Below are 68,657 nucleotides of genomic sequence, written 5' to 3'. Positions count from 1 at the left end.
ACTATATGCTAAATGTGGGTTGCCCACAGTAAATCCTCATGCGGGCCCAAATGGGCAAAACGACTATGGGCCCCGCATGGACTAACCCACTGGGGGCCTGTGTGGGTTTTCTGTAGGCAAGCCCACTGTGGGTTGCCCACAGTAAATCCTCATGTGGGCCCAAATGGGCAAAACGACTATGGGCCCCGCATGGACTAACCCACTGGGGGCCTGTGTGGGTTTTCTGTAGGCAAGCCCACAGTGGGCTTGCCCACAGAATGCCCACATGGGGCCCCAAAGGGTTTGCCCTTGCCCACACTGTCCCACAGAAAACCCACACTTACCCACAGTGGGCCCGCACTGGCATGTTTGCTGGGGAGCAGCAGCTATTATTGCAGCAATTATCGGTAAATATTGACGCATAATGTACATTGCTTATTATGTTGACACTAAAATGACTTGCATATAATAGCATTGTTTTTCTGGAGAGTAGCAGAAACACTGCATTAATACGTTTTTGTGTTTAATTTTGGAGGGAAATTGGCTGCTCCCATAACATAGAATATATATATATATATATATATATATATATATATATATATATATATATATATATATATATATATATTCTATGTATGTGTGTGTGTGTATATATATATATATATATATATATATTTAATGGCATTGTGCAGGTTTATGTGAATGTATCATAACATTAGGATGTTAATAATTATGACCATAGACGCTCGAGAAAAATATATACAGTAAATACTGTAAATGTATTATACCTTATGGGAACAGTCCCTTCCCTCCAAAATTAAACACACAAAAAATGTATTCAATTCAAATATATATATATATATATATATATATATATATATATATATATATATATATATATATATATATATATACATATATACTGTATATATATATATATATATATATACACACATCTGACTAATTAATGTCATATTATTAATAGATTGGTGTGCCAAGACTGACATTAGTCTTCATGTAGACTGAGTTAAGCAAGAGTCTTGTGACAAATTATAATAGGACATTATGGCCATAAAAAATCATAGTACTTGGATACTTAAGTACATTTGAAGGCAAATACTTTTGCACTTTTACTCAAGTGAATTTTTAAAGGCAGCACTTCTACTTTTACTTAAGTAATATTTTACCTTGAGTATCTTTACTTTAACTCAAGTACATGGTATGTGTACTTCGTCCACCACTGTCTATGTTATACTGATTTACTAGATCTCAATATTTCCAAGCAATGCATGGCTTACACTATATTTCTGCAAAATGCAATACAATGTAATAAAGAAAACACCAGATTTTACTTTCACAACGTTTGTACATATTTATTTTGTAGTCTGTATGCTACTAAACATTTTCACATAGCCTACAATGTGTTGTGTTTAGGCTAAATGCATGTAGGCTAAGTTGTATACAATAACTTGGCATTATCATGGATGAAGCTTATCATATTACACCTTGATTAAGAATGCAAACTTTTGTTGAATTTTATGAGAAATCTACAGACGTAAACAGACGAAGTGTAGTAAAATAAAGACCTAAATGTGTATTTCGGACTTTTTTCACCACAAGTCTGAAAGAAGACATGTTATTGAAGACAAATATCCAAAAATCTCAAAATTGACCAGTAAAAAAAAACTATGTTTTTGCCTGCCGTGTCTCGCCTTAATATAAACACACACTGTTATCAGTAGCCTATTATTTTGGACAAAGTTTTGCACATTTCACTTCAATGTACACTGAAGCATGCGTCGTGAATTAGCAATGTGGAAACGGTGGTTTGTTACTGCAGTAATATCACGTTCAGTGCTATAAATCTCTCCGTTCCAGAATATTTGGTTCATAACATCAATCTTTGATTCAGGTGTTTGTGCAATCATGCCCTGAAGATTTAGCAAAAGTCTGGGTAGGCCTAAGTTTAAAAAAAAGTAAGTAGGAATTAGGAAAGTATGTGAGAAGTGAGATCAAAATTACCTTGCTTGCTTCTTTCCGCCATTTCACCTCAGTGCGAGAAAAAAAATGCATCGCTTCTTCTGTACGGAAAACGAGTAATTTTAATTGGTCGTCAATTCACTGTGAGTCTGTGTATCGTAGCAACGGGCACAAGACTGCGCTGTTATGAATCCAGTGGGAAAATAGATCTCGTGTATTGTTTATATATTTCGTGTGTGTATGTCTCTATGTGATAGAATTATTATTTGATGCAAATAATTCTAGCCGGCTCAGCCAAACTTTATCAGATGGCGGCTCAATTTGGCTTACGAAATTATTGGCTGGCGGCTGCTGAAATTCTAAATGGCGCAAATGGCGGCGCCTGGCGGCGGCTTCGGGGTCTATCCTAGCGACCACAGAATGGTCCCCAGATGTTGCATGTGCCACTGCCAATCATTACTGTAAATAATGATATCATCTAAATAAGCAGCGGCATACGCAGCGTGCGGTCTGAGGACTCTGTCCATAAGACACTGAAACGTAGCCATGTCCCCAAACAAACAAAAATGGAAGGGTCACAAATTGGTGTAACACAAACGATGTGGAGAAGGCCATCTTCTCACAGGACATTGCCATTAAGGGGATCTGCCAATAACCCATTGTTAAATCCAGTGTCGAATAAAAGCGAACCGTGTCCAACTGATCGAGCAGTTTGTCAATATGAGGCATTGGATATGCGTAAAATTTCTACACCGTGTTGACTTTCCGATAATCCTCACAGAACCGGACCAAGCCATTGCTCTTAGGCAACAGAACCACCAGGCTGGTCTAGTACCCCATATCGAGCATGGCCTTTTAAATTCACCTCTGGTCCGAGCTCCTCCCTCTCCAGAACTACCTTCGCCAAGGATATGGGGACCACCTCTCTCCATGGTTTTAGTAGGTTGAGGTGCTCAATTTTATGAGCCCCACCCCTATCCATAAGCACTACCTCATAGTCGACTTCTCCAACACACCATGTCACCGCAAAGGGCCCTTTCCACTTCGCAAGTAATTTTGAGCTTTAAGTGGGCAGTGGACAATTACTTTATCTCCCTGTACAAACTCCCTTAGCTGGGACTGAGGTTCTTGAGCCTGTAGCAAATTCGCACCAATAGTCGCACCAATGTGTGCAGTTTTGCTCTCAGGTCAAGAACTTATTGATTAAAACTTTTGCTTTATGAAGGTCCCTCCTCCCAATTTTCCATCATGACGTCTAACATGGCACAGGGCTTACGCCCATATAACAATTCAAACTGCGAAAACCCCGTGGAGGCTTGTGGGCCCTCTTGCACTGAAAATAATAGGGGTTCAAGCCACTTATCCCAATTCAGAGAATCTTCGTGCACGAACATATGAATCATATTTTTTTAGGTCTTATTAAATAGTTCGACCAAGGCATCTGTTTGTGGATGGTACATGCTTGTCCGAATCGATTTCATACCCAATAATCCGTACAGCTCGCGTAGTGTACGTGACATGGATTTTTTTCTTTCTTTCAGAATGCCCACACGTGAGATTATTCTGAAGAGTGCCTCCGCAACACTAGGATAAAGGATAAAGTTCATCTCTGTGAAAAAGAAAGCATGTAATACTCAAAAAGTTTGTGCATGTACATGTGTGTGTTGTGTGTGTGTGTGTGTGTGTGTGTGTGTGTGTGTGTGCGTGTGTGAGTAGGTGTGTATGTGTTACAAAATAAAAGCATTTCAAAACAAACTATGTGGTTAAACATTAAAGCACACTAGTGTGATAAATAGTACAGAATGTTTTCATATTTTATTTAATATTGCCAAAATTATCCACAAATAATGCTTTTTTCACTCAAAAAGTTTGGTAGATAAGCTCAGGTCAATGAGGCCTATGATCAATAAGTTCCAAAAAGAAATATAAATCCTGTGCTAATTGAAAGAATCAAGTTGGCAATGATATATTCCAATATTTGGTGATAATATAGCATACACTCACCAAAAGGATTATTAGGAACACCATACTAATACTGTGTTTGACCCCCTTTCGCCTTCAGAACTGCCTTAATTCTACGTGGCATTGATTCAACAAGGTGCTGAAAGCATTCTTTAGAAATGTTGGCCCATATTGATAGGATAGCATCTTGCAGTTGATGGAGATTTGTGGGATGCACATCCAGGGCACGAAGCTCCCGTTCCACCACATCCCAAAGATGCTCTATTGGGTTGAGATCTGTGACTGTGGGGGATATTTTAGTACAGTGAACTCATTGTCATGTTCAAGAAACCAATTTGAAATGATTCGAGCTTTGTGACATGGTGCATTATCCTGCTGGAAGTAGCCATCAGAGGATGGGTACATGGTGGCCATAAAGGGATGGACATGGTCAGAAACAATGCTCAGGTAGGCCGTGGCATTTAAACGATGCCCAATTGGCACTAAGGGGCCTAAAGTGTGCCAAGAAAACATCCCCCACACCATTACACCACCACCACCAGCCTGCACAGTGGTAACAAGGCATGATGGATCCATGTTCTCATTCTGTTTACGCCAAATTCTGACTCTACCATCTGAATGTCTCAACAGAAATCGAGACTCATCAGACCAGGCAACATTTTTCCAGTCTTCAACTGTCCAATTTTGGTGAGCTCTTGCAAATTGTAGCCTCTTTTTCCTATTTGTAGTGGAGATGAGTGGTAGCCGGTGGGGTCTTCTGCTGTTGTAGCCCATCCACCTCAAGGTTGTGCGTGTTGTGGCTTCACAAATGCTTTGCTGCATACCTCGGTTGTAACGAGTGGTTATTTCAGGCAAAGTTGCTCTTCTATCAGCTTGAATCAGTCGGCCCATTCTCCTCTGACCTCTAGCATCAACAAGGCACTTTCGCCCACAGGACTGCCGCATACTGGATGTTTTTCCCTTTTCACACCATTCTTTGTAAACCCTAGAAATGGTTGTGCGTGAAAATCCCAGTAACTGAGCAGACTGTGAAATACTCAGACCGGCCCGTCTGGCACCAAAAAACATGCCACGCTCAAAATTGCTTAAATCACCTTTCTTTCCCATTCTGACATTCAGGAGATTGTCTTGACCAGGACCACACCCCTAAATGCATTGAAGCAACTGCCATGTGATTGGTTGATTAGATAATTGCATTAATGAGAAATTGAACAGGTGTTCCTAATAATCCTTTAGGTGAGTGTAATGAGAGATTCCTAAGCAATTTTTATAGGTCTGTTTTTGACCGGGAACAACAAAAGCGTAACAAGGTGAAACCTTAGGGAAGCTGTTATACCCTGTGTGAGCAAAGTCAGTAAGTTTTAGTCCAATAGCCTAAGAATAACCAGCATTTTCAGGCAAAAGAAAATCCTCTTTGGGTCAAAATGACCGGAACACAAAATGAGGGTTCCATGCTTCCACAAGCACATGAAAATGAGCAGTATATCCCTCTGCCTGATGGGCACTAAACAGTGCTGATTGAGACTTATTGCTTTCACTGTGAGCGTATGAAACTCATGACGCTAGTCTCTCGGCTTTTGTTTTTGTTCTGAAAGCCAGAGCCAATCCCCTCTCCTCCCGCTTGCTTCTCTGCGGCTACCGAGGGACTGTATTGGTGAGATGTAAGAGGATTGGATATAGAGCCTTTTCTCTATATCAAGCGGCTTCGGCTGGATGTGATGATCTGCCCCCCACAATTGGCGTGCATTATACGGTCACCTTCGGTGAAGATAAGAAAGATTGCTCTATTTCTGGTCTTTCATTAGTGAAACATATATGCACTTAGGTGAGGCGCTTACTTTATTTTCTGTTGAGGAAGGAAAATGGGACAAAGTGGGACAGAGTTGATTGAAGTTCTTGCTTGAGCCTTAAAAAAAAGGTGAGAGGAAAGGTCTTCAGAGTGTCAGTGAGCCTTTTGTTTTCTGTTTGAGCCTTCTGCCACCTTTGTGGTACTTGTTAAAAGTGCCAAGCCAACAAATTGGCACTCCGGCCACAAAGATCTTTGTCCAGGAAATTGTCAGGTCTATAGGTGGCCTGGTGTCAGTGGAATTGACACCCCTGGCTAAAAATGGTTAGGAATTAAATTCTCACTTTCCCCACCATTGAGAGCCGGGAACAAGAGTATGATATTTCCCCTGTATAACAAAATGGTTTCACACTGTTTTTGCTGTTATTGAATCCATGCCATGCATGTCATGACAACGGAGATTTAAGGCGCTTCCATGTCACACAGCAGCCGTCTCGGTTTTCCCCATTGTCATGAGCAGGGAACGAGTTGGTGGCATGCCACAGGTAACTTCGATTTCACTTTGTCACTGTTGCTGGTGAAAGGCTTGAAGACCTCGTTGCAAATGCACAAGGCATGCATGTTGGATAAACCCTGTGGAGCAGTTTCTTCTGCATTTCCAAAACAATGCTCATGCTTTCACTGCCATTGTAAACTGGGAATGAGAACACTATTTCAGTCTTAAATGTTGATAGTGTGCCAGAAGTCTGCAATGCCCCAAAAAGACTGACAGACCTTGTAGCACTGCACAAGACACAAACATGTTCACAAAAGTGAGCAAATATCCAGCTTAACAGATTCGGTTGCGAAGAGTCCTGATGCTTGCACATTTGGGCCTAAGGTTCAACTGGACAAACAGCACGGCAAGCTTCACCAGCCAATCAATTTGGCTTAATGGTCTAAGTCGTCATGGTAACCACCCCAAGAAGCTTCCACAGTGTTAGCTACTGACGCACAGTCTCATTCCCTCCTTTCAGCGAACTAATGTTACATCAGTAACCAAAATGTTTTACTCATGATAGTAAAGAGCCATTTTCAGCAGTCATTGCTCCAGTCTAAGAATATATGGTGTCACACAAACTTTATGAAATCATTCCAATGTGCTAATTTGGTACTCAAGAAACCAGAGACCACAGGCATTTTGAGGTGCAGTGGGACAAGCCAAGAAAAAGGGCACAACAGCATTTATATAAAAAGATAAAGTAATTTGTAACTTTATAAATTACTGTAAATGTTGTTCAAATTAATGCATCCATGCTGAATAGAAGCTTACATTTTTTGCTGCTTTCCAAAAGGCTTTCCACTAGACCATGGAATAAGACGGCCAGCATTTGCTCCCATTCAGGCACCAGAGCATCAGCGAGCTCAAGCACTGATGTTAAGCGATGGGGCTGTTGGGACAACTGCAATTTATCATAATCACTCTCATTAACAGAAGACATTTTACCACCATCATTGATGTGACAACTTGGATGAGTACATTAATGAAATATGTGTTTTATTAATAAAACAACATTTTAATTATGATTTGAATTCAGCATAAACAACTTTTTGCTTAATCAAGAAAGTGTTTTCTTGGGGTGAAGGGATGAGGAGCTACTCAAGAAACACAGAGACAAAAAAAATACATTTGTGATTAACTGTCTCATAACTGAAACCATTGCTCTTAATATACTCTAACTATATAAAATGGGGATCAGTGGTTTTAGTGGAACCACAGAGGACCCACCTTGGATAGCAATATTAATGTTGAACTGGATTTTATTGCTCTATACCTAAACGTATCAACCCTATAAAAAGGAGAAGAAACATTTCAGTTTACCTGAATGTAGACTTCACTTTAATGTCAACAATACCATTTGCCAAAATTGAACACACTTGCGGACATTTAGTTAAATAGGAAGTCTCAATGTGTTGGAAAGTTAATTTAATAATGCTATAGTTTTGTTTTAAATGAAGGATTAATGCAAGACTAGACCATGGCTCATTGGTCAGTTTTGTTTTACAAAAAGCATAAGCAAGTCATTTGATAGTTGCCACAGCATCACTGCTTTGCCAAATACAATATTTTAATTGTGTTTACAAGTGACAATTAGGGGTGCATTCAGAAAGAAGAGGAAGAAAAAAAATCCTTCCAGAATAATCCCAGATCGGTGTACTAGTGTGAACACTTGAACTGCATTTTAAAATATAGGCTACATTTATGTTTATATATTTGGCCAAAGATGCGAAAATTTCAACAGAGTTAAACAATCATACATATACATTGCATTTGAAATAATAACCGTACCAAAACATAGACCTATGACACAATCTGTCGAAACACAAATCATTCGTACAAATACGAGAATGCGTAGCATAATATATGTCAATGAGAAGGCCACAAATTAAAATCAGCCAAAAGTCAACAATATTTTCGGCGTTATCCTTATTCATATTGATAAACTTGACACTAAGTAAGGTAACGCTGACGTCAATAACCTCTTCATGTAGGGAAAAAGTAAGGAAAACAGCTAATCGAGTGACAGCCTCAAGGACCAATGGCATCGTCCGCAGTTTCCGTTCTTTAAAGAGCTCACCAATAATCGTCGACGAAAGGAGGGGGTGAGGCATCAGGGCGTCGATGCGAAGTTAGGTTGACGAATGGAAACCAACATAGGACTACGATTTAAAAAATTGGATTATTTGATCATCTGACTGGGTTTAACATTACAAGAACGGACACGGAGCACGTTCAGGGGATACCGCGGATTATATTGTTGATTTTTGAGCCCGCCGTTTCACGTTTGGATGGGTTTCGCACATAGGTCGCGCGACAGATTAGCCGCGGCGTGTTGAGACCGAGTTCAAGAAATCACAAGTTGCACGCGAGAGAGGAAGACCCGTCCGCTCGATTGTTACTGTTGCCCGCGTAGAGATTTGGATACTTTCAATGGATCTCCTGTTATGACGTAGTTGGCGTTTCGGTGTTTATTGATAAATTGTTGCCTCAAGTGTATACATCTGAAGAAAGAGGCCCCCGAATTATCTGTCTAAATAATAATTTAATATTAATGACTGGCATCCACTGCATATTTGACAGAGTGAGCGGATTGAAGACATTTGTCTGACCACGATTGTTTATGTGATTGTGTATAGTTCAGTTTCACAGGACAACCAGGCAGTTTTATGAAACAACTTTAGAATACCATCCATGTCCCACATTTTTATCTCATTATTTATTTAAATTATTCTCAACTGTCGGGATAGACTGATGGCTTTTGATTGTGGAGGTGGTTGTTCTGTTTAAAATCAATATTTCACATGTATTATTTGTAATCTTTCATGTTTTGAATGTGTTGAAAATGTCTGGCACATCACAAGCACCAAAGATGATGGACTTAATTGAAAAATACTTGAGCTGCTCCTCCAATGATTTTTAATAGCATCCTGGACTTCTGATACCACTTGAAACTGTTTTAATTATTGTTGGTTGTTATTATCATTATCATAATATTGTTGAATAGGCTTTACTCCTTAAATATCCGAATTGGAGATTTGTAGTGTGTCCTGCATGGCTTTTGAATCTTTGTGAATTTTGTAGATAATAAAAACTTAATAGATACTTTAAGAGCGTCCCTGATTTCAGAAGCGTTTTAATGTCGGTGGTTGAACACAAGGTGAAAGGTTCTGCTTTTTACATAGGGGAGGGACACTATCATAAACAATCTGCACTGGAAGTAAAGTTGTCTTGAGAAAGAAATCCGGTGAAAATGGCCAGTGAATGCACCAATAACACTCCGTATGGTACTGATGACACCTTACGCACTACTAAACTCCCAGCGCGCGAGCAGCGGGAACGCGAAGAGATGTGTGTGAACAGCGGATGCGCGTCCGTCACATCTTCTGCCTTCGAAGTAATCGGCGAATCTCTTTACCGCAAGAAATTAGAGAAGGGGTTTGTCCAGTACCGGGAGGTGCTGGCAGAACACAAGCGGCCCCAGTCCATAGCAGCCTTCCACGAGAAGAGACCGGGCAAGTCGCACCATACCCTGGATGACACGTACAGACTGGTGGCCGAGCACTATTGGTGGGAAGGTTTGTAATTTTCTTTATATCTGTTTTATTACACAGCTTGTATAAAGTCTCGCCGTGAAACCGGTAGGGGACTCTTGTCGCTTGTTTATTAAAATTGTAGTAAACATGGAACTTGATAGTCGTCTTTTTAAAACTTCTGTTCTGTTGGGTAATGATTAGGCTACTTACCATTGAGTGTCTAGTGGTTGCAAGTTTACCTAAGTGGTCCTAATTATTATTTAGTCACTAATCACGAGGCTAATTAAAGGGATAGTTCACCCAAAAATGAAAATCTCTTATCATTTACTCACCCTCATGCATTCCAGATGTAGATGACTTTCTTTCTTCTGCTGAACACAAATTACGTTTTTTGGGAGAATATCTCCGCTCTGTTGGTACTTTCAATGCAAGTGAATGGTGGCCAAAAATCAGAAAGTCCAAAAGCCAGCATAAAAGTAATACATAAGACTCCAGTGGTTTAATCCATACCTTCAGAAGTGGTATGATGTGTGTGAGTGTGAAAATTATCAATATTTAAATCCTTTTTTACTAGAAATCTCCAATTTCACTTTCAAATCTGAAAGTGGAGATTTATATTAATTAAATATTGACCTGTTTCTTACCCACACCTATCATATCACTTATGAAGATATAGCTTTAACCACTGGAGTCTTATGGATTACTTTTTGGCTGCCTTTATGTGGTTTTTGGACCTTCAGATTTCTGGCCACCTTTCACTTGAATTGAAAGTACCAACAGAGCTGAAATATTCTTCTTAAAATCTTTATTTGTGTTCTGCAGAAAAAGAGTCATACACATCTGGGTGAGTAAATGATGAGAGAATTAAAATTTTTGGCAAAACTATCACTTTAGTTACTAATAGTGCATTTTGTACAGAGACAGTCCACCTAAAATAATATGATGTTAAGTGCCTTGATTTAGGCCACAAATTAATTAATTATGTCACCTGACCCAATCATCTGAAGTTTATGGATCACTTCTTTGGTTTAAACCTACAACCTTTCAGTTGTCAGCTTAGTTCTTTAACCAAATCTACACCGATCCAGTCCTTAGAACTGATTAAACAATGACAATCTTTACTCTATCATTGGTATCTATCAAGTAAGGAGTTGTGTTGAGAGTTTTACACTTAACTGTCAGTGGGCTGCATCCTGTGGTGTTTTTTTTTTCTTTTTTTTTTGTCTGCATGCTACAAAAAAATCCTTGTTTGCCAAATGAATCTGATCCTAGATGAACAAATCATTTAAATGAGGATAATATGCACATATTTACTTAAATATTGATTGTAATTATAGATTCAGATTAAAAAAATTGGTGAAGATGACTCGATCTTGTTCGATGAGTAGCACTGTTAATTTATAAAGCTAAGATATGCATTTATGTAAGTACAAAGAATATAGAACTGTTCAGCAGTGACGAAAATTTGTAGGCGAACCTGGAAGTCTAATTCACAATGAGTTTTTATAATGTTTTTTTTTTTCAACATATGAGTAAGATAAGGTCTGTGGTAAACATAACTTGGCGATAAGTGGACGTTTTGTTCTGAAGAATAACATGCTGCATGAATCATTTTGTAGTTCTTTAGCTGATTTACATTTACACCTGCATTCATCGTAAGCTAAAGTTTGGTAAATCAAATACAATTTTTTTTTTTTACTCTCTTAACCACTTTTTCCATTGACAAGTGTCTCATTCAGCTGGATTCTTGGCTGCAGTGCCATACTTATAAGAGATGATGATTAATGGGCTTTTTGTTCTGTTTACATTATGCTAGTGGAGAAGTATTCACTTCTTCTGCTAAATCTGACAACAAAACTAGTACCCAAGCTGGAGGCAGCACATTTTGTACTCTAAATTTAATTTGGTCAAAAGAATGTGAAAATGAAAGAGAAGAGAAGAGAAGTTACACACACAACTGAGATCCATGTTGAGTAAAGGAGTAATGTCACATAGACAAAAACATTTTTATTAATCTTTTTGTGTGTTGTATTTTTTTAGGAATGTACTTTCAGGTCAGAGACTTTGTCCTTGGTTGTGAGGAATGCCAACGTAGACCGTCTGAAATATCGGAGGTAAAAGGCTATTAGAACATGTTGTGCATATCAGTCATGATTATGACAACGCTTGTTTGTTTTATAAAACTTTATCTCACTCCTCTCTCACTTTCACTTTGTCTCTCTCTCTCTCCAGTGTTCAGATGTGGAGCTTATCTCCAGGATGGTGAAATCACATAGTCATGAAGTCTTAAGAAAGCTGAATGGTCAGCGGGAGGCAGGGCTCTTCTGTGACATTACACTGAAAACTGCAGGTGGCCAGTCTTTTGTTGCCCACAAGGCGGTCCTTGCGGCGGTGAGCGAGTACTTTCAGGAGTTATTTACTGAAACGGACTCCAGCACTAACCCTCAGTCGCATGTTGACCTCACAGGTATGAGTGCAGTACATTTTAAAATCCAAACCAATTTTAAAATCGGTGTTAATTTACACTTCTTTTAATCTACAAAGCATTTTATTGAAAGTTTTGAGTATAATTTTTATTTAGGTAGGCCTCATCTTCTGTAATTGATTTTATTTGTTGTTTACATTGTCAAATATTGCTTGTTACGAGGGGATGCGCCTATACTACTATTTCTCTCCCAATCTGATTCTGATGTTTGTATTTTAATGAGTTTAGAATATTAATACTTCACACTGCAAAAAAAAAGTCACATACTCTAATATTTCGTTGGACCGCCTTTAGCTTTGATTACAGCATGCATTCATCGTGGATTTCCGTCCAGATTGCATACATTATTGGCCGATCTTGTATTGATGACGGGAGAGTCGAACCAGAACATCCCAAAGACTTTTAATGGGGTTAAGGTCAGGACTCTGTGGTGGCCAATTTGTAATTAAATGATTTCTCATGATCCCTGAACCTCTCTTTCACAATTTGAGCCTGTTGAGTCTTTGCATCGTCATCCTGGAATATGCCCATGACATCAGGGATGAAAAAAAATCCATTGATGTTATAACTTGGTGATTCAGTACTTTCAGGTAGTCAGCTGACTTAATTTTATTGCTGCATAATTTTGCTGAGCCTAGACCTGACCAATTGAAGCAACTCCAGATCATAACACTGCCTCCAGAGGCTTGTACATTGGACACTATGCATGACAGGAAATCGCTTCATGCGCTTCCCTTCTTACCTTGACATGCCCATCGCTTTGAATGGTAAATCTGGGCATGTCAGACAACATAACCTTTCTCCATTGCTCCACAGTCCAATCTTTATGTTCCCTAGCAAATTGATGTGTTTTTTTCCAATTAGCCTCACTAACAAGTGGCTTTATTGTGGCCACACAGCTATTTAGTCTCAATCCTTTAAGTGAGTTCTATTGTCGTTTTTGACTTCAAGCGTTTATAGATCTCCGATCACGATTGTAAAGAAGGCCAAACAGTTGGAGTGATAAAAGGAAATGACGTGCTGTACAAAATGTTTATGCATAATCCAAAAATGGTGTTTAATTGGAAGGTGCAAAAATATTTACAGTGCAGGAGGAAACAAAAATAAATAAACTGTACAAAAACAAAACAAAACCGCAACAATGTGCTAATTTGGCTAAACCGAATGGCCCAAGTTTGCAACACTGCTCAGTCCAAAATCAGAGCTGAATGCATTCAGCCAGCAAGCCTATTTATAGGCTAAAGCCCCACCTACAGGGCATACCAATTTAACAGAAACAAACTAAAAAGTTTGCAACAATCAAATGAAATAATTTAAACACTCAACACAACAAAACTTAAACTTCCCAAACAGGTAATACCACAACCATTAACAGAAGAACGTTTATCAACAAAATAAATGGTCAAAAACCACGGTTCATTAATTCTACCCTGTGACATCACACCAAAATGGTAGCTTCCACAGGAAGTGATGTGGCTGTTGCTTTATAAAGCAGTTTGACCCAGATTATGGGTTTGATTGTACAAAGTGTGAACTGGGAAGTTTAACTGCTACCAGGTTTGTGGAAAATTTGTGGAAAAATAAAGGCAATTGTCACCTGAATTATTGTATGTTCTGGCATTTTGTTCTTTTAGAAATATAGTGACAAACTTTTAAGAGTTGAAAACTCCACAGTAACAAACTTTAGACTGTACAAAATAAAAACTCCATGGATGTTAATTTTGCTGGCAATGTACAGTACAAGTGATATGGGTGTATGTTTGTAAGTCCAAGTTTATACAGTCAACAGGTTAACCTGTGACATTTCTCCCACTTTGTGACCCAGTTTTGTATAAAACTTCAAAGTCAAATGGTTGGATGGCTAAAAACCATCTGGTGATACAGGCATTTGTATCCCTCATACGACCCAACCAGGCCAATGCCCTTGATCAGTCTCAAGTTTGAATTGCTTCCCATCAGGTAGTATCTTAAAAGAGTCCAATGCCCATTTAATTGCCAGACACTCCTCAACCGTAGAATACCTGGATTCACGGGGAAGCTTTTCTGCTGATGTAGGCAATCGGTTGGAGCTGTCCTTGATTTTCCTGAAGTAGTACAGCCCCAATGCCATGCTCAGAAGCATCTGTCTGTACTGTGAAAGTCTTTTCAAAGTCTGGACACTAAAATGGGCTCTGTGCATAAGGAAGCCTTTATGTCCTGGAAAGCCCTCTCACAGTCCTGAGTCCAGTTCACTTTATTTGGCTTGTCTTTTTTTAGTTAAATCAGTTAGGGAAAAGGCTCGTTCAGAGAAGTTGGGGATAAAACGCCTGTACCACCCCACAAGTCCTAGGAAAGAACGGACGTGTTTCTTGGTCACCGGCCATTCTGCATACTTGATGGCTTCCACTTTCCCCACCTGTGGGACGTATTACTCCATGACCCAGCACATACCCTAGGTATTGTGTCTCAGTCCTAGCTAGGGTGCATTTGTCTGGGCGGATATTTAGACCAGCATTCTTAATTCTTAATAGCACATGCTTCAGATGATCCAGATACTCCTGCCAAGTTTGACTGTAGATGATAATGTCATCCAAGTAAGCAGCAGCAAATTCTCAGTCCCATGGAGTATCTGGTCCATCATCCTTTGGAAAGTAGCTGGAGCTCCATGAAGCCCAAAGGGTAGGACACAGAACTGAAAATGTCCAAATGGTGTTTTAAATGCAGTCATCTCCTTACTCTCTATACTTAATGGGACCTGCCAATATCCCTTGCAGAGGTTTAGTGTGGTGAGATACTTTGCTCTTCCAAGACTCTCCACTAACTCATCTACCCTTGGCATGGGATACGGGTCAAATTTGCTCACTATTGAGCTTGCGGAAATCCAGACAGAATAGAAGACTGCCATCCTTCTTAGGCACTAGAACAATAGGATTGCTCCATTCACTGGTTGAAGGTTCAATCACACAAAGACTCTGCATGGTCTCCAACTCTTCCTTCATAACTGGCAGAAGTCTCTCTGGGACCCAGTATACTGGCTGACCAATGGGTTTGGGATCTTTCAGAGTGATGTGATGATGGATCACGCCTGTTCTGCCAGGTGTCTCCATAAAGAGTTGGGCCGGGAGGCACTGTAGAAGTTCCTGCCTTTTTTCATCTTCCAGGTGCTCAAGGCTCAGCTGACTGTTGCTCTGACGACCAGGCAGGTACTGTTCCAGGTACTTCCACAGATGTAGGGTCTGGTTGTGTGGAACGAGCATACCACTGCTTTAACATGTTGACATGGAAGATTTGCAAGGGTTTGGTCCTGGATGGGATCTCTATCTCATGTCACAGGGCCAACCTTCCACTTTATTTGATAGGGGCACTGCCACTTAGCCAAAAGTTTATGCTCACTCGTTGGTAACAACAACAAGACCTTCTCACCTGGCTCAAACGTACGGGGTCAGGCTGTTCAGGCATACCACTCTTTTTGGCATGCTTGAGGCTGCAGGAGGTTTTCTCGTGCAAGGGCTGTTGTCTTCTGCAGATGCTCTCCCATCTTTAGCACATAGGAGATAATTTTTTTCTTGCCTGGTTTATCATGGCCTCCCAACTCGCCCTCAGTACATCCAGAGGCCCTCTGACTGGGTGAGCATACAGCAGTTCAAATGGCGAGAACCCTGTAGATGCCTGAGGTACCTCCCTATATGCAAACAGGAGGAATGGAAGCCATTTGTCCCAGTCCTTGCCCGTGTCAGAAACATACTTCCTCAGCATGGTTTTCAAGGTCTGGTTGAAACGTTCAACCAGACCGTCAGTCTGAGGTTGGTAAGGGGTGGTCCGCACTCTCTTTATGCCCAGCAATTTATATACTTTCTGTAGGGTGTGGCTCATGAAGTTTGGGCCCTGATCTGTGAGCGCTTCCCGAGGTATGCCAACCTGCGAGAAAAATCGTATGAGTACAGTGGCTATTTGCTTAGTGACCTCTCGTAGTGGATATGCCTCAGGGTAACTGGTAGCATAATCGCAAATAACCAAGATAAATAAATTATTCTAGTTGCTTGCCGCTGCAAACTGTTGCATGTGGGAACGGCCCCTTAACAGAACACATTATTGCACCGTTTTTAATTTGACATGGTATTTTAAAAACTTTTTGCTCATGTTCAAGAAACTGGAAAAGCAGCGAGACATGTTGCAATGGTTGAAGACATCCATGTTGCAATGGTTGAAGACATCCAACCATTTGACTTTGAAGTTTTATACAAAACTGGGTCACAAAATTGTACAGCAGATTACCTCTCTAGGACACCTCAGGTGTCTGAGGAAAGGGGGAGAAATGTCACAGGTTAACCTGTTGACCGTATAAACTTGGACTTACAAACATACACCCATATCACTTGTACTGTACATTGCCAATGTACAGTACAAGTGATATGGGTGTATGTTTGTTAGTCCAAGTTTATACAGTTAACATGTTAACCTGCAACAACGATCATTAAAGACTTTTTTCTGACCACATTTCTTCCACGAATGTGACGGTTCACCACTATCCATCCAGGTTTTAATAAAGCGTTGGACAGTTATTAACACAATTCCAGTAATTTCAGCAATATTATTAGTTGTTTTTGCTTAATTCAGGCCAATAATTTGCCCCATCTAAAACATTAACATCTTTTCTACGACCACAGGATACGTCTTCCGACATGGCTATTTAAGGAATGAGAAGCTACACACTGCGTCAGTTAGGGTTAAAATAATTGTTGCCAGCTGAAATGTATTAATCACTGCAATAATGATCCAGTCATAAGCTCATAAGTATCTGCTTATTCAAATCCAAACAGCAACTTTTTTATTTTTGGCCAGGCAGTGCATTTTAAATGTAGAGAAACACATTTTCATTATAAAATAGAGAAAACAATTTCATAAAAACACGTGTAGCCTATTAAGAAACACTATTGTTAACTACCGGTAGTCTACTGTATAATGTAGCAGCCAATTCAGTAATTCAGTAATAACAGTAATTCCAGAAAAATTCTTCAGATGAAAATAAGCCAGTTCTCTTTGCACATTTGTGTCTGGACTTTAATTTAGATCTCTTTTTCTTTACATTATTTGTAAACCCAGTTAACTGAAATAGTCAAGTAATTTTTAATTGTATAGTGCTTTTCACAACACGCAAGGTTTCAAAGCAGCTTTACAAAACAAAAATGAAACTGTAATATCTATAATGTCTTATAGCGACTATTGTTTAGTTTGATTAAATATGATTGTAAAATATGTATAGAAATTTAATAATTGTATTTAATTGTATGTGTGAGCAAGCTGAAGGTGACTGTGGCCAGGAAAACAAAACTCCATAAGATGTTGGTTAATGGAGAAAAATAACCTTGGGAGAAACCAGGCTCAATGTGGGGGCCAGTTCCCCTCTGTTAAACAGCATGAATATAATGTCAATATTAGTCATTTGTGTGCAGTGCAAGTCATGGTTTTAAATTTATAAATTAAGGAAGCATTAAGGTCCAGTTTTTTTAAAAATTAAATGTTTTTTTGGAAATATAATTGTAATTTGTAATGCAGTACTGTGCAAAAGTTTGAGGCACTTGTGAAAAATTTTGCATGGTGAGGATGTCTTCAAAAATAATGTATCACTTAATGTCATACAAAGTCTAGTAAACATAAAAAAGCTAAATAAATATTCGGTGTGACCACCTTTGCCTTTAAAACAGCACCAATTCTCCTAGGTACACCCAGACACTGTTTTTCTTGCTTGTTGGCAGACAGGATGTTCCAAGCCTCTTGGAGAATTTGCCACAGTTCTTCTATTTAGGCTGTCTATTAGGGTTGTGCCGATGGACGATATCATCGTCCATCGTGATGTCTGACCAACATCACGATGTAGAGCCACCATCGTGATGCCGCGCCCCCTTTTGCGAGTCTTGCTAGTGTTGACTCACTAATCCTAGTCTCTTCTATAGTTAACCTAAAAACTTTGCAGGGATTGCTCTGTAAATTAAATTGAGAATATAACTAATGCATATATGTATGCTATTTTAAATACTGTAGTATATGCCAGAGATGTGACGTGTTAGTCTGTGAAAATACCGTGTCAGGCAGGCTACACAAATATTTATCTTCACATTGTTAGCTTCTTGTCTTTTTTTTACATGTCTTACACTGTACATTTAGATTAAAATATTTTATGTTGTAGGCTACAAGAAAATAGCCTTTATTAATTAATTATTAGTAGTTGTAGTGTCTCAGAAAATCTTGCTCATTGTTACATAGCTCTTGTATACACTGAAGCGGCAGTTTAAGATAAACCCAGACCAGCGAACGTCGAATAACTTTTGTCTGGTTAATACTTTTAAAGAAAAATTTCCTTGGCCATAAATCCATAATGTCAAATCAAATGAAAGAAACAAGGTGAATATGAATAACACACATTTATTAAAACATAGAAGAACAACAAATAAAGAACATGGAACAACACTCAGACTGAAACTCGGCATTAACATTTCACTTATAATTAGCAGCACAATTAACTTCAGCACAGGCTACAAAATAAATTATGTTATTGAAATATTATAAAGTGGTCATATGAACTACACAATTGAACTTTAAAAAAATAATATGCAAAATCGAATAGCTCCGCAACGGATGGCGAAAAATGCGTAAAGAAGTCTAATATCTTTCACCATAGACCATGTTTAAGTTTCGATGTTTCTGGACAGAAATACCAACATATTCACTTTATCTGGTTTTAATAAGCTGCGGATTGGAGTAACTACACTACCCGCTGTGCTGAAGACCCGCTCTGATGGAGTACTGGTAGCACATATGCACAGATATGTCCGTGCTAATCTTGCCATGAACGGAAACCTTTTGTTGTTCGTTTTCCACCAAGTCAGTGGGTCCTCTTCCCCATCAATGGCCATTTCCTGCTGGTACATGGTCATTTCTGCCTCGACCTTTTGCTCATCAGTGAGTAAAATAACGAAGTTATAGTATTTATGTAAAGAGATATATTAAAATAAAAAGTGCACAACTCTTCTTAAGTGAAAGCTAAAAAAAAAAAATGCTTCACGTGTCGTGCAACCTACTGATAAAGCGCCGACGAGTCATTAGTTGGGTTAGTAAAATAACGAAATTATAATTTTTTTTAAATTATATGAAATTATATAATCCCCGCCCCACCCCACCGACGATATCATCGTCCATCACGATGTTTTACTGTCAACATTGTCAACTGCCAATTCAGGGGACATCGCCCAACCCTACTGTCTATATTGCTTCTGTCCCTTTATGTAATCTCAGTCTAGGGCTGCACGATTTGGACAAAAAGTCATATTGCGATTATTCCGAAAAACATTGCGATTGCGATTTGCACTGCGATTATGATGGTAATGTTTTCCACATGTTCAACTGCAGAAAGGCTACTGGGGATTTCACATTTGAGCCTTCTTAAAAAGAACCAAACTGAGACCTTTTTTTCAGTTCAACCACAAACAAATACATACATAAACATTGAAACTAATTCTTCTTCATATCCAAATGTTACCATCCGCCGTGTACCTGTTTTAATCCATTTTGTGAAAGGATCTCAGCCCACTAATCATCAACATTAGTTTTTGAAACAGTCAACTTGAATATTAGGGATGCGCCAATCAGGATTTTAACATCCGATAACATCTTTTCATCTCATCAATCGATGCTGATCATTTAACTTTTTCCCAGCAGCTCTGTCAAAACTGGTTATATGTAAGCTTTCTGCTCAATGTCACTGTTAACTAAATTTCCCTGTTGGTAAAAACATAGTTGTTGCTGTCAAAAATAATGTTTGTTGATTGAATAATTCAGTATACACAAAATATAAATGTTACTCTTTATTCTATACCTTAAAAACTAGTAGGCTTATATAAACTATTCTTTACTGTATATAAGATAGTCCTTAAGAATGAGGCTTAATGTCGAACTGAAGTTGAACTGATAACCCATTGGTGTAATTCAATTTATAGTGAAAATTTGGTTAGTTTGTCAGCAATTAATTAAATTATTTGTATTCATTATTTTATTATATTTAATTTAGCAATGCATTATATTAACTAAATATTTGATATAGACTTATAGACGCTTTCACTTGTTTCCACGGGAGTGTAATAAGGGTGACACGCCTCTCGTAAAGTAAACAAATGACGGGAGACTGAAGAGATTTTTCTGGACTAATGCGGTTTGCTCAACAATCATTTAATAAAGATGTTTGAATTATACCCCATCTTGTATTCTGCGTTCTTATTATGATACCTGTGCCTTGCGGAGATTGTGATGCTGCTACCGCGAGATAATAATAAAAACGCTTCACGCAGGACTCGCCAGTTTAGTGTAAATAAAGCGTTTAGCGTACGTAAGCAAACAGAACTGAACTCCGAACACTTCTGTTACTCTAAGCATGAGAGGGAGTTGTGGAGCACAGAACCGCTCTGAAAACACTGTAACAAAGCGCTAATTTAATGTAGACTGGACAGAGCAGCGCAAATAAACTTTGAAGGGAGCAGACTATTTATTTATTTAATTAAATCGCAGCCTTTGCAATTTAATAATCGCAAAAGGTCATATCGCGGTTTCGATTTCATTTCGATTAATTGTGCACCCTAATCTCAGACTGACATTGGGGGGGCCCATGACATCTATTCCAGGGCTCCCTGTTCTTTTGTTCTAATCTTTTCTATTTACAAAAGTAATGTTTGGGAGTCTAATATTTATATTTCCTATTGACACATTAAAGTTAATGATATATGCCAACCAATAACCATCTTAAGACAAAAGCTTTTGTGAAACAACTTATGTGCCTAAGACTTTTGCACAGTACTCTATATTAATAATAATAATTATATCTCAAAGTAGTTTATTTAGCTTCTCATTCATTCTGGTTATATGTTCCTCCATTGCCATTTTCAATGCATGTCATAGCTAACCGAACCGTTGAGCATCTACATTTATTAAATTGAGCCTTTTGCAATTCACAAAGCTATTGTATGTCCTCATTTCACACTTAAATACAAATACATGAGTAATATGGACTACTTTAATGGTGCTTTTATGGTTCTTTTATGTAATATTTGGAACTTAATGGTAACGACCATGACTAACACACAGTATAGAATTTGTATTGGGTTCGCCAAACTTGCCACATTTGTATTCCAACAGTCTAAATTCATAACCATTAGACAGACATCGTCCTATGACAGCACCCTTAATTTTTGTTTTTTCATCATTTAGGGCATTAATCCACTATGATTTGTGCTCCCATAGGTTTTAGTGAGCAGAGCTTGCTTGCTTTACTTGAGTTCTCTTACACTTCGACCCTAAATCTGAATCTGGACAGCTTGACAGAGGTTTGTGCCATGGCCCATCATCTACGCATGTGGCCCGCCCTTGAGGCCTGCTCGGCTATCAAAAAAGAGCGAGAGACATATCAGCCATGTTCCAAAATGCACAGTACTGCTGGTGAACCAAATTATTCAATGTCTGGGCCTTTCAGGAGAGACGATATTTCAACTACAGGAGGGAAATTGGGATTCAAGAGGAGGAGAGTGATTGAGGAAGGAGAAAGCTCTGGGTCTTCATGGAAAACCCAAGCGCAGTACAGAGAGCACATTGGTGATAAGGTGTCAAATGAATCTGAAACCGAAACCACAAACCCTCAGCTCCAATGCCAAGACCCATCCAGTTTTCATGTTGAGAAAAATGGCTTTCCATGCAGCCCAAACCGTAGAATGAAACTTATGGACTTCAAGTCTCCATCCGGCAAGAGAATGCCATCATCTCGGCCCACAACTTCAGTCATCTCATCATCTTCTTGCACCTCTACTCGTTCTTCCTCTCCATCACGTCGCCTGCTTCGTTCCTCACCTGGCGCTGCCCTTGCTTTGCGCAGACTCCTGCCCAGAATTGACCTCTCCACCAAGAGAAAGAAGAAGTCATCTTCCTACCGGACATACAAGAACCATTCTGAATTCTCAGTGACTACGTCCAAATCTCAGGCAACCTCTTTGACTCATTTAACCTCAGTAAAGATAAAAAAGGAGGATATGGAAGAAGAGGTATGTAACACAGTTTATCAGGATGAAGTGTACAGCCCCCGTGCTCAGGAGAAATACCGTCTTCTTAGTTTCCTTGGCTTGCAGAGGAAATCTCTCGTTCCTGGTCCAGAGGAACTATCTGGCTGGGGTCAGAAAAAACGGCTTAGGAAATCAAAAGTCAGTGATTATTCGCTCACAGCCCGACGTAAACCCCGTGCACAAGGAGTCACATTGGGTTTTGGAACCAGTTTAGGAGCACTTGCAGCAGTTAGTCCTTCTCTGTCCCTCTGTGACATGAGCAGAATGGACTTACTGAACAAACCAGGGAAAGTAGAGCCCCAAGAATATTGGAAACAAGAAAGGTCCAAAAGGAAAAGACAGGATTCTGCAGGGCAAGCTGTACAACAAAGTGCAAGGACTACACGTAGCAGGGCTTTGCTGCAGAAAGACTCCAGTTTAGCTACCGATAAGCAACCTTTCAGAAGTCACCAAAGAAATAAAGACAAAATGCAACACCAGCCTGCAAGAAGTGGTAGGCTGCCAGAACTTGAAGGCTGTGCCACTCCGAAAATAACTATTCCAAGGATAAAACATGAATCTTCTGATAATGCCATCCTACCACCTATTCACCATCGCAATGCTGCCTACCACCTCCAAGGAATACAAACTCATAAAGCAACAGGACAAGCACGCAGGGGTCACCCACCAGCAGATCGCACAGTAAGGCTAGCCACAACAAAGTCGCAGCACACAAAGCGGTACAAATCTGGCAGTCCCACAACCGAGAAACCTAAAAGTTCAAAACAAATTGGAAGCAAAAAAAAATGCAACTATGCCACAGGAATGGCACAAACAAAGCACAGCAGAACTGAAAGAGGAACACTGGTGAAGGGGAACAAAAAGATGATAGAAAATGTAAAAAGAAAAGGGAGCCTTGAAATTCAATACGGTGCCATGAACTGGGATACCAACCACCAGCATCTTCATAGTCATCCCCTTTATAAAACCATAAAGGAAGAGCCAGCTGACCCCATGCCCCTAACCCAGCCATACCCAGCCAGCGATCTCTCAGACCTGGGTAAGCGTCAGAGCAAACCACCGATCAAACTGTTGGATCAAGGTTTCCTCTTTGGCTTTTGTCGGCCACCAAGTGGCATCAAACGGGAGGAGGAGAGTGTGGACATCTGCCTGACTAGGTCTGTCTCCCATGGAAGAAGTTCCCATGGAGATTCATCACCTGAAATGGCAAAAAAAGATCGGGTGAGGGCCAGGATTTTGCCAGATCGAACTGGTCTAAATGGGCCTCATTGGGCTGGACTGGGCAACAGACCGACACCCTTTTCTCAAAGGATTGCTGTTCGAGTGAAGACCGAGAGGGATGAAACAAGTGTATCTCAAAGGTTAAAAGTAAGCAGAGTCCCTAGACACCCCCAGGCCAGCAAGAGGAGCTGTAAGGTCAAGAAAGAACCAACCAAGACAAAGGTAGTTAAAGTCTTTGTCTCATGCTAGCATTTAGTGGTCTTTGTTCTCATGACAAATAAAAGCATGTTGTGTAACCGTTACATAAGCTTTTATACATACCTGTTTTGGGGAGGAGTATGTGAATGAGACTAAATCTTAACTAGTAATACTTAACTAAAATGGGATCTGATGAGAATAAAACATTTATCTTTTTGTCTTGGTAGAATGTAAATAAGCTGCTTCCTTTGAGCAGTCGCCGTTCTGTCCTATTGGAATCTATCCGACAAGCATGTCTCAAACAGCAGAAGGGTCCTCAAGTTCAGGCCTCCAGTGGAGCACATGCTTGCCTGCAGTGCAAGGCCTCCTACAGGGACTGTGATGCACTCATCATGCACCGTATCAGGCACACTGAAGGCAAACACTGGCCCTGCCCGGTATGCATTATGTCCCTTGAGGTCCTATTATTCTGCTGTATCGCCCTCCTAACAGTATGCCTGACCACTGTACAACATTCTCTCTTTTTATACTCTAATTTGTTTTGGTATTCCTGAATTGTATTGTGTTGTATTTGGTATTATCACCTATTGATTTATCCACCCCAGTATGAATGAAGTCATATCATATCATTCTGTACTTTACCCTACCTTACACTATCCTAACACTGTAATAAGCTTTACAGTCAGTATCTGGATTTTGGTTTTATGGTGGGACAGAGGAGATTTTCCTTATTATAATTGAATCATCTATGCCCGGGGCCTAGCAGTTATGTCTGACACATTAGGCTTTGATGCTAATGCGATTGTCGCAAGTTTGAATCCAGCTTTACTGTAAACTAAAGAACAAAATATATTTATATATTTCAATTTCTCTACTCTCTCTCGCAGTTGTGCAGTAAAACTTTCTTCAGACAGAGAAATGTGAGGAATCACATAAGGACACATAATCCCAAACTCTACAAATGCCACCAGTGCATTGCTACTCACTGAGGTAATGCATAAAAAAACCTTTACACAGTCTGTAATGCTCAGCCACAGACATCTTGTGGCAACTAATAACACAATAAGAAAGAATAATGTAATAAGTTGCATGTAATAAATGTTCTGCTGTCAAGTAGAATACCAATGTTTTTTTTTATGCCTTAAAGGTGCTGTAAGCAATTATTTTTACATTTATTTTATTCAGGTTTAATGTCATATTCAGATTCATAACAGTTGAGGGTGCTGTTTTGCTACTGTTGTGTTTGACAACTGTGAGAAGATGCACTAGGTCTAAAGCACCATGCAATGACCTCCTGCAACAAAGCGACCTTATCTTATTCATTTTCAATGAGAGCTAGCACATTCCGGAGAAACAAGCAACCTCTGGTGACTAGATGTGGGCATGGCAAGCGGCAGGACAAGGTTGAGGAAAGTTTAACTTTAGGCAAATCAGAAGCCACTTTTGGGAGCAACAACCAATAGGAGGGAAGAGGGTCTTAAAGGGGGGTCACATCATCCTTCTCCTTTGAAATAATGGCGTTGAGTGCAGACTAGATGGAGCGTTGCAATATATCTGTGAGCGATTTTACAGTTCTGTGATTTGTTTGTAACAATATACATGGATATAATAAAAAATGGAAGTGTGGTAAAGAAACTGTCGGCAGTCTGAGTGAGTTTGATTCATACGTTGACCTTTTATTAATGATACGATGCAATGAGCACTGCCTCATCTTATATGAAACACTCTCCCCTGGGACAAGAAATTTTAGGGACAAGAAAACTGATTGTCAAATTAAAAATGAATCTTAGTTTTACTGACTGTACATCTCATCTGTGATCATATTTTCAAAATACATGTCCAGACATGCAGTCCACCAATAACGTTAGAGCGACAGCAGTATAAACGCCCAATAGTGACATCAAGCAATAAAGTCACTGCATATACAGTATCTCACAAAATTGAGTACACTCACATTTTTGTAAATATTTGATTTGTCTTTTCATGTGACAACACTGAAGAAATGACACTTTGCTACAACGTATAGTGAGTGTACAGCTTGTATAACAGTGTAAAGTTGCTGTCCCCTCAAAATAACTTAACACACAGCCATTAATGTCTAAACCTCTGGCAACAAAATTGAGGACACCCCTGAGTGAAAATGTCCAAATTGGGCCGAAAATGTCAATATTTTGTGTGGCCACCATTATTTTCCAGCACTGCTTTAACCCTCTTGGGCATGGAGTTCACCAGAACTTCACAGGTTGCCACTGGAGTCCTCTTCCACACCTCCATGACAACATCACAGAGCTGGTGGATGTTAAAGACCTTGTGCTCCTCCACCTTCTGTTTGAGGATGCCCCACAGATGCTCAATAGGATTTAGGTCTGGAGACATGCTTGGCCAGTCCATCACCTTCACCCTCAGCTTCTTTAGGAAGGCAGTGGTCGTCTTGGAGGTGTGTTTGGGGTAGTTATCATGCTGGAATACTGCCCTGCGGCCCAGTCTCAGAAGGGAGGGGATCATGCTCTGCTTCAGTATGTCACAGTACATGTTGGCATTCATGGTTCCCTCAATTAACTGTAGCTCCCCAGTGATGGCAGCACTCATGCAGCCCCAAACCATGACACTCCCACCACCATGCTTGACTGTAGGCAAGACACACTTGTCTTTGTACTCCTCACCTGGTTTCCGCCACACACGCTTGACACCATCTGAACCAAATAAGTTTATCTTGGTCTCATCAGACCACAGGACATGGTTCCAGAAATCCATGTCCTTAGTCTGCTTGTCTTCAGCAAACTGTTTGCGGGCTTTCTTGTGCATCATCATTAGAAGAGGCTTCCTTCTGGGATGACAGCCATGCAGACCAATTTGAAGCAGTTTTCTGCGTATGGTCTGAGCACTGACAGGCTGACCCCCCCACCCCTTCAACCTCTGCCGCAATGTTGGCAGCACTCATACGTCTATTTCCCAAAGACAACCTCTGGATATGATGCTGAGCACGTGCACTCCACTTCTTTGGTCGACCATGGCGAGGCCTGTTCTGAGTGGAACCTGTCCTGTTAAACCGCTGTATGGTCTTTGCCACCGTGCTGCAGCTCAGTGTCAGGGTCTTGGCAATCTTCTTATAGCCTAGGCCATCTTTATGTAGAGCAACAATTCTTTTTTTCAGATCCTCAGAGAGTTCTTTGCCATGAGGTGCCATGTTGAACTTCCAGTGACCAGTATGAGGGAGTGTGAGAGCGATGACACCAAATTTAACACACCTGCTCCCCATTCACACCTGAGACCTTGTAACACCGAGTCACATGACACCGGGGAGGAAAAATGGTTAATTGGGCCCAATTTGGACATTTTCACTTGGGTGTGTACTCACTTTTGTTGCCAGAGGTTTAGACATTAATGGTTGTGTGTTGAGTTATTTTGAGGGGACAGCAACTTTACACTGTTATACAAGCTGTACACTCACTACTTTACATTGTAGCAAAGTGTCATTTCATCAGAGTTGTCACATGAAAGATATAATCAAATATTTACAAAAATGTGAACCGTGTACTCCCTTTTGTGAGATACTGTATGTACGGGGCTTAACGCTATCTTTGTAGGGTGGTGTTTTGGAAAGGGGGGGGCGTGTCAGCCCAGTCTCATGGAAATTCCAGGACAGCTAAAATCGCTTCCAGCACCTTTAAAAAGGATGCTATAGTTTTGTTTGGAAAATTATATAATTTTTCATTCAAATGTTTTAGTTTAACAATGTAAAATGTCTCCTTAATGTAATGAAAAACGTCATTACATTATGGTCACAATTGTATTACGTTTTGAGAAAATTACATTATTAACATTTATTATATTGACTTATTAAATGCAGTTGTTACATTATATACTTTGTTATGAGTTGCTGCACATCTTAACATTCTCTTGATTAATTTATGCTTTTTGAATTTTAGGTGAAAAGCCACAGGATAAAAAATGAAGAGGAGAAAAGCTTTGATTCTTGGAATATGAATGCTGTAAATACCAAAATTCTGTGTATGACCGTGATGTTCAATTTATTAATGTAAATAATATCCCAATGGTTTAAATTATGTCTTTTCCATTACAATAATAGTTGTTGTTATTTGAGTAACTAAGCTGAAGTTACTTTGCAGTTGAACCAGAACTTGAATAAGTGGTGTTTTTTTTTTCTCAGGGGGTGGAGCCTGATGGTCATAGTGATATATTTATAAGAAAAATTGTGTAGAATGCTTTAAATTTGTTACTACGATTGTTATGATTATTTTTTATAAATGGTATAATCTTGAGTGCACTTAATGTTAGCTTTGTTTTAAAACCTAAGAAAGATGCGGTGGACTGGGATGTACTTGAATGATTGTTGGAGTGGAGCTGATGGACTACCCTTTATTTGTGGTTGTCTGGCAATATATATATATATATATATATATTTTTTTTTTTTTAAAGATTACAGAAATTTGAGTCGAGTTTTTAAATGAAAGCTGGGTAAACGAAAGCTTATAGCAGTCATGAAACCATTAACCTGCATTGATGAAATGCCATTATTTGGATGTATACAATTTAGTGAATATATTTTTGTTTGACTACAGTCTTTTAGATAAGGGAATCCCAACATGTCTAATGTGACTTTTTCCCCCTCCTTTGGATAATACCTTGTCAAACATTTTATGTATAACTTTCTTTAAAATACAATGCAATTAACTCGTATGAAGAAGTTTTAAATGTTGAGGTGTGTTTTGTCTGAAAACACAAATTTAAAATGTAGAATGACCAAATAGCCATAAAAATAAATTTTGCATTTTAAATCTGCTTCACGTGTATGTGTACTTTCGAGTATTTTCAGTGTTACAGCAAGTAAGCACAGAAAGTAAAAAAAAAAAACTATAAAGTGTAAGTCTTGAAATTGAATTCTGAAACATTTCAGAAGATTTTTATTTGATCAAAATATGTATATCAGCATTGAATATGAAAGATAAAAGGCTGCAATTATTAATTATTTTTGACTTTAACACCACTTAATTTGATGTTAAAATTAGTAAATAACCATCACTGATAAAAGAATGTGACATTGTGGCAAGATCTGTACCAAATTCAGATGGACTGACATTAATGAAGGCACCAATGCAACTCCCATTTCCCTTGAATAGTTGTACTCTGATTCACACGTCAATATTCTTGCTGGAAAATGCCCCTAATATTGTGATGCCATGGGCAAGAATTTGATTTACAAATAAATGGGAAAATGCATACATTTCCGTGTACATTTGGCCATGATCTAGTATTCCTTTACAATAGGAAAGGACTAAGCAAAACTTAAACAAGACTTCTGATGCTAATTTGTGAATATGAACATGTGAATCCATGAAGTAAGCACAGCTCCAGAGAAGCTTACACTGATGATACATTTGTGCGTTTTCTAGGTGAAAAGTCAAACTTGAGAGCCAATGGAATATCAGAGTTTGGGATGGTCTTCTGTACTGTTGCAGAGGGCCTGGTAATGCTCATCAGGTAGAGAGTAAACAGACACTGCCTCCTTAAACTCATTTAGTGGGCAGTAGACATCTTTGCAGCCTGGGATTTTTTGGTCCTGCAGGTATATGCAAGAACAGCTTCAAATAGGGACACACATCATATCAGGACAATTATTCAGCAGATAAAAGAAATGAATTGCAAGTCCATAAAAGCAGAAGCAAGGGATGCTTTAATAAAAATGTATTCTAAATAGACTGAAAATATTATTATGCACCGTTTTATTATCAAGCCTATTTTTTAAGGTACAGTTAAACCAAAAATGAACATTCTCTCATTTACTCACCCTCATGCCATCTAAGATGTGTATGACTTTCTTCTGCAGAACACAAACAAAGAGTTTTAGAAGAATATCTCAGCTCTGTTGATCCATACAATGCAAGTGAATGGTGATCAGTTCTTTAAAGCTCCAAAAAGCAGAATGCTGTCAAAATGTGTAAAATGTGTAAACAAAGTGTAAATTAAGTTACATTTTGGTCTGTTCCAACTGTCTAGATCACTTCAGAAGACATTGATTAAAACCCTGGAGTTGTATGGATTACTTTTATGCTGACATTACCTCCTTTTTGAAGCTTCTAAGGCCTGATCACCATTCCCTTGCATTGTATGGACCTACAGAGCTGTGATATTGTTCTAAAAATCTTTGTTTGTGTTCTGCAGAAGAAAGAAAATTCATACACATCTGGGATGGCAAAAGGGTGAGTAAATTATGCGAGACGTTTCATTTTTGGGTGAACTCTCCCTTTAAGCTACCAAGAGATTACCTGTGTACAGGAATAGAAAAAAATATATGAGGATCAACCTACAATCTTTTATTGTTATAATGTTAGGACAGGAGAGCAGGTTTGATCAATGACATCCTCATGAAACACTAAAGTCTTCCCTCTCAGACTGCCACTGCTTGCGTTACTTCTCAATGAAAGCTTTATGAGGAATTTTTACAATTATTTTTACATCACTGCCTTTAGCTTGTCTTGATCCTGTGTGTATCGTCTTACCTGACCAATGTAAGAGACTTTAACGTAGTGCTGGCTAGTTTGACGGTGCTGGTAAAGCTCCAGTGTGATGTCAGCAGCATACGGTGGCCATTTCATGTCAAAAACCCCAAAGGCCATGAGACATGGCATCAATGTAGTATCATGCACAGAGTACAGGAACAACTTTCTATATCCATAAAAAAACAATAGCAATTATAAATATATAAACTCAGCATAAAAAGAAACATTCTCTCACTTTCAACTGCTTTTCAGCAAATGTAACGTGTAAATATTTGCATGAGCATAAAAAAAACTGCACATGTTTCACAGACATGTGAAAAGTAACAGTCAGTATCTGGTGTGGCCACCAGCTGCATTAAGTACTGCAGTGAATCTCCTCCTCATGGACTGCACCAGATTTGCCAGTTATTGCTGTAAGATGTTACCCCACTATTCCACCAAGGCGGGTGGGGTGGGGGGGTGGGGTCTAACATTCCCAGACGTTCTCAATGAGATTGAGATACGGGCTCTTCGCTGGCCATGGGAAAACAATGACATTCCTGTCTTGCTGGAAATCACGCACAGAATGAGCAGTATGGCTGCAGGCATTGTCATGCTGGAGGGTCATATCAGGATGAGCCTGCAGGAAGGGTGCCACATGAGGGAGAAGGATGTCTTCCCTGTAATGCATAGAGTTGAGATTGCCTGCAATGACAACAAGCTCAGTTCGATGATGCTGTGACACACCGCCCTAGACCCTAACGGATCTTCCACCTCAAAATCGATCCCACTCGAGCATTACACTCGAGTACAGGCCTCTGTGTAATGCTCATTCCTTTGACGATAAACTTGAGTCCGATCCTGGTGTAACTCGGGCAGTTGTTGTTGCCATCCTGTAACTGTCCTGCAGGTGTGATATTCGGATGTACCGATCCTGTGGAGGTGTTGTTACACGTGGTCTGCCACTGTGAGGACAATCAGCTGTCCTTCCTGTCTCCATGTAGCACTATCTTAGGCATCTCACAGTACGGACGTTGCAATTTATTGCCCTGGCCTCATCTCCAGTCCTCATTCCTCCATGCATCACATTCAAGGCACATTCAAGCAGATGAGCAGGGACCCTGGGCATCTTTCTTTTTGTGTTTTTCTGAGTCAGTAGAAAGGTCTCTTTTAAGTTTTTATAACTGTGACCTTAATTGCCTACCGTCTGTACGCTGTTAGTGTCTTAACGACTGTTCCACAGCTTCAAATTCATTAATTGTTGCATGGAAAATAGTGGAAAATTGCATGGAAAATTGTTTAAACCCTTTACAATAAAGATATGTAAAGTTATGTGGATTTTTACAAAATTATCTTTAAAATACAGTGTCCTGAAAAAGGGATGTTTCATATATATATATTTTTTTTTTTTCATGTCAGACTTTTATTTTCCGCAGCTCTCATGTTTTGTAAATGACAGTCACTTACAGTCTGACACTTGACAGTCTGGAAGTAGTTGGGAGAGTGGAATGAAAATACAGTATTTGGACATTTGATGTATAAATGTCGTTGTATTAGGTAACAAAATATCAAACCAAAAGTATTTGCAAAAATTTTATTTCAACTTGTCTGCTTTAGTGTGGATGAGACTATTTAACCCACCTGTCTGGATTAGAGGTTGTGCCCTGAACTTTGTCCTCTATATTAGTTAGGAGTAATTGGAAAAGAGGACCCACACAGATCTGTAAATTCTGCCTGAGGACAAACACAAGCACATAAACACCTTAACAAAGGCATTAAACAATAAACCTCTTTAAACTTCTAGAGGCTGCCACTTCTTAAACAGTAGAGGGTTCCTCTGGCCCTCACCTCTTACTCGGCTCATAGATGTGATTGATCATATCTACGGCTCTCTGCTCAACAATATTCCTCCAGTGCTCAAGAACTGTAGGAATTGGCAGGCCATGGGTCTATAGTACACACAACAGCACTGTTAAATAACATAACAGTATTGTATTTGCGAAACAAAGCCAACACAAATGTATTTTTCACACCCCCTCCATGACTAATTTCAACTACTACCATCTGAGAGACAGTACATGATACCTTTGACTTTTATCCCAACTGCTATCAGTATTTTAAATAAGCAGACATGATGAGATTTTTAAGTCCCAGTGCTTTCATACTCACATTTTACTCATTCTTTACTATTCATATTGTACTGTGACCTTTGGATTCATTTGAATTTTTTATGTAATGTATGTATTGTTTTAGTGAGCCATTTCATCAAAGAAAATGTTCTATCCAGTGTGCCAACTTAGCGACTTTTCAGACCTATTTAGCGACTTTTATTCTAAAAAGCGACTAGCAACAAATCTAGTGACTTTTTAGAGAAACCTTAGCTACATCCGTAGAAGAAAGTCGCCAATACTGCTCGCGAGACCGTGGTCTGGTTTTCTTGCGCGGACTTGGAGGCATACCTCTCTCAGCGTCTACTCTGTTCAATGAGACTGACCGAGAGAAAGGTGAGCAGGCGAGAAGGCAGAGCAGCACAATCAGTTGACCGCACGGCAGCTGACATAGACGTGAATGAGCTGCGCTTGTACAAACAGCATTGCCAAGGACCAATCACAAATCTGTATTGTTTGCTCCCCTTTAGTTTTACATTTAAAGAGTTTAATTTGTTTATTTTTATTATTTTCATGCACTTAATCGCAGGAGATTTTTAGACGGTTGTTCATTCCTGTTTCTGAACACTTAGACAACTCTGTACATTGTACTTTATTCAAACACGTAACAAACTTTACATTTTGCTACATTTGTATATAGGGAATTAATAGGGTATTACAGTATGTACGGTGAGCACAGGGAACCAAACACATGTAAAAGGCGGACACTATGCATAATGCAAATGAGACGTGGTGATGTCACGAATATGTTAATTAGCGTATGACATCATCTAGCGACATTTAGCGACTTTTCAAGCAGGCTTTAGCTACTTTCCATTGAAACTAGTTGGCAACATTGGTTCTGGGATAGACAATAACGTTTTTTAAATTTGAATATCTATGTATCACCTGATGTATCACTTTACCTCTCTGGCCACCATGTCGTCTCTAATGAGGATGAAGTCAAGACGTTGATCAGGATCAACCCCTAATGCACTCTGGACGCTTTGCAAGTCAGCTGCAATGTCTGGAATTGTGGATGACTCTGCCCAGCGAGGACTACATTTCATGCACCACCAGCCAATCACAGACATAGAGACATGGTGTTAAACCAATCACAAGCCATTATGCCAAAGGTCTAAAGGTGCAGTCACACTAGGCTTTGAACATGCTAAATTTAACATGTAACAGTACATTAAAAATGAAAATGACATTTGTTATATTCATATAATCAAAATAGAGCTTTACCCAGAGAGTAGCTTGAGCAGATTGCATCCATGATAGTTGGGGTAGAGGATTTCCTTCTCTGCCTTTTCAGTATGGATGGACACAACATCTTACAGTGGGAGAAAATCAAACAGTGAAAGGCAAACAGAGCAGTGTGTATATTATGCTTATTTCATCTACTACTACTACACCAAACCACACAAAGAGTATAACTGAGTTGCCACATTACCTGCTTGCTCCTGCTGGAACAGTCCTGCGACAAGACATTTGGCTGACTCAATGGTGCGTACAATGTTGGTTGAACGAATGCTATAAAAAACAACAGTAGAAATTCCAGCTGATTCAGATTAACGATTAAATTCATTAAGTGTGGCTTAAGTGTCAGGTCACCAGTCAAGACATCCAGGAAAGAGAAGCTGGGCTGAAAGTATTCTTGTTGTGAACTCACTAAACTTCTTTAGGGTTGAAAGAAGGTGCGAGGAAGGGCACTTCCTCCATGTATCTCTTTCGCATCCTCACTCCAAGATCGTAGAGTTGTTGCATGCCTACTGTGGTCAGCTGCCCTGGATAAGTTCCACCCTGTGGAAGGAGTCAAAAGTCAGTACCATTCTGTTTCTTAATGTGACTGCCTGGCATGATTTTAGATAAACACATTCAAGTATGCATACATTTAGATATATGAGCTGCAATATACCATCAATCCACTCCATTTTAAGAGTGCACTTAAAGGGATAGTTCACATCTAAATGAAAATTCTCTCATTGCCATCCAGTTGTTTTTGACTTTCTTGTGCTGAACACAAATTAAGATTTTTAGAAGAATATCTCAACTCTGTAGGTCAATATAATGCTGGTGAAAGGGTACTAAAACTTTGTTAAAAAGTGTGGGTGAGAAACAGATAAATGTTTTTTGTTTTTTTGCATAAATTCACCTCCCATCCCAGTAGGTGGTGATATGCACAAAGAATGTGAATTGCCAAAAACAAAAGAATGCGAAAGTGGGGATTGGTCATAAAAAAGGACTTAAATATTGATCTGTTTCTCACCCACACCTTCTGAACATATGGATTTAACCACTGGAGTCTTATGGATTACTTTTTCGCTGCATTTATGTGCTGTCTGGAGCAATACAAATTTGGTACCCATTAATTTGCATTGTAAGGACCAACACAGCTGAGATATTCTTCTAAAAATCTTTGTGTTCTGCAGAAGAAAATCATACACATCTGGGATGGCATGATGTTGAGTAAATAATGAGATAATTGTCAGTTTTGAGTGATCTATCTCTTAAATGGGAAAAATAAAAATATATAAACTTAAAAATAAACAATTCTACACAGTTGCCCAAAAAATATTTTGTCATCAAAACAGTGGAAAAACAGTTACTTGAAATTAGCCAAACCACAGGCTGAATTTAATAGGGGCCTCTGTTGTACTAGAGCTCTTTGCATTGTGCTTAGTGAAGGCCAGTTGGGTCTGGCCCCGATCAATGCTGCTTGAAGAAATATTTATAATCCAGTTCCACTAGGATTAACAGTGAAGGACTTGAGAATGCAAAACATTTTCCTGTGTCTAAGAATGTGTGACAAATGCATAAACACAGACACACACACTCACCGTCAATATTTTGGCTCTGTAGCTGTCCTCTACAGGAGCTGGGGGTCTGGGCCCTCCATGCAGGTCTGTAACCATATAGTCTATTTCAGTGTGAGTGGGAGCTTTCAGTAGCTCAGGAACCCATTGTGCCTAGGTATGCAGAAACCATGCTTATAATTGGCATCAACATGCAAACTATTATAGACGTATGACCATGCCTCTGTCTATGAATAAAAAAAGCACAATGAGGCAGACGAATGATTCTGAGATGTTTAAACAATTAAGAATCAATGGCAAATTTGTGAGTTCTAATGATTTGTAAATGTATTTTGTTCCATCCACCCTCCCTACTACTATTTGTTTTTTAAAGTCTTCTCTTTGCATTCTTATTATTATTATTTAAAAGGTTTGTTTGTATTTAACCTTCCTAGAAAAAGCACTAAAAACCCAAAAAATAACTGACCACACAACACTGATCTTGGGCACTGAAATTACTAATCAATCAATTTTACCTCCAACACGTCAGGTATAGATTTCAGTGGTGTTCTTGCACCATGTCTGAACAAAACTTGAATTAATTTAAGCTCATATGAAGATGGTTCTGTTTTATTCTTCTGGGAGCAGAACATCGACCCGAGGGCCACTGAGCCCAACAGACCCACGCGAGACCACATGATGCACCTGAAGAGAGATAAACACTGTGTTAACACTTATATGCCATAAAGAACAGCCCATACGTAATTATTTTCTGCTTTACAGTTAGTTATACAAAATGGAAGCATTTTGATTGGCATTTTGCTTTAAAGACAATGTCTAATACATCTACACTTCTACAGTATAAACGTGTATGAGAGAGAGAGAGAGAGAGAGAGAGAGAGAGAGAGAGGTAATTATTTTACAGCACTATCACTACCAAAAACTGCTGTGTTGTTACTATGGTACTGCGATGGTTTAAAATGGGAATACCATAGTAATATATTCATATGATAAAATAGCATTTACTCCTAAGAACTCTAAAATATACCATGATAGTACTATGTATGTGCAAAAAGTCACGGTGGTACCATGGTACGCTATGATAATTATTTGTTTGTAATATATATATTCTATGTCTCAGTCAGTTATTCTGTCTGTCATATCCGTAAGTTTCATCCACGCGCTCTTGTAAACGTCAAATACCCTGTAATAGTATAATTCTTTTATGGAAAGCAAAAATAAATGTGCTCTAAAAAAACGACCCTTTAAATGTCACCAACCTGAATGTTTCGGATCCGTCAATTTAATTCCACTGGTTTTAGATTGTACCCATTCTTTTCAGGCAGACTAACATTTCAACCGGCTGACAGCGAGATGCATTCTGGGATGGGTAATTGCATAGACTACATATAGAGCTGTAAAACTACATTTTCCAAATACATCCCGGAATAACTTTCGTTTCATGACACCGTAATGTTCCTATGCAGAACGAATTAGAAATATTACGGTAAATATTTCAATCCGTGTCTAGGTGAGCAGTGCAAGACTGGAGAAAATTATAGTGACATTGCATAATAAACTCTATCTATATATCAAATGATTACATCTAAATTACATTTTACACCTGTATATTAATAAAAACAAACAAAAAAAAATATTATTATGTTCTTATTTACATCCTGATCACTGTGGGGCAGCATCTCTCAAGTTTTGTAAATTACAGTTAGGCTACTGTAATACTGATTTGTAATGTCTATATACTAGAGCAGAAAAAAACAATCACACTTGTATATTATTAGTGTTGGGATATTTTTATTTTATACTGCCAACAGGTCAAAGGAAATGAGACACTGTGAGAAATGAAGAAGTGAACTAAAACTCAAATTTTATCCATTGCTAGGATAATAACACAGAGAAAATTTCCCAGATCAACCCTGATCTTCAGTCATATGTTTTGTTTCTAATAATAATAAAAAGTACAACTCTGCTCCACACACTGGTGTAAGTTTAAAGGGTAAGTACGCCCTCACGCCATCTAAGATGTTCATGACTTTATTTCTTCAACAGAACACCAACAAAGATTTTTAGAAGAATATCTCATCTCTGTAGGTCCATACAATGCAAGTAAATGGTGATCAGGGCTTTGAAGCTCCAAAAAGCAGATAAAGTCAGCATAAATATAATAATAATAAAGCAAAATCACGATCATGCCAAGAGACTGCAATGGCAATATGTACAGTGAAAAAGGAGTTACGTTTTGGTCTGTTCTCACCCAAAACCGACTGGACCGCTTCAGAAGATATTGACTAACTCGCTGGAGTTCTATAGATTACTTTTATGTCCTTTTTGAAGCTTCAAATGCATGATCACCATTCACTTGCATTGTATGGACCTACAGAGCTCTTTGTTTGTGTTCTACTGAAGAAAGAAAGTCATGCACATCTGGAATGGTATGAGGGTTAGTAAATAATAAGAGAATTACAATTTTTTGGGTGAACTCTAACAAACATTATCTGTAATTTTCCAGAAGGCCTGTCATTTACCTGAATGATCAAACAGTGCTGATGAACACTGACAGATATTTTGATTGACCTTTCTGAGACCTCATATCATTATAGGAAAACTCCATTAGACCTCAAGATAGCGCAAAGTATCACTGCTGCAATGCAAGCTCCAACTCAATGTTTACCTACTGTATATTTAATATATATATTTTTTAATTGTATATATATACTATTCTATATTTATTGTGTATGTGTGTATATTGTTTGTATTGTATACTGTACATTATATATTATTATTTGTATATTGTGTTGTGTGTAATTATGTGTATATTAGATATGTAAATTGTGTTGTGTAAATCTGATGTTTTGTAAATTGTTATACGTCTCATCACTATCATGACTGCTATGTTGCTCGCAACTGCATCCAAGACATTCACCCACTGTTGTACCTGTGTATATGGTTGAGAATTTCTTGGGTTCCAAATGGCGTTTTCTTTTTTTGTGTGATTTTGCTCAAATGGTGTGTTTGATTGGTGTGATTTGACATTTAGGTAATTTTAGTAAGGTACTTTTTGTTTGTAGTTTGTAGTGTAGCTAAGTACTTTTTTCTAATGGCCAGTCTGTTATTGACTCATTTAAAATTATGTGTAGCTTGTTGCTTGGTAACAGTAGCTTCCAAAAAATCTACAGGTCAGGGTAAGAAATACATAAGTGTGCTATGGTGTGTTTTTAAAATAGTATATCAGAATCTATTAGATTAATTTGCAAACTTCATTAGTTCCAGAATAATCCAATACTGCTATATCTTCTGAATGCCACCAATGTTTTATAAGTAGTCCTCTCATCTTCCATCCTTCCATCCATCCTCTTTAATCAAAAGCCTTTTATTCAAGATCACTAGATCCCACCTATAAAAATCTACAAACACATCTACAACAACAGTTTCAATGAAACCAGATAAAATACTCTGATACAGATTCTCTGCCTTGCTCACTCTCATTATCCTTTGTTTAATGGTGTTATTTAAGCCTTTCTTACCACTTGCACTCCAGAAAAAAAGGGCCAATGAAATATACAAAACATCTTTTAGTTGCATACCTCTCTGAGTTTTGGCACACTATATGAATCCACAGTAAACCGAACCACTCCCTGCCTCTCTACATCTGGGAATGCCGTTTAAAGACACCATAAAGAGTTTTGTAGATTTTAGTTCATGGTTGTTAGCTTTGAGGCATTCTTTATGCTAGTGTATGCCCAAAAGGTAACTTTTAGAAGATATATACACATTTAAAATCTAGTCTTTCTCTTCTGAGAAATGGACCAAACTATTTATGACTCATCTTGCACTACCCTGATTTGTGTCCAATAAAATTTTCTCTACAATGAGAATGTCCCTCCCCTAATTTCACCTACAACAGACAAGTAGAAATTAATGTATCATTTCTGTGTTGTTAACTAAAGCCTATTGTCTATTTACAGAAAAAAAGAAAGGGACAAGCTCTTCCATTTTGTGCCCAAACATCTTGTTTCAATAGAAAATGCATCATCACAAGAAAAAAAACTGCACTCATGGGATCTTGATGATGTAGCTTTGAGGGCCTGGGTAGCTTAGCGAGTATTGACACTGACTACCACCCCTGGAGTGACGAGTTTGAATCCAGGGTGTGCTGAGTGATTCCATCCAGGTCTCCTAAGCAACCAAATTGTCCCGTTTGCTAGGGAGGATATATTCACATGGGGTAACCTCCTCAAGGTCACGATTAGGGGTCCTCGCTCACAGTGTGGCGCGTGGTAAGTTGTGCGTAGATCGCGGAGAGTAGCATGAGCCTCCACATGCTGTGAGTATACATGGTGTCATGCTCAGCGAGTCACGTGATAAGATGCATGCGGATTGACTGTCTCAGAAGCAGAGGCAACTGAGACTTGTCCTCAGCCACCCGGATTGAGCGCCACCACAAGAACCTACAAAGTAGTGGGAATTGGGCATTCCAAATTGGGATAAAATGGTATAAAATAAAAAACACAGACTACACAGCTAGATCACACGGTCTAACCCGGTTACTACTAGTGCCACTGGTCTTGCTAAGGTGTCGCTTGTCTTCAAAGAAGCCTGGATGGGAGGATGGTGTGGAGGGGGCGCTGGGTGTCACATCACTCAGGACATGCCTGCAAGGCAACCGAGACGCAGGGCTCCTAAAGCTCATCCGCATGAAGTCCTCGGAAATCTCCAGGTCATCATGACTATGATGATGCCACTCGGTGGCCATATTGACAGAGTTCTGCTGGTTGGCCAGATGATTGGTGAAGGGCTGGAAGGCTTGGTGTATGTGATGAAGATGGTGGTGATGGAGATGTGGAGGTGATGGTGGTCCTTGACTGGACGCTAAGCACTGGTTAAAATCTGGGGGTGGGGTACAGTTTTGGGAAGGGGATGGTTGAGTTGTGTCAGGCCGTTCCAATGGAATAGTTGCCATGCCAGGTTTGACTGTGGAAACATCTTTGCCGTTTTTGGTTTTGCCATCAATGGTGCGGTTTTCTGTGTACTTTCTAAGGCATTGCCTACACTGTTTCCAACTGAGGTGGTACAGCTCCACCACACTGAGGAACAGTGACACTCCTGCCACCACTAACATGAACACAATGAAGACATTTTTCTCCGTCGGCCGTGACATGTAACAGTTCACTGGGTTGGGACACGGCGAAGTGTTGCAGTGGTACAGAGCTTGCAGAAAGATTCCATACATCATATATTGGATCACAATGAAGGTCACTTCCATGAACGAGCGTATTAAAATGCTTAGGACATATGTGTGCAGTAGCGCCCCCCTAAGGCGGATCTTCGTCGGTGCCTCTACGGCTTTGTCTCTCTGTTCCAAATACTCTTTCTCTTCTCTTCCTCTCTCATTCCCGACAGCAGCCTTCTCCTCCTGCTCCCTCAGCCTTCGTTTCTCCTCCATGCGGACAGTGTGCATGGCATGGCCCATGTAGATGAGGGATGGCGTTGATACAAAGACGATCTGCAACACCCAGTAGCGAATATGAGCAATGGGGAAAGCTTGGTCATAACAGACATTTGTGCAACCAGGTTGTTTTGTGTCACACATGAAGTCAGACTGCTCGTCACCCCATGATGACTCCGCGGCTGTGCCCAAGACTAGGATGCGAAAGATGAACAGCACTGTCAACCACACCTTCCCCACTGATGTAGAGTGCTCCTGTACCTCTTCCAGAAAGTTACCTAGGACACTCCAGTCCCCCATTGCTTCACAACAACACTGCTTCTCTTTCTGAGACATAAAGAGAGATAGAAGGAAAGAGAGAGATTGACATTAAGATAATTTTCATTGTCTTAAAACTCCCAGCCTAGTCTCATTAGACTCCTCAAATGTTTAAAGTATAGGGGTAGTTTACCCAAAAATGAAAATTCTCAATCACCTTTCTCTTTCATTGAACAGAAAAAAATTTGCTCTAAAAGTAAATGGTGACTAAGACTGACATCTCCTTTAGTGTTCCGCTGAGGAAAAAACATGAGTGAAAAATGAATTCAAATTTTTGTGTGAACTACCATTACTCAAACCATTTTTTACTTTATGTAATTTGGTTTGGTCTTTAAATGTTATCACGCAGTTCTCTTAAAGGGATTGTTTAGAACATTATTAGGTACACATGTACACCTACTTATTCATGTGATTATCTAATCAGAAAATCGCGTGGCAGCAGTGCAATGCATACAATTATGCAGATATGGGTCAGGAGGAGCTTCAGTCAATGTTCACATCAACCATCAGTATGGGGAATTTTTTTTATCACAGTGATTTCAATGTGGCATGATTGCTGGTGCCAGACCGTCTGGTTAAAGTATTTCTGTAACTGCTGATCTCCTGGGATTTTCACACACAACTGTCTCTAGAGTTAACTCAAAATGGTGTAAAAAAAAATAAAAAATCCAGTGAGCAGCAGTTCTGCTGACAAAAACCCCTTGTTGATGAGAGGTAAACGGAGAATGGCCAGACTGGTTTGAGCTGACAGAAAAGCTACTCTAAGAAAGAAAGGCTACACTAAGGCTACTCCAGCCACTTTATTTTGCTCGTCAGACTAAAATAAAATTACTTTTATTTACAAATATCATATGTACGAATTAACTGATATGTATTGTATTAAAATAAGTTCTAACATTTACATCAAAAGCCAGCACGTGATGTTTCTGTTCTGAGAGGGTGATTGGAAAACAATCACTGGCATCATTACATCACTAAATATGCAGATCAGCATGCTAGGTATTAGGGAGATAAGTAAACTCTGAAAAGGTCTGTCCATGCATCAATAACTTCAACTGCTCTAATAACTAACTATACAGTATATAGTCACAATTCATGGTAGTAAAAACATGTGTATTTGGTTAAACTGTTCTGCTGGCCCCCGTGAACACCTGGCTTTGAAATTAAATGTGTGGATAATTTGCAAGTATTTTCGTTAATAATAAGAATGTGAAGAGAATGTGTGGTTGCACTCAAATACAGTTCTAATTCTATTTTGCTTCAGTCTCTAACCCGCCCCCTGCTGGGTGCGCAGAGCAAGTTAAGTGCCTTTTCTCAGCACCCAAGCCTCGGGACGCTCTTCTGCCTCCCGACGCACTATTACCTGACCCCGGCTGCGTTGGCACATCGATTGCCTAGAGTTGTTGGCTGTATCTCTTGCACTGCGGAGGTTTCCCCCGCTAATTAGGGGCAAGAATATTGATCCATTCAGACAGCACCACAACGGTAGCAAACATAAATCGCCAAGGCGGCATGCGCTCTCGTCACATGTCACAACTCGCCCGCCAGCTCTTCCTTTGGTGTCAGACGCGACTCAAGTCGCTGCGCGCCACTCACATCCAGCTGATTTGGGACCGATTCTGTACAGCACATATAGATCTATTTTCCTCCCAGGACAACATCCACTGCCAGCTCTGATACATCCTGACGGAAGCTCCTCTTGGGACAGACGCGCTGGCATACAGCTGGCCCCTGAATTAGGCGCACTAATAGGGTGCCCACAGGTGTAGTTAATCACATTAACTATTAATATGTATCCAAGTTTGACAACCAAAAAGTGTCATAACACATTTGTCTTAATTTAGAAAATGACATATCTAAAATGTTAAACCTAACAAACTTCACTCAAATTTCAAACATATTTTTGTGTGTAGCTTGAAAGGTGTGCTTGTGCTCTTTTTTAAAATAAATGGCACTTTTATTCTTTGTTTTTAATGCAATGAAACTGTATCTCAAAGACTATAATCTTCATAAATTTTCCAGTGGTTTCCCATACATTGTCAAACTATATATGTAGTATATTTACAGTATGTCCCAGAGAGGGAGAAATGTATGAACTTAAATAAACACAGGGGTGACTGTTCTAATTGTGGCTGGCCTGCCCCAGTTTTTGGGGTAGGTTGGGAACAGTAGCCTTGCAGGAGAGAGCAGGGCAAGGTGAAGCCAGAGGCCCTGAGAACTACTGCTTTGCATGACCCATACAGACCAAAATGGGGTGATGATTTTAGACCACAATGCTGCAGTATATCTACAGTATCATGTGTGCCAACCTCTGTGGTTCTGTTTTTGTCCCTGTGTTTGTGATGTAGCTTTTAGGACACCGAATGGACTACCTGAACTTCTTGTCACAGAAATAAATAGAGATAAATAAATTGCATTGTTAGGAGTGTTCCTCTTTGAAAGACACTAATAATATCACTTCAACAGCAACAACAATTCAAGATAAATGTTAACCAGATGGCTGTAAACTAGCTTTGGTCACACTTTATTTGACAGTGACTGTGTTACTGTGTATTTACAGAGATAAGTAACAGATAATGTTAATGAACTAATTGTACATACCGTGTATCTGCTTTGTAGCAGCTACATGTAAGTACATATTTTTATAATTATTACTATGTAAGTGAATTTAGTAACATGTAGTATGTGTAACACAGACACTGCAAAATAAAAGGTTATCCTAGATTTGTACATTTTCTGAAGAAAATGGTGCTTGCCTGTTGTGGGTGATTGCCAGGGAGTTGCTTTGTGGTTGCTAAGGTGTTAAGAATGTTTTTTAGTGCACAGCTATAGTATGTGGTTTCTAGTAAGTTCTGGGTGACTGCTAGGTGGTTGCTTACTTGCTCAAGTCAAAAGAGTAAGTTCAGATTTTTTTTTCCCCACTCTTCTCAACCAGTCACACAATTTGAGGTATAATTCTGGACTGTAGCACAAACAGTATTTTAAGTTTAATTTATTTCTCTAGTAATAAATATTATGCCACAATTGCTGCAGATTGAGTGTAACTTGTATTAAATATGGACTATTCATTTAAGACATTATTTAGCATGTTTATTAAGCTGTTTTTAGTGTGGAGACCGTTTGCTGGTCCCCAGAAAGTTGGTGATTTCAGATTTTACCATAATTAGGGAAATGTAGTCTCCACTATGTAGGCAAAACCTAACCACACACACACAAATATCTTTTTTCAGGATCTCAATATAGCTGTTTTAGTTAGCAAGAGTGAAGGGTATGGAAAAGACATTAGATTTATTGGTAACACTTTAGAATACTGTATCTTACTTAAAATGCATAACTAATAAGGAATTAATGCATAACTAATAAGGAATTACTGCAGAACTAATAGGTAATTCTTCATTAACACTTAAGTCACTACTATTAACTACTAAGGAATATGTGTTAACTAATCAGTATGTAATAACATTTTATAGTTGTGTTAAGTAACAATTACCGTAATTTCCGGACTATTGAGCACACCCGAATATAAGCCGCACCCACTGATTTTTAAATAAAATATTATTTTGAACATAAATAAGCCGCACCTGTCTATAAGCCGCAGGTGCCTACCGGTACATTGAAACAAATGAACTTTACTCAGGCTTTAACGAAACACGGCTTGTAACAAAAATAAATAGGCTTTAACAAAACACGGTGTGGCAGCGGGGGCGTGATCAAGCGCCCGTCCGGGAGAGAAAAGTGGTAAGGGTGCTTACACCTGAGCTAAATTATGTCTAACACCGGTGTCTAATTTCAGTAAGCATGGGGAGAGCGTCATAAAAAGGCAGCAGCCACAGAGCTGAGAGAGTGACACACGTCAGTCTAGTGTCAGTCTAGTGTTAAAAAAAACAAAAAAAACATGCTCCCACTTTATAGTAGGTGTTTTTTTTACTACGAACATTAAAACAAATATACAATGTAATTTCAGACAACGTACTTATTGTGTACATGTACGTGTTGATCTGCAAAACTATCATTTGTATTTGTTGCTACCACATACACAGAATTTACTTCCTAACAAAACTAGCACATTACACAAATGCTCAGAATTGTGTTCTGCCTTCAGTGTCTTGGATGCTGACCCATTGCATGATTTATTTAATTATTTAGTTTCATATTTTGTATGTTTTTGTGGTCTTACTATTTTAAATGTCTCACAATCTCACATCAGATGCTTTGGAATCATTTAATGATGTGAACCCAGTAATGTAAGCATGTGTATGTTGGCAAAAGCCATTTGGAATGCAATCGGTGGGAATGGAATCTTAAACATAAAAAAAAAAAAAAACAGTAGGAGGATGGAAATATCCACTGCTGCCAGTGTGCTCTCCTTCTGTCTCCTGATTTTCTTTTGTTCATCTTCCTTTACTGCTTCTCTTAGTAAGTAATTTCAAACAATATGATTTCCTTCAGACTTGGTACTATAAAGAAAACAAGTCTTTTAAGGCCTCAAGTGCAAGGTTGATTTCATCCCAAGAGAAAAAGGGAACGACAGGACATAAAAGTTCACTTGGGCTGATAATTTTATGTACAATACCATTAAAGCCCTTATCATGAAGTATAATGAGAGGCTGAAGTGCAGACTGCAGTATTTCTTGCAGATAAAAAACAATGGAACTGCAGTGCGCGCACACACACACACACACAGGCTGGTGAGATAAATGACAGACAGGAAGAACTTTCACCTGCTCTCATATGATTTTCTGCTTGTTATATGAAGGAATTGACATTTGGATGCTGACCCCAAAGGGCGTCTAATGTGAATGAACATACACTAGAAATTGTTAAATTTAGGCATAATTCCCCCTCGTCAACACAAAATCAAACTTTTTTATTCTTATAGCTAATCTTACCTGGAATATATGGAATGATTAAGAAATTGAACTCTGAATAAAGCAGATTGATATAAAAATAAAAAATAAAAAAAGGATGCAATTCTTTGGATTTAAATTCTCAAGTTTCAAAATACACTGCCTGGCCAAAAAAAGTTGCCGATTGGATTTAAATAAGCAGATACTTTTCAGCCTATGACTGGATTGTTAGTGCAGTGATTAATATGTTTCAGCTGGCAACAATTCTTTTAACCCTAACTGACAATTCTTTTAACCCTAACTGACGCAGTGTGTAGCTTCTCATTTCTTAAACAACCATGTCGTAAGACATATCCCAAAAAAAAAAACATCTAAGGTGATTGCTGAAATTGGAACTGGAATTGGGTTATGAACTGTCCTATGCATTATTACATTTTATTTTTATTTTTTCTACCCAATTTGGAATGTCCAATTCCCAATGCACTTTAAGTCCTCATGGTGGCATAGTGACTCGCCTCAATTTGGGTGGCGGAGGACGAAATCTCAGTTGCCTCTGCGTCTGAGACCGTCAACCCGCGCATCTTATCATGTGGCTTGTTGAGCGTGTTACCGTGGAGACAGCACATGTGGAGGCTTCATGCCATCCACTGCGGCATCCACGCACAACTCACCATGCTGCTTTGTTTAATAGTGACATTTAGAGCATTTCCACATGCACAATGCCAAAATAACTTACAGGATTGATAAACATTGTGTGGCCACAAGAAAGCCACTTGTTAGTGAGGCTAATCGGAAAAACACTTCAGTTGCAAGAGCGCATAAATATTAGACTGTGGAGCAATGGAAAAAGGTAATTTGGTCTGATGAGTGCAGATCTACCCTATTCCAAAGCAATGGGCATCAGGGTAAGAAGGGAAGTGCATGAAGTGATGCAACCATCATGCATAGTTCCCACTGCATAGGCCTTTGGAGTCAGCGCTATGATCTGGAGTTGCTTCAATTGGTCAGGGGTAGGCTCAGCAACATTGTGTGGCAATAAAATTAAGTCAGCTGACTACTTGAATGTACTGAATGACCAGGTTATTCAATCAATGGATTTTTTCTTCCCTGACGGAACGGGCATATTCCAGGACGACAATGCCAAGATTCATCAGGCTCAAATTGTGAAAGAGTGGTTCAAGGAGCAAGTCCTCATGGTGGCATAGTGACTCGCCTCAATTTGGGTGGCGGAGGACGAAATCTCAGTTGCCTCTGCGTCTGAGACCGTCAACCCGCGCATCTTATCATGTGGCTTGTTGAGCGTGTTACCGTGGAGACAGCACATGTGGAGGCTTCATGCCATCCACTGCGGCATCCACGCACAACTCACCATGCTGCTTTGTTTAATAGTGACATTTAGAGCATTTCCACATGCACAATGCCAAAATAACTTACAGGATTGATAAACATTGTGTGGCCACAAGAAAGCCACTTGTTAGTGAGGCTAATCGGGAAAAACACTTCAGTTGCAAGAGCGCATAAATATTAGACTGTGGAGCAATGGAAAAAGGTAATTTGGTCTGATGAGTGCAGATCTACCCTATTCCAAAGCAATGGGCATCAGGGTAAGAAGGGAAGTGCATGAAGTGATGCAACCATCATGCATAGTTCCCACTGCATAAGCCTTTGGAGTCAGCGCTATGATCTGGAGTTGCTTCAATTGGTCAGGGGTAGGCTCAGCAACATTGTGTGGCAATAAAATTAAGTCAGCTGACTACTTGAATGTACTGAATGACCAGGTTATTCAATCAATGGATTTTTTCTTCCCTGACGGAACGGGCATATTCCAGGACGACAATGCCAAGATTCATCAGGCTCAAATTGTGAAAGAGTGGTTCAAGGAGCATGAAGAATTGTTTTCACACATGAATTGGCCACCACAGAGTCCTGACCTTAACCCCCTTGAAAGTCTTTGGGATGTGCTGGAGAAGACTTTACGGAGTGGCTCTCCCGTCATCAGTACAAGATCTTGTCCAAAAGAATGTATGCAACTCTGGACAGAAATAAATGTTGTGACTTTGCATAAGGTTGTCGAAACAATGCCACGATTAATGCGTGCCGTAATCAAAGCTAAAGGCGGTCCAACAAAATACTAGAGTATGCAAAAAAAATGTGCATGATTTTATGCTGTGCATTAGAAATGTCATAATACAGCACAGCCTAAAATATTATGTAAGGCAATAATAAATCCATCTTATGTAACATTTGCGGTTGCCTTTATCCCTCGCGTGCCACCATCAGGCTGATTGGCCCTCCTCTGCTCTACACATGCACATCTGGGATGGCATGAGGGTAAGTTATGAGAGAGTTTTCATTTTTGGGTGAACTATTCCTTAAAAAAAAACTCATTCATAAAGTATGTTTTGGAGAACATTTAACTTTTAGCACCACACAGTGGAATTTCACCTTGAAACAGCCGTGATACATGTCATGAACATATAGAATTTTGCAAAAATTTAGCCACAGTCAAAATTTTCATGAGATCAGTCTGGACTTTTTTATTAAGGAACATCAGAGCTTCCTTAACATCAAATATTCTTAACTGTCAAACTACGCTGTTTATGACTCCAAGCCGCTGTCAAACTTTCAATAACAAAAATAAACTTTAGGATAACAAACAACCTCACACTCCCATTTGCATCAGTTTAACAAGCTGGAAACAATGCCACAACACCTATGAAACATTCTTATAGCACTTCAAAAAGGTGCCAAGCAGTGCTGGCAAGAAATTGCATGCTGGTTTTTCTCACAGTGATCATGTTGCTGAGGGCATCCTGATACCCACACCATAAGAGGCTCTGCAGTGCCCCTGCATGGGCCCTACCCCTTAACTCTGACTAAATATTTACTTAAGTCCTTCCCCTAAACCTGATGTCAGGGACTTACAGAATCAGCGTGACAACACAGTGTGACATCTTTGTCCCAACATAACCAGGATTGGAAGTATGTAATCTGCAAAGAAATTTATCAGTCCAGTCAGCACATTACCACAACACACTGCTATAACTTTATATCCATCGGAAAGAAAAATCACAAATGTTATATCACAGATGATTCTCCTAGACAGCAATGTGATTGAGATTAAATGGAGACTTCATCTTAAATCTCCTGTTTCTCAGATTTTGTCCTAAAACCCATAATGTCTCCTCTAGGTTTATTAGAAGAGATCTCAACAGTGTCTCAAACGGCACTCAGATTTGCCAGATACCAAAGTGGAATCAAAAGAGCAAAGATATCTCCAATCAAAAATCTGAGATTTGAGTATGAACTCAATAATTTCTCATCAAATTCTTCCAAGACTAAATTATAGGAGCTCTTAATTTTATCATGTCATATAATGTCATCATTTGTTTCTATTTTTATGCCTCCTGAGGAGACAAAGTTGATACCCAGTCGTACAAACCTCATAGAACACCACATTGAGCTGACTCCGGGAGTGGAGCTACTTTCCCACCCCTATCGATTACCGGGACACAAGAAAAAAGTGGTTCGATATGGGGGTAATTGAGGAGTTCCACAGTGATAGGGCCAGCCCTGTGGTTTGGGTCCCTAAGGCCGACGGGTCGGTCCGGTGTTGTGTGTACTATAGAAAAGTTAACGCGGTGTCTAAATTCAACGCAGACCCCATTCCTCGCATTGACAAACTGCTCGATCAGTTAGGTGCAGATCATTTTATTCGACACTTGATTTAACAAAGGGATATTGGCATCCCCTTGACTCCCATGTCCTGAGAAAAATTAGCTTTTTCCACTCAGTTTGGGTTACACCAATTCGTTACCCTTCCATCTGGCTTGTTTGGGGCCCCGTCTACGTTTCAGTGACTCATGGAAAAAATTCTCCACCGGCATAATGCATATGCCGCTGCCTACCTGGACGATATTATTATTTATAGAAATGATTGGCAGCAGCATATCCAGCATCTGAGGGCCTTCCTGAGATTGCTGAGCTGAGCAGGACTCAATCTCAGCACAATCCGAGGATGTGTGCAATTGGTTGGGTGGAAGTACGGTATCTAGGTTTCCACTTGGGTTATGGACAAGTGCAGTCCCAAATTGATAAGACAGCAGATATTGCGCCTTGTCCGAGACCCAGGACCAAAAAGGAGGTGAGACAGTTCCTGGGGCTGACTGGCTATTATTGTATGTTTGTACCTAAGTATTCGGATGTCACCAGCCCGCTGACTGATCTCACTAAAAAGGGAACACCAGACCCAATCCAGCGGATGGAGCTGTGCCAACAAGTGTTTACTTTAGTGAAATCTGCACTCTGTGTTAGACCATTCTTGCATTCCCTTGACTTCTCTCTCCCTTTTTTGTTACAGATATGTCGGACAGGGGGTTGGGGGCTGTATTATCCCAGATAGTGGAAGGGGAGGGACAGTTCCCCGGCCTGAGTTGGGCCGTGGGGGTATGTGGCAGCAGGGGTGTGATCGAGCGCTGAGCTGTGGAGAGTGAGGTCTGGGAAAGCTGAGTGGTTAAGGATTTACCCCTGTGCTAATACCTGTTTTGTATTCCCAGTGAGCTGTGAGTTGGAGGTAAAAGGGGATGAGATGCCAGCAGAGATGTGTGTGTGTGTGTGTGTTTTTTAAGAGGTGTTCTGCTGAAAAGCGAGTAAAAGGAACAATAAAAAATTATTATTTGAACGTAGTATGCTGTCTCCCACCTCCTCATTCCCTGGAACCAAGGGATTTGTTAAAATCCTTGTAGTAACAAACGCAGGTTACCTCTTTTTTCAGTGTAGTTATAAACCTAAATCTAGCCTACACCAAAAATAACCAATTTATCTTTGAAAAAAACAATGATATGTCTTATCCCTAAATAACCTGCCCCATTACTGGGCAAAGCAAACTATCATTACATACAGTTGAAGTTTAAACCTTGATCTTGCATGCCAATGCTATATGCATTCTTGAAAAATCAAAGAACAGCCAGGCATTCTAGGACTGACACAAGCAAGACAGACTGCTTTAATCAATGCAAAGGTCAAGGATGACATCCTTAGTTTAGCAATGACAATGATACCCCCTGCCCACCCCTTATACAGTGCAGAACTCCATTATATGCACACAAACACCCACACAGATCAACACCTACCATCCAGTGGAATCCCTCATAGAGCTGGGCCATAAAGACAATGCTTCTCTGCTTGTCAGGCTGCTACAGGATGATGTGTTTCCTTACATGGCGGTACTGTTTCTGCCTTTGCTGTCACAGCAACTGTACTGATCAATGTGTTCTTAACAATCCATTCTCACTGAGGACAGGCACCTACTCCATTACATACTGGGCATCCTGGAAGTATGTAATAAGCTTATTTGAAAGTTGATGGTCAAGTTGAAAGTTAAAACCTGACAGTGATCATTAGATGAGTATAGCTGACCAACTGAATTTATTTTTTTCATTAAGACTGTGACACTGTTGTGATTTTACATTTTATTCCTAAGCTTTTATTTGAGCATGATGCCACTTCCAAAGTCAAAACAAATGGCAGTTATTTTAACCTGTTGAAGCTCATGCACCCTAAAATGTTAATAATGTTGACAAATTATAAAGATGTAGTAAATAATGTAATAAATAGACAAAACAAACACTTTTCAAACAAGACATTTCACAAAAAGAAGTTTGTTAGGTTTTAAACTCTAAAATAATTGATTTACTGTTAAAAATAAAAAAAGACAAAAAGTATTTGAACACTTTCTGGTTGTCAAAGTAATATATTCATAGTTAATATGAGGAATTACACCGGAGGCTAGAACACTTGTGTGAATTTGAGGGGAATTGGCTTCATACATCCACTAAACTGAATTGCCTTGAGAGCACTTGGTTAAAAGTAATTGCAAAAATGGCTCAGAAAAGGGAAGTTTGTTCTGATAAATGTCATAATTTGTTTGCTGATGCCACTTGGTTTGATAAATTGTCATCGAATCCAATCCAATCCAATCATACATCTTAAAGTGTAGCGTAGGTGTCTAAATACAGTGGCAGAGTGCCATCTCAGGATTCTGTTTTTTTTTTGTTTTTTTCAATGCAAATTTGATATTTACATAGTTTTGTGTATATACATATATAACAATATATGTAAAACACATTTTCACTAATATAAAAAGTCACATACTTGCACATATATGCAACAACATACAGTATATTTCAAAATACTAAAAACATTTATTTTTTCATATATGTAACATATATTTTTCCAAATCAATGTGGCATTTCAGTATCTAACATATATAATGTATATGCCCAAATACAGCCTGGGTATTACAGTTTTATATGTTAATGGCCATATATCAGATTTCAGCATGGGAAGGCAAATACCTTTTATTTTACACCATTAATAAGCATACAATCCTAAAATATTTTTGTATGTTCATTTTTCCAGACTATATTAAATCAAGTAAAATCAAAGACCTATCAAATTAATGTGTTTTATTATGATTATTTAAACTGCCTCCCTTGCATCCTCAATATAAAACCCCACTGATTTAATACGTATAAAGTATTGTTTACACAGGTAAATCTTAGGTGATCCAGTTCATACATACTTTCATCTTTCTATATGCATATTCACACACATAACACTATCTTTCTTCCAAGCGGTGATGACAAAAGTGTCCGCTGTGTTAGTGTTAGTCAGAACTTATCTTAGCAATGTGGCTGAAGTTTCTCGAGAAAAACTGATGAGTGCAAATGTATTTAGCATTGCTTCGATTTCTCAAGAAACAATGATGTCATGACGTGCAAATATGCAGACCATTGACTTGACTTAATTTGTGAACACATAGCAAATTCATGTAGCGCCTATATTTTATTATATCACAATTTTATAATTATTTCAATGTTTTATTCATATAAAAAAATTATAAATACTTTAATATTAAATCTGCATAAGACAAAACAAACAAATCATCTGTTGTTTAAATGATTTGAAACACAATATTAGCTGATATATCAAAAGTTTGAAACATAAAAAATCAAAGTAGGAATTATAATGTAAGTAAATATGACAGCTTAAATCTTTATTCAGACAATAAATGTTTTCGTGAAATATATAATAATTTTTGTGATTTTACTAACAAACTAAAATGTTGATATAACTTGTACTTTGCTGACAATTATGATGAAATTATTAATTAGATATTATGATACTTGTGACATACCTTAGTCCTGTCTAAAGAAATAGTATATTAACTTTTTCTTCTCCAACCCTGCCTTCTTATTTTGCACAATATTAATTATCTGTGGCTAATTGTTCTCATAAACAGAGACATAGCATAATCTGACTCAAGAATCTCTTACAATTAGAGTAATGCATAAAGGTAAATTACCTGTCTGATTGTTGACTTATTGGAATTTCTTTGGATGGGTCTCTATGTGCCTGTTCCTCTTCAGAAGAATGAGTGGGCTCTTAGTCTGTGGCCCGGGGGTCCTGTAGCTGTAGCTCAGCTCTAGTATCTGTATAACAGTGGGATACACTGAGCAATGGAGACGTATGACAGTGTATCTCTGTAGATGACACTCTGGCGAAACTGGAGTTCACGGTACAGCACAGGCCCCCTCATGCCTGTCCCACTGTGGAAATAAAGAACAAGCGTGGGACACTCTGAGAAATAGCATGCCATCTCAGGGAGTGTTTCAAACCCCCCTCCACTCTTCCTTTTCCTCCTCCCCTTCTCTTCCTCCCTTCCTCTCCCACTCCCCCCCAACACTATACACCGCTCAGCATACACTTGGTGGCACTCTATTTTGGTGAGAAGAATACCACTGTGTAAAGAGAGGAAGTGAGATTGTATTAGAACATAATGGGTGTTCTTCTCAGACTATTCATTGATGCTGTGTGATATGTAGTGCTTGTGTCTCTATACATGTTGAAGTTTTAGTGTGAAGTTTCTTCATTCTTTACTCCAAACAGCTAATAAATAAAACATTTCTTGCACACAAACATAAACCGCAAACAAACATATTTTCACCATACCTGTACTTTCACACGTACACACATTAAAAGGGTCCACAGCAGAAGGAAAGCAGGGACACAGGCACAGGTAAGATTTTTAATTGGCAACTTCAACGCTTACAGCTTCACAAAACTCATTAGCTTCACAGGTTCGTTGTTTCACAAATTCATTAGCTTCACAGATACGAACACTCAGAAAATTAATTAGCTTCACAGACACCATGGAATTCCTTGTGCCAGTCTCTCTCTCTCTCTCTCTCTCTCTCTCTGTGTGTGGGAAGGTGATCACGGTGAGAGGGAAATTTGAAAACTCTTTTCTTAACTATTTCATTTGGGAGCTTATGGGAAGGATTTCCATGTATGTCATTTCGCAAACTAGTTTGGTCTTAGTCTGTTAAATTCTCAGTTTTTGTGTACGTGTAATAGTCTAGTATTGTCGTGTCGGGGACGGAGATGGCGTTGCACAGGAGTGTGCAGGCGCCGTCTCTGTCGCTCCATCACGGCATCAGGTGTGTCACGAACGCTGGAGAGTCTGTAGAAGACGTGCTGTGTGATGTAGCCGAACACGTCGGTCACGACAACATTGTTTCTGCGTCCCAAATGAATAAAGCGGTGGTGGTTTTTCTCAAGGATGAACAACTAGTGAATCGTTTGATCAAAAGCGGAGTTTCGGTAAGTGGTGCTTTTATTCATGTTCAACTGTTAGCAACCATTTCCAATGTTCCGCCGTTCATTCCTAATGCTGATATTGATCGCGAGCTTTCGCGTTTTGGTAAACTTGCTAGTGGAATCAAAATGGTTCCACTTGGCTGCAAAAATGCAGCCTTGAAACATGTGCTGTTGTTTAGGCGACACGTATGTATGTTTTTAAACTCGCTGACTCTTAATGTGTCGTTTCGATGCATGCATGAAGGCAAATCGTACATGCTATATGCGAGCGCAGGTGAGATGTGATTCCTTGAATGTGGTGGTATCGGGCATGCAAGGTTGTCATGTCCTAATAAAGCCGAGGCAGGCCCAAGTGGAATTGAAGCTGAAGTGCAAATAAATCCACATAAAGATCAGGTTGTTGTGATTTACATTTACATATTTGGCAGACACTTTTATCCAAAGCAACTTACAGTGCACTTATTACAGGGACAATCCCCCCGGAGCAACCTGGAGTTAAGTGCCTTGCTCAAGGGCCCAACAGTGGCATCTTGGTGGTGCTGGGGCTTGAACCCCCAACCTTCTGGTCAGTAACCCTGAGCCTCAACCACTGAGCCACCACTGCCCCAAAATTTGTGATTAATGCTGAGAATGTAAGTAATGATGAGAAAAGTCCTACTGAGAAAGTAAGAAATGACGAGGAGTTCTCTACTGAGAGTGTGAGGAAGGATGAGGAGTCGTCTGTTGAGAATGAACGAATGGATGACTGTGATGTTGAAGTAGGCCTACAGATGTCTGAAATAAATGATGTTGTGAGGATGGAAGGCCAGATAAGCAGAGATTGTGTAGTGACTGAGTCTGGAAGAACTGAAGATCAGAACAGTGTCAGAAAGGTAGATTCATGTGAGCCCAAAGAAAAAATACAAAAATTAGGTGAAGATGAAATAAATGAGGCTGATGATGAGGATGATGGTTTATCTGATACTTCAGATCTGTCAGATATTTCTCGGGTAAGTTGGGATCAGATTTACACTTTGGATGAGATTTATTCTTTTTTGGATGAGACTTTTGGAAAGGGTGTTGATGTGAGGAATTTTTTTCCAGATGTAAAGAAATTTGAATTTTCAGTTCCATATTGGCAAAAGAGGGTAGGAGAAGAAAAACTGAGTACACGAAAGAGGTTTCGCTTAAAGAAGATTATCACTAAACTTAGAAAGGGGAAAACCCCAGTTAAATGTAAATCAAAGTGATTTTGTGAAATGAGATGCAAATCAAGGGTGTCTTTGCAGTGTTTTCTGTTTTTTCTGTCTCTTTCTTTTCTCTCCTTATATCTTTTGATGGATATTTTGAGAATAGGATCTTTAAACATCAATGGAGGGAGAGATAGGAATAAGAGAGCAGTGATTTCAGAACATGTTCATCTCAAGGATATCAATGTTATGTTTTTACAGGAAACACATTCAGATAATCAAAATGAAATGGAATTGTATAGATGGTGGGAAGGTGAATGTATTCTGAGTTATGGAACAAATTTAAGCGCAGGGGTAGCGATTATTTTTTCTAAACATTTAGATCTAAAGATCCTATCCACTACTGAATTACAAAAAGGTAGAGTCTTAATAGCTATAGTAGAAATTAAAGAGTTAAAATGTCTTTTTATTAATGTATATGCTCCAAATATAGGTCCACAATGAATGGAATTATTTGAAAAGTTAAACAGTGCAATAAGAAAATATGATGATGGAAAAATGTGTGTAATAATGGGAGGAGATTGGAATTGTACCACTAATACTGTATTGGATAGGAATGGACAAGAACCTCACTTACAGTCTAGCAATATGCTTCTTAAGATAACTCAAGAACTAGAACTGAATGATGTGTGGAGAAATAAGAACCAATTAACAAAACAATACACATGGGTTCAAATTTTAGATTCTATTGTGACGGGAGCACGACTGGACAGAATATATGTAAATAAATCAGATAATAATAGAGTCATGAATGTTGGTATATCTCCTTGTGGGTTTTCTGATCATCATATAGTGACTATTGATTTTAATACTAAAAGTTTGTCACATCCAAAATCTTATTGGCATTGTAATGTCAAACTGGTACAGGATAAGTTATTTTGTGAAAAATTTAAATGGTTTTGGGAGAGTTGGAAACTAGAAAAAGACCATTTTGATAATGTAATTCAATGGTGGGAGGTTGGAAAAGTCAAAATCAAGATTTTTTGTCAGCAGTTCTCTTATAATAACACTGTGATTGTAAAGAGAAATATTGAAAGTTTGGAGAAAGATATTAATGAAATGGAAAATGTAATTGATTTGAATATTTCGGGTATGGCTATGGATTTAAAGAAAAAGAGATTGGAGTTGAAAACACTGTTAGAGGAAAGAGCAAAAGGTGCCTTAATCCGAGCAAGGATCTCTTCCATTAAGGAAATGGATGCTCCAACAAAGTTTTTTTTCAACGTGGAACGTAAAGTAGTAAAACAAAAAAATATGCTTTACCTTCGGAAGGACAGTGGCACCAGTGGCTGTTGAAAAATTGGCGCCCTGTCTCTTTAATGTGCCAAGATTATAAAATTGTGTCTAAATGGCCACCTAAGCTTCCAGGGGGGGTTACAATGGAATACAGAGGGAATCAAAATTCTTGGAGTATTTCTGGGTAAAGAAAATTATAGACAAAAAAACTGGGAGGGTGTGCTGGAGAAGGTGTCAGCCAAGTTGTCTAAATGGAAATGGATATTACCTGAACTATCCTACAGGGGTAGAGTCTTGGTTACAAATAACCTGGCCGCCTCCATGCTATGGCACAGACTAAATGTGCTGGATCCTCCAAATGAACTGATCAAAGTAATACAGAAGAAATTTGTCGATTTTTTGGTCGGGGCAACACTGGGTTCCTGGATCTGCATTATATCTGCCTTTACAAGAAGGAGGACAAGCTCTAATTGATATAAGAAGCAGGATTATGGCTTTTAGATTGCAAGCTGCACAAAGAATATGCTTGTGCTATTTTAAGGACAGCATCTGGTCTTGGGTATGAGAAACAATTGTTTTTACTGAGACTTAAAGAACTGGACATAAATGATTTATCCCTGTTTTATCAGTCGATGCTGAAAGCTTGGCTTGATAACTTCAATGTCAACAGAGATCTTTCAAAACCAAAGGAGTGGAATATGGGAGAGCCATTGTTTTATAATCCACTGATACAAATGAGAACTCTGTCATCAGGAAGCTTGATGAACTGCCTGGCGGGAGCTGGACTCAAGAGGATAGGAGATCTGAGAGACCTTAACAGTTGGAAAACGGCTGCAGCACTACAGTGTGAAACGAATTCGATCTCTGCATCTTCTGCAGCAGGTGTTGGGGGAGGTGCAGAGAGCATTGCCTGGAACCTGTAGGGAGGCACTGGAAACTCAACCTACTCAAGATTGGAGGAGAAACTATCATTTCCCATCTATCAGTGTATCTGCAGCTGCAAAGGAAAACTATGAAGATGCTGACACATTATTAACTTTTAAGACCCCAGAGATGGGACAGTTTCATGAATTTAGTAAAAAAGCAATCTATTTGCTTGTGTTAAAATTGCCCATCAGACTATTTTAAAACGAGTACGAGCAGGGAGGTGGACAGAAGTGTTTGGACCAGACTTTAAAGGATCCCGGAGGTCTCTGTACAAACCTCCCATTGAGAAGCGTACAGCAGACCTTCAGTGGAGACTTATTCATGGTGCTATAGCTACAAACAGACACGTGGCACACCTGAATCCAGCAGTGGGTAAAGAATGAGTTTCTGTTGCCCACTTAGGGTAATATGATGCCCCCATAGGAAGTTGGTGTATATATCGAGCACCGGTACTAGGTGGGCTGTTCTGACTTGGACCAATAAGCAACCACCCAGAACACCCTTGCAACCAACCAGAACACCCTAGAATATACTTATATATCCTCATTAAGAGTATTCCTATAATGAAGAGAGCAAAGTCAAAGTAAAGAAAAAAAAAAGCAATTGAAAACTTTTATTGAGGGATCTCTAAACATTGACCCTTCTTTCGAGGATAAGTACACCTATCTCTGAAAAATGACCATGGTAACCATTCTATCCACCAAATACCATGGTTAATAGAGTTATTTTCATAATAAATGAATATGGAATCTCCTATGAATAGTGAAAGATGCTTTCAGAATATTTCTGTCTTTTTTGTTTGTACTCTTCAATTCCCTTTTCTTCATATGCTTTGTTTTTAATGCAATGATTTACAAAAAAAAATGACAAAAAATACCAAGGGAATAATCAAGACAAAAATTGCCTACATGTAAAGTATCATATTCTGTCGATCTTACTGTCTGATAATATAATATGGTTGGTATGGTATGATATGCATTTGCTAAATTACATAATTTGTAGATGTCACCATCTGTATGCAGAGTTGTATTCAGATGTAGAGATCTGTTTAAAACATTGCGCTGACAGATATTTCATGAATATCTGTATTGTAGTGGTTTGACAAAGAATTTCCTTCAGTCATCTGTTTCCTTGTGATATTATGTAACTGTAATGTCTTTTTTGGCCTCACCTAACACCAAATATTATTGGAAAATCCCTCTGTAGTTTGCTTGTGGTGTGTGTTGTTCAGTTTTGTATTTTGTTTGCATGCAGCACTTTGTTATCTTCTCTCTTTACATGCATAAAGCAGGGATTGATTTTTCTACTTTAATCAAAAACATAAAAGTTGAGAGATGTTAAGTTGCTATAGGATTGAGCTGAGCTGAACATTGAACTGAATGCATCTCTCTCTCTCTCTCTCTCTCTCTCTCTCTCTTCATAATTATATCTGAGCAAGTTTGTTGTTTGTTGCATTGTAAGGCTGTAAAGGCAGATTTCAGATATAATTTGGTGATTGAATGGCTAATATTTACTCATTAAAATGAGAAGCTTTCCTATTAAGCCTGTTGGCACACTCGAATATTTGGGCACAAACATATGGTAGCGCAAATGTTTCAGTGTTATGACAATTTTATCAACAGCAATCCAGTTCTATATTATTGATCAGTGGTAGAAACCCAACCAGGTATGCGTTGTCCAGAGAACTTCCAATGTGGACAGGTACTCGTACTGGGAATGATGTGAAAATCACAGTATCGCTAAGATGACGAGGGCAGGGGTGTACTTGCACAGGCTTCTTTCCACTTCAAGCACTGACTTAAGGAAAAATAAGAACAGAATTTTATAAATATTTTATTTTCTGAAAATTTTGTTGTGCTGTGGCTTTTCCATTGTGGCTTAATTTTGTTGTGTTGTGGCTTATTTTTGTTGTGTTTCCAGCTTTTATGTGCTTTGCTATTTTGGTTGTGTTCTGCCCTCTTGGGCCACAGGATACTGCTTAAAAGAGATGTAATTGTTTCCAAAAATGTAACATTTTCAAGGATTCACTGAGTTTTGTTAAACTGTATTGTATCACATTACATCACTAAACATTAATGGGATTGTAAGCTTCTGAAGATCAGAGGAAAACATAAGATGCTCCTATTTATAATCTTTATATGAGTGATTAGTCTTTTTTATCTTCCTTCTAGTATGTTAGTCAAGCAGCAAAATGCACAGAGTTTTATTTAGTTTTTAAAACAGGATCTAGAAAGTGATTTGGGAAAAGTTTGAAATTTCCAGGATTCATGCTAATCTGCTTGAGAGATAGCTGAAGATATTGTGTGTTTGTGATTATTAGTGTTAGATCAAGTTAATTTATTTTAAACTAAAATGCAAGCACCATGCAGGAGTTGGACGTGTCAACGGCGAGCTCTGTGTACTTTGCTAGTTTTTAATTATTTTTATGTCTTAAACCAGTGAGATTTGATATACTTTGCTACATAACTGTTCTATGAAGTCAACATGGCAAAGAATTCAACATCCTCGGGCTCTGGAAATATTAAAAGACACTTCCGTGCTCATGCTGATACCCCTGACAGAGCCGCAGACCAGGGAATCAGTTTGAATGGCAGGAGAAACAGCAAATGTCCAGCATGTCTGTGATGCTGACGAAGGTCGTAGCGGACTTGGAGGATCTTGCTGTAATACGTAGATCAATCGGGGACACAGACTACATATTATCTGGAGTCATTGGAGAGGGAATTGTCTGCTCATCCACTGGCGACCAGAATAGATTTGGAGCACGTTTGGGAAATGTTGGAGGACCTTTAGATTCATGATCAGTGAAGCGGCATCTGAGTTGTTGGAGTTTCTGAGCATGGGGAAGGCAGAGATGTGGTGAAGTTCTCACAGAGTCCCGGCTCGGAGATTGGCTTAGGGAGACAGGCCCCGATCAATTCTGGACAAATTTCTGAGATCATCCAATAAAGATATCATGTTACTCGAGGCGAGATTTAAAGGAAGGCTTTCTTTGAAAAACCACAGCGTTTCCTTGTTCCCAGACTTTGCGAATTTGACTACAGAGAAACATGATCGATTCAAGGAATCTTTTTGTTCAATCAAAAGGTCAAACGTTAATATGAGTGGATTGACTCTCTCCACGTGGATTGTGAATGGGTTGGGCCAGGGCTGGACTGGACTGGTAATCTGGCATACCGGGCATTTTCCCGGTGGGCCGACGCACTTTGGGGCCAATCAGGGGTGGACTGGCCATCGGGAGAACTGAGCGGGCCGGTGGGTCATTCGCGAAATGGGCCGAATGGGCCGCGATAAGCTAAAATGAGCCGCCGCGGTATGCAGAACGGACCACAAAACGGCACCGCGATATGCATAAAAGGAAAGAGAACACAACAGTCCGGCCCTGGTTGGGGCACCCCATAAAAAGAACCATATGAAATATGATATAGTGTTTCTTCAAGAAACACATCTTTCCGAAGATATGGGGTGGACATGTTTTCTTTAGTACTGGCTCAAGTAAGAGCAGGGGAGTCATTACATTGATAAGCAAACATCTACAATTCAAATGTCTCAAACAGATTAAAGATAAACTGGGAAGAGTCATTATTGTTTTAACAGAAATTCAGGGGCAAAGGTTGATTTTGACTAATATTTCCGCACCTAACGCTGATGATGAGGGCTCTTTTATAGATCTTCAAGTCATGTCAAATCAAGTCAAGTGGTTTTTATTGTCATTCAACCATATACAGTTAGTACAGTACACAGTGAAACAAGACAACATTCCTCCAGGGCCATGGTGCTACATAAACAACATAGGACAAACACAGAACCACATGAGACTACACAGACTAAATAACATTTCTACATGAAAGTGAACGTGCAAACGCGTGCAAAAAAGTATGGGACATTACAATACACTACTAAAAGGAACAGGACAATAGGCACAGTAAGAGACCAGTACACATTTGTAATCTGAGTAGTGCAAAAAGATGACACTTTCTAAAAATGCCAAATGTAAACATAACATACTATGAAATAGTGTTATATGGACATAGCAGTTATTGAGGTAGCAGCCAGGTATAAAGTGACAATGAATTAAAGTGCAACTCTGGACATGTGCAAAAATTGGATGGTGTACAGGTGTGTGTGTGTGTGTCAGTCCAGTCTCTGAGTATTGAGGAGTCTGATGGCTTGGGGGAAGAAGCTGTTACACAGTCTGGCCGTGAGGGCCCGAATGTTTCGGTACCTCTTGCCAGATGGCAGGAGGATGAAGAGTTTGTTTGAGGGGTGTGTGGGGTTGTCCACAATGCTGGTTGCTTTGCGGATGCAGCGTTTTGTGTGTGTATATATATATATATATATATGTATATATATATATATATATATATATATTTTTTTTTTTGTATTTAAAAAACAATAATTGTATTTCCTTTTTCTGAATATTTACTCATGTGTGACCACGGGGATGTTTGTTGGGGAGTGGGGTTAGGGATCGGGAGGGGTGGTTGTGGGGTTTAAATGTTGTTTGTATATATATATATATATATATACAACATATTTATATAAATATGTGTGTTTTTTCTTTTCTTTATTATTGTAAGATTTAATAAAAAAAAATGTTAATGACAAAAAACTAAATTGCAAAAACACTTCATTCTGAAATTGTTAGATGTTAGATGTGTCGGGACGTCTGTAAACAAGAAAAGACTGTCCCGAGAAACTTGGGACTCATAGTTAATGGACAGAAGTCCATTGGACAAATATCTAATGGACAGATAAGGCTGTTTGGGGGAAAGAAAATGTATTGCACATCTTGTTGTTTTGTTGATTTTTTTAATATGATATTTAAATTTAGTTTTGCTCTTTTTTTTTATATCTTTTTTTAAGATTCTTCATATATATATATATTTGTTGTTTTGTTTTCTTTGAATTATAATTTTTTTTGATCAGTTGTTTCTGTATCACTGAGTAGGACAGGGCTCAGCCAGGGGAGGGGACTGAGTTGGAACAGGAGCTAAATTAGGGTTTCTTTTTTAGGTGTTTGTGTGTATGTGTGTGTGTTTGTGTGCATGCAATGGGAATATTGGAGTGTTTGTTTATAGTTTTTTCTTTTATTTTTTTGAAGTTGGAAAGAATTTCATGGGTTTAAGAGACCCGATTAGCACTGAAATTATCCTTCTCCAGCTGTCTTAAAAGTCTTAATGTCTTAATCTGAAAATAAAAAAGAAAAAATGTTTTGATTGAACCCTTGCTTGTTGTGGTGTGTGTCCCTTGGTGCCCAAGGTTGTTTTGGCAAAATCTTTCTTGGTGTAGTCAGCAGAATCCCCGGCACACCTCTTGTGCTGAAGCAAATGCACTTGAGAAAGAATTGGAACAAGGGGATATACTGGTGTGCTGAGCGCAAGTGGTTGAGTCAGCTAATACGAGCATTGCATTTTCTTCTTTGCATTTGCATTTTCTTCATTCTTCTTTGCAGGTGTGGAAAGAGTCTTTGAATTCCGAGCTCCAGCAGGAGCTCAAATAACAGATGTCTGCTTTAAGTAAGATCCATTTGGAGGACCTTAGGGCCCTCCAGCTATAGGACCACTGGAGGGACCCACCTACGATGGAATCTCCCTTTCTGGTGGCTACAGCTTCATCCTCAAGGCCTCTGTTGGTAAGGGAGTGGTGGTGGTGTAGTGGGCTAAAGCACATAACTGTTAATAAGAAGGTCACTGGTTCGATCCCCATAGCCACCACCATTGTGTCTGCCAAATGCATAAATGTAAAAAAATGTTGGATCGGGGGGCCTTTGTCTGATCATCAGAATTATCTGAGTGTCTGCAAGGTAGACCCATTCGTGGGGAGGTGTTTTGACACTTTCTAAAAATGCCAAATGTAAACTTAACATACTATGAAATAGTGTTATATGGACATAGCAGTTATTGAGGTAGCAGCCAGGTATAAAGTGACAATGAATTAAAGTGCAACTCTGGACATGTGCAAAAATTGGATGGTGTACAGGTGTGTGGGTGTGCAGATGATGTCCCATGACTTACCTTATAGGCTGCTAATGGCCTTTCTATACCCTATATAGGGTATATTGTTTGTTCAATTTTGAAGTGGATGGAGTTGAGGTGCTTAATAAAGGGATGGTGATTATGTGAGACTCTTGCCTAGGTTCTGAGTATGGTATATTAGGCATGAATGTGATCACTGACTGCTGGGGGCATGATTTTCAAGGCAGCAATCCAGGGGAAACCTCCTTCGAAACCATGCCACACAAGGAGCTGGAGAAGCTTGGAGTAAAGCTTTCGCTGTTTGCTGTGTCAGGGGCAGTCTCCAATTTTCAGGAGGTTTTCAAGTTAGAAATACAGTCAGCCATAGTGTTACCTCTAGAGATGGATGTGGTGCTTTGGGCAGACTGAATGTTGGGTATTGTTAGAAGACTTGGATGACTGGAGTCAAGAATTGTGAGTGGCCAGGACAATAAGTTGGATGTGTCAATGTAAAGCTGTAATTTGCCTGTGTAACCCGAATAGTTTTTGGCTGCAGTGCAGAAATGGGCCCATGTGATTTTGGGCAGACTAGTGTGGTTTTACATCGGATACCCACTGGTGGTGCACCCCCAGTACGACAGTGGCAGGAGAGACCAGGAGAAGACTGCATTTACTACACTATTTGGGTTATACCAGTTCGAGCAGATGTCCTTCGGCCTATGCAAAGCTGTTTTTGCGTGTTTTGTTGATTTTGTTTTATTTTTATGTTTTTATGTTCCATCTGATTTTCAACTGGCTGGGTGTTCCCGGAGATTTATCAACCTGTTGATACAATTGCATACTGGTGTAATTTAATTGACTGGACTCAAGGATAGGTGAAGCCAATTGATGAAGCTGGGGGAGGATGGGATAAAAGGATTTACCTGAGATGTACTGGGGAATGGGTGAAACAGACAGATGCCCATGTAATAAATTTGGCCTACTAAATTTAATAAACTAAATGTCACTCTAAAGTTCGGAAAACTCTAACTGTGTTTCGGATACACGAGCAAATAAATTCTACTCTTATTGAATGAAAAAAAACAACAGAAACAAGCATCAATTGAATAGCAAAAAACTTCATATAATTAAACTCAATAACAATACAACAAAATATAAAACATATCTGAAGGTCCAGTAAAGAAGAAAGATAATAGTCCATAAGACAATAGTACAAATTATAAATGGAATTATCCTTGAATAGGCAACAGAGTTCACAGTCCTTGAGTAAAAAGAAAGATTTTCCCAAAGCAAAAAAACAAAACATACCTTTCTTCTCTTGGATATCCGTAAGCAAATAATCCACAAGAGAAAAGAATAGTCTGGCAACAGGCCCCAAAAACAGTACATCATTATGCCTTTTAGTGTAATGAGAATAACTGGTCCTCACAATAAAATTGCAAACAACAAGTCTTCAAAAATGCATTTGTACCTTAATAAAGAAGGCACAATGAGTCTTTGGTATGCGGGTTTATAATTTCTGAGGCCCCAAGCATCCGACCAAGCTGGGGACCCATTTAGAAAATGTTTGCTTAAATACATTTTTTTTAATATTTTAAATCATAAATTTAAATTCATCCTATCAACCATTGTAGCCAAGTATATTAAAAATGTTTAATGAAAAAAAATCTTGTTAAAGAAAATGAATGCATGTTTTCCAATTTTTCCACATGTGGTGATAAAAAACCCCATCTAGGTTACTGTTGTAACCTCCGTTCCCTGGTGGAGAGAACGAGACGTTGTGTCGAGTGAAGCGACACTAGGGGACTTTCTGGAAGGCCTCGGTTACCTCTTAACTTGTGAAAAGGCCAATGAAAATTTGGCAGACAGAATTTGCATGTCCCTCCACGGACATACGGATATAAAGGGAGGGAATATTGCCTTTGTTCATTCAGGTTTTGCACTGAGGAGCCGAGAATAAGGTTCGGCCATTGCAGTGGCTCGTTTCAGCGTCGTGGCCAGGGGGACACAACGGGCCCATCCTGTGGAGCACCTTTTCCAGTACAGAGTAATTTTAGTAATTTTAGTACCCGTAGTGGGTCTGGTCAGGGAATTCCTCCGCTGAATTTGCGGACCAGATGGCTAGGGAGGAAGAACATCCAGGGAGCGCAAATCTAGTGGACTCTCCTGGGCGAAAATAGCGCACGTGATCACCTCATTGGAGGGGAAAGGCACTATGTGCAAGCGGAAAACCCGGTCAGACGTTCCGCATTCCCTAGTTCTACGTGCTCAGACCTGAGAGAACATGGGACCAGACTGACTCAACCCTGAGATTGTAAAAGGTATTAGGTGTTGCCCAGCCCGCTGCTCTGCAAAAGTCTGCCCAAGAGGATGCCACACTTCCAAAAGCGAGAGTAATTTCTTCTCTTCAAGGACAGAGCTCTGAGCTCAAATGATTCTAGTGGGTCGAAGGGGGGTCTCTGAAGGCCTGAAAGGACCACGGAGAGATTCCATGAGGGGAACAGGCATGGCCTGAGAGGGTTAAGCCTCTGGACACCTCTAAGGCACCTGATGATCTGATCGTGCTTCCCTAGGGACTTACTGTCCACTGCATCGTGGTGAGCCGATATGGCGGCTACATAAACCTTCAAGGTGGAGGGGGACAGCCTCCCCTCCAGCCTCTCCTGCAGGAATGAGGGCACTGAACCAACTGCGCATCTCTGAGGGTCTTCGGATAGGGAAGAACACCAAATCGTGAACAAGCGCCACTTCAGGGCGTAAAGTTGCCTGGTAGAGGGAGCTCTGGCTTGGTTGATCGTGTCTACAACAGCAGGTGGTAGGCCACTTAGAGGGGCCAAACGTAGAGGTTCCAGAGGTATGGGCGCGGATGCCAGAGGGTGCGGTTCTATCCCGAAGGGAGCCTCCGCTAGGGAGTACCAGAGCGGGCAGTGATAGTTCTCTTGGGAAACAAACAGGTCTACCTGTGCTTTGCCGAAACACTCAAAAATCAGCTGAACCGCCTGGGGGTGGAGCCTCCACTGTCTGCAAAGCGTGCCCTGTCACGACAGTGCGTCCGCTGCTGTGTTGAGGTTGCCCGGGATATGATTGGCACCCAACGACCTGAGTCTCTGCTGGCTCCAAAGGAGGAGATGGCGGGTTAGTTGCGACATGTACGCTATCATGGTGGTACTCTCTGAGTGAATCAAGACGTGCTTGCCACGAAGTAGCGAGAGAAACTTCCGCAGGGCAAGAATTTACAGCAACTCTAGGCAGTTGATGTGCCAACTCAGCCGGGGGCCTCATCCAGGAGTTCATGCCCATTGCTCACGGCGCCCCAAACCTGTTTGGAGGCATCTGTGGTGACCAGAACGCATTGGGACACCTGCTGTAGGGGGACTCCTGTCAGCAGAAAACAGAGGTCTGTCTAAAGGTTTATATGTCTGGCGGCAGAAAGAGGTGATGAACACACGGTATGTGCCGCGGCGCCATGCCCATCTCAGGACTCGAGTCTGAAGCCAGTGCTGAAGCGGTCTCATATGCTTCAACCCGAGGGGTGTGGCTGCCGCTGAGGATGTCATATGTCCCAGGAGTATCCAGAACTGCCACAATGGAACCTCTGTGCCTTGTCTGAGCGAACTTAGGCAGTTCAGCACCGGCTGCGTGCGCTCATTTGTGACTCTAATTCCATGCCGAGAAAAGAGATGCTCTGATCCGAGGAGAGCTTGCTCTTTTCCCAGTTGACCTGAAGCCCTAGATGACTGATGTGCCTGAGCAGCTGGTCCCTGTGGGTGCACAAAGAGTCACGAGAGAGAGCTAGAATCAGCCAGTCATCGAGGAAGTCAAGTACGTGGATGCCCACTTCCCTTAGCGGGGTAAGGGCGGCCTCTGCGACCTTTGTGAAGACACGAGGGGACAGGGACAAGCCAAAGGGGAGGACCTGGTACTATTAACACAGGCCGTCAGACGTGAGCCGTAAGAAGGGTCTGTGTCGAGGCAAAGTGAAAGCACGTATCCTTCAGGTCTGCCACTGCGAACCAATCTAGATGCTGGACACATGTTAGAATAAGTTTGAATGGGAGTCTGTGTGAGGCCCGGTTCAGAACTCGCAGGTCCAAGATTGGCCGCCACGCACCGCCTGTCTTGGGTACTATGAAGTGAGGGCCGTAGAACTCTGGCTTCATCTCGGCTGGAGGGACGGCTCTATCGCACCCCTGTGGGGCAAGTGCCTGGCGAACTAATTTGCGGTGCCGAGTCGGATGGTCCCGGCCCGCTAGTATAACAGGTTGGAAGCATAAGCGACATGCCCAAGCTCCGAGCGGGGGGCACTAAGGGGACGATCACGTATGACGCAGTGGGGGGAGCAGGTTATATGTCGGGTAGCAAAGTTGTGTCCCGAAACAATTGTGCTGAGAAACAAAACTCAAAGCACTTACCTCCCTCCGTGTACCCAGCTGGGGGTGGGAAAGTGATAGAGAAGGCGGTTCTATGTAGGCATCCTCTAGACTCGTCAGAACCGCCCCCCCCCCCGGGAGACTACAGTCGAAGGTGTGGAGGCGAGGGTGCCGCATGCATGTGTTACGGGTACCGGACAGCGGCACCCATAGGCAGCTATATGTGTCCTAAAATACAGGAAAAATGGTGAGACAGAGAGACGTGGTGTTTCCCCGCTGAAATCTCCGCAGTTATTGAGGGAAAACAGCGGAGCATGCGCTAATGATCATGGTCCCTGAGGGTAAACCACAGTCTCAAACCGCCACCTACTGCCGGAAGGCTGCAACAGCAGGCCAACCATTCACACACAAGCCATTTTACAGTACATACAATCTTCTTCAA

The 68,657-nt window shown here is 39.7% G+C and overlaps 3 protein-coding genes across 3 annotated transcripts; 1 reads left to right on the top strand and 2 right to left on the bottom strand.

Annotated features, from left to right (window-relative positions):
* Nucleotides 1–8,376: 8,376 nt before the first annotated feature.
* LOC127655113 (uncharacterized) lies at nucleotides 8,377–28,564 on the top strand. Its single transcript, XM_052142743.1, has 7 exons — nucleotides 8,377–9,823; nucleotides 11,822–11,895; nucleotides 12,014–12,248; nucleotides 21,534–23,785; nucleotides 23,989–24,198; nucleotides 24,649–24,751; nucleotides 27,691–28,564. The coding sequence occupies exons 1-6, from the start codon at nucleotides 9,499–9,501 to the stop codon at nucleotides 24,748–24,750; spliced, it is 3,198 nt and encodes a 1,065-aa protein (XP_051998703.1). The 5' UTR covers nucleotides 8,377–9,498; the 3' UTR covers nucleotide 24,751; nucleotides 27,691–28,564.
* A 130-nt stretch (nucleotides 28,565–28,694) lies between these two features.
* LOC127655122 (lysophosphatidic acid phosphatase type 6-like) lies at nucleotides 28,695–36,596 on the bottom strand. The gene is made up of 11 exons (XM_052142754.1): nucleotides 36,487–36,596; nucleotides 35,743–35,911; nucleotides 35,252–35,380; nucleotides 34,084–34,214; nucleotides 33,865–33,944; nucleotides 33,657–33,744; nucleotides 33,335–33,467; nucleotides 32,110–32,210; nucleotides 31,903–31,995; nucleotides 30,283–30,448; nucleotides 28,695–29,342 (listed from the first exon to the last, which is right to left on the bottom strand). Exons 2-11 carry the CDS (start codon nucleotides 35,902–35,904, stop codon nucleotides 29,208–29,210), a joined length of 1,218 nt encoding a protein of 405 aa, XP_051998714.1. The 5' UTR covers nucleotides 35,905–35,911; nucleotides 36,487–36,596; the 3' UTR covers nucleotides 28,695–29,207.
* A 3,141-nt stretch (nucleotides 36,597–39,737) lies between these two features.
* Nucleotides 39,738–53,424, bottom strand: LOC127655121 (gap junction alpha-5 protein-like). Its single transcript, XM_052142753.1, has 2 exons — nucleotides 53,202–53,424; nucleotides 39,738–40,997 (listed from the first exon to the last, which is right to left on the bottom strand). The coding sequence occupies exon 2, from the start codon at nucleotides 40,968–40,970 to the stop codon at nucleotides 39,738–39,740; it is 1,233 nt and encodes a 410-aa protein (XP_051998713.1). The 5' UTR covers nucleotides 40,971–40,997; nucleotides 53,202–53,424.
* Between the last annotated feature and the right edge of the window lie 15,233 nt (nucleotides 53,425–68,657).

The sequence above is a fragment of the Xyrauchen texanus genome, chromosome 14 (genome assembly GCF_025860055.1).
Source record: "Xyrauchen texanus isolate HMW12.3.18 chromosome 14, RBS_HiC_50CHRs, whole genome shotgun sequence".
Classification (NCBI taxonomy): domain Eukaryota; kingdom Metazoa; phylum Chordata; class Actinopteri; order Cypriniformes; family Catostomidae; genus Xyrauchen; species Xyrauchen texanus.
Note: the sequence above shows the minus strand (reverse complement) of the source record. Positions and strands in the feature narration are given on the sequence as shown.

Coding starts and splice junctions, on each gene's coding strand:
- LOC127655122 (XM_052142754.1), bottom strand. CDS start 35,904: ATGTGGTCTCGCGTGGGTCTGTTGGGCTCAGTGGCCCTCGGGTCGATG. Junction 34,215..35,251: donor ACAGAGCCAAAATATTGACG/GTGAGTGTGTGT, acceptor CTCCTTCCACAG/GGTGGAACTTATCCAGGGCA. Junction 33,745..33,864: donor GTTCCAGCAGGAGCAAGCAG/GTAATGTGGCAA, acceptor TCCCACTGTAAG/ATGTTGTGTCCATCCATACT.
- LOC127655121 (XM_052142753.1), bottom strand. CDS start 40,970: ATGGGGGACTGGAGTGTCCTAGGTAACTTTCTGGAAGAGGTACAGGAG.
- LOC127655113 (XM_052142743.1), top strand. CDS start 9,499: ATGGCCAGTGAATGCACCAATAACACTCCGTATGGTACTGATGACACC. Junction 23,786..23,988: donor AAGAACCAACCAAGACAAAG/GTAGTTAAAGTC, acceptor TTGTCTTGGTAG/AATGTAAATAAGCTGCTTCC. Junction 24,199..24,648: donor GCAAACACTGGCCCTGCCCG/GTATGCATTATG, acceptor TCTCTCTCGCAG/TTGTGCAGTAAAACTTTCTT.